A 72,089-nucleotide genomic window follows, 5' to 3' on the forward strand; every position below is an offset into this window, starting at 1 on the left:
ATACATACACACAATGGGGGCGCTAGTTGAGCTACAGCAATAACTATTTTATGACAGTGACGGGGTCATTTCATACACCACAAATGAACATCACGACAATGTCTTGCCACAACAAAAACGTGATGAGACTCTCATCACATTTGGCCTAAGGGTACCTGTATGACCGAATATCATGTAGATCATACAAAATTCCGAGCCAGACATACTACTTGTACATGAAAAGACATTTGCTTTGTCTTCGTCGTGATGTCTAGCCATTGTTGTTGGGTAGTATAATTCTTGATGTATGGTTTATATTTTTTCTCCGCTTCTATAATCTGTTTAGATCCAATGCTCTAAAATTTAGTTGATTAAAGTTAAGAACTAAATTTTTTTACCACTTTAGCTCACTCTGTGGTCTAAAAAAATTTATGAGGTTAACTAAACTTTAGACAACACTTTAGCTCAAGCTAAAGTAAGTGGTCTAAAGTTTAGTGGGCAAACTTTAGACCTTAGCATCCAAACAACGCCTATATCTGAGGTGCCTTCCTTTTTTATTTTTATTTAAGTAATCGATAATTTTGTTATTATTTGACTATAGATAAAAAAAATTACACTTTAAAAAATACCCTTATACATGACGGTTTACTTTGGTCACAGACAAGATAAGACAAGAGAAAATGCGTCACAGTTAACTCACCACGACGATCGAAAAAAAAGTCATGTATCCCGCGTCATATATTTGTTGGCCCAAATTGAGCCATCACATATTGGAATTTGTGTTCGTCATAGAATAATTGTTTGCATCTTATAACCAGCCTAGATCCAAACCATAGTGACGAAAAAAAAACATCACAAACCAGTGCTAAATCATCACTGCATTAACATGCATCACAACTCATAAGATACACCAAACATTGATTCATTCATGTATTAGAATGTCCCCAGCAGTCACATCGGCCTAGCTCACAACTATTTAGTTTGACTATCACAACAACTAAGTTTGAACTTAAAGATTTTATCTCTAGGGAATCTAAAATAACTAAACTTTAGTATCCACGAGCACTTCAATTGGCTTGTTGTCAATAAGATGTACTTCTTGAAAATCAAATGAATATAAGATAAGTCAGTTTTGCTAGCAAAGATTCTAAAAAGAAATGTCATCTATTTATTACGAAGCTTTGAAACTAGTTAACTAGTTCAATGCATATATTTTTGAGAGGCCAACAAGTAGAGCATGAGAATCTAAATATGATAGAAACAGCTTGTAGATTAAATTTGATATATACACTTATACAGTAATGGACTGAGGTGTTGGCTGACTTGCATCTATGTCTGTTGGTGGCAGCGGCATCATCCCTTGCTAGATTGGAAAGCTAATCTATAAACAGAGAGAAAATTATTTGACTATATACAGTACCAACTTATATATACACTTGAAAAATTGTTATATTTAGAATACTACGGTAGAGATGAAGGATAAATGACTAAATTTTCTATACCTTCAGACAAGATAGACTCGGCGTGGCAATGGCAACCAATCTTCATATTTGCATTAATCTTCATAAACATGTTAATCAACCTTGCTCCTATTGGCCTTGCTATAGGACCTAATAACATAAAACTTGGAATGAATGGAGTAGATAAGAAGCACTTACTTGAACTATGTGTACCTACGTACAAATAACAGAAGATGGATAAGAAGATTGGATACTACATCTCCAAATAAATAAATGGCACGCAGCAACACTATTGATTAGATGTGCTTCACACTGTCAATGGTAAGCAAAGGGAAAGGGTAGAACATATAATGGAGATAATTATCACGCACATGTGCAAAATCATCTAGTAAATTTTAATATTGCAGGTACACTATTAACTACCTCCATCATCTAGTAAATTATAGTATAAATACTTGTGTTTATTTGACATTCCTCAGTCTCTGGATCTTCTTGTCAGCCTTAACCCATTTACTTATGTGTAACATAAAACACAATGGCAAGTGAGTGCAAATGATAACTTTATTTGTACTATAACGTTAATTGTTTACAGAACAGTGCAATTGACAACTTGCTCATACATGTAGGCCACAAACAATTTGAAGATGCCCTTGTATCATTCAAAGACTCGTTATACATACTGCATCATGTACTATCAATAATCCAAAGTAGCCGAGCTTCATTACAAAACAATGCATCAGTTATCATCATAGCCTCACAAATAAAATGGTGCACCTCACAAATGCAGTCTTAATACAACAACAACAACAAAGCCTTTAAGTCGCAAAATAATTGGGGTAGACTAGAGTTGAAACCCAGCAGAAGCCATTAATATTCAGGCACATGAATAGTTATTTTCCAAGCACTCCTATGTAAGGCTAAGTCTTTGGGTATATTCCATCCTTTCAAATCTCCTTTTATTGCCTCTACCCAAGTCAACTTCGGTATTCCTCTGTTTCTCTTCATGTTACTATCCTGGCTTAGGATTCCACTACGCACCAGTGCCTCTGGAGGTCTCCGTTGGACATATCCAAACCATCTCAACCGGTGTTGGACAAGTTTTTCTTCAATTAGCGCTACCCCTAATCTATTACATATATCATCGTTCCAAACTCAATCCCTTCTTGTATGTCCGTAAATCCAACGCAACATACGCATTTCCACGACACTTATCTGTTAAACATGTCGTCTTTTCGTAGGCCAATATTCTGCACCATACAATATAGCAGATCTAATCGTCGTCCTATAAAACTTATCTTTTAGCTTCTGTGGTACCCTTTTGTCACATAGGACACCAGATGCTTGGCGTCACTTCATCCACCCTGCTTTGATTCTATGGCTAACATCTTCATCAATATCCCCATCTCTCTGTAGCATTGATCATAAATATCGAAAGGTATCCTTTCTAGGCACTACTTAACCTTTCAAATTAATATCTTCCTCCTCTCGAGTAGTAGTGCTGAAGTCACATCTCATATACTTAGTTTTAGTTCTACCGAGTCTAAAATCTTTGGACTCCAAAGTCTCCCGCCATAACTCTAGTTTCTGATTCACTCATATTCGGCTTTCATCAACTAGCACTACATCGTCTGCGAAAAGCATACACCAAGGGATGTCCTCTTGTATGTCCCTTGTGACCTCATCCATCACTAAGGCAAACAAATAAGGGCTCAAAGCTGACTCTTGATGTAGTCCTATCCTAATCGGGAAGTCATCCGTGTCTCCAGCAATTGTTCGAACACTAGTCACAACATTGTTGTACATGTCCTTAATGAGCCTGACGTACTTCATTGGGACTTTATGTTTGTCCAAATCCCACCACATAACATTCCTTGGTATTTTGTCATAAGCCTTCTCCAAGTCAATAAAAACCATGTGTAGGTCCTTCTTCTTCTCCCTATACCGCTCCATAACTTGTCTTATTAAGAAAATGGCTTCCATGGTTGACCTTCCGGGCATGAAACCAAATTGGTTCATATAGACCCACGTTATTGCTCTCAAACGATGCTCGATAACTCTCTCCCATAGCTTCATAGTATGGCTCATCAACTTAATTCATCGATAATTAGTACAACTTTGAATATCTCCTTTATTCTTGTAGATCGGTACCAATATACTTCTCCACTCGTCAGGCATCTTGTTCGATCGAAAAATATGGTTGAACAGCTTGGTTAGCCATACTATAGCTATGTCCCCGAGGCATCTCCACACCTCGATTGGGATACCATCCGGTCCCATCGCCTGACCTCCTTTCATCATTTTCAACGCCTCTCTGACCTCAGATTCTTGGGTTCTCCGCACAAAGCGCCTATTGGTGTCATCAAAAGAGTCATCCAACTGAAAGGTTGTGTCCGTATTCTCACCATTGAACAATTTGTCAAAATGCTCTTGCCATCAATGTCGGATCTCATCCTCCTTCACCAAGAGATGCTCCATTTCATCCTTAATGCACTTAACTTGGTTGAAGTCCCTTGTCTTTCTCTCATGAACCCTAGCTATCCTATAAATGTTCTTCTCTCCTTCCTTCGTACTCAAATGTTGGTAAAGATCCTCGTACGCTCTACCCTTTGCCACACTTATAGCTTGCTTTGCAGTTTTCTTTGCCACCTTGTATTTCTCTATGTTGTCCACACTCCTCTCATGGTACAAGCGTCTATAGCATTCTTTCTTCTCCTTAATAGCCCTTTGGACTTCCTCGTTCCACCACCAAGTATCTTTAGCCTCGCCTCCACTTCCTTTGGTTACTCCACACACCTCTGAGGCCACCTTCCGAATGTTGGTTGCCATCTTCTCCCATATGTTGTTTATGTCCTCTTCTTCCTTCCAAAAATCATGTCTTAATGTTTACCCAAAATGCATCATCCATCTAGTATATCTTGAGATCAAATTAACTGGACAACTACAACATTTCATCCAAGCAATATAATTGATCCAGAGCTAATGGCTTGTATTGATAATTTATACCAAGAAAATGCAAACTTTCATGTTAATAAACGATACTAAAACAATGATGCTAACATAATCTTGACCCAGTGGTACCGGTAGCTGGGCCGCAGCACGCACCTCGGCTGCGTGCTCGTCCTCGGCCGCCACCACGCCACAGCCGCCTCTGGTTGTGTGCTCGTTCTCGGCAACCACCGCAACCCTATCACCTCCAGGCAGATTTGGAACTGGGGATGGAAGAAGGTGCGCTCACCCTGGTTTGTCACCGACAAAGGCCAGAACGACAGTGGTCGGGACAAAGCAGCGCATGGCGGCTGGGGCCGAGTAGAGCGACGATGCAGCGCTGCCGATGGGATACACGGTCGTCGCAAAGGGACCGTCGGAGAGACGGTGAGGAGCGCTAAGGGGCAACGACTAGCGGGGACGGCGGCGGCGGCAACGGCGTGTGGGGGAGGAGGCGAGGAGCAGGGATGTGCGGCATGTGGGGGAGGAGCAGGGACGGGCGGCGCTATGAGGGGGGAGACCGAGAGAGAGAGCCTGAGTCGGGCGTGAAGGTCTGAAGGAGAAGGACGGGGATGTGGAAAAGTGGCTCTTGACTGTCTCTCTATTTATCAGATTAAGTACAAAACGTCACATAATAGAACTTTTTATGATGATTTCTTATAACGCCATATCTAAACTGTCATGTATAACCATATTTCTTGTAGTGTTATAAATTATCTCTAAGTTGACCTTATAATTATACTAGTTAGTTGTATAAGATTGTTGCCTAAAAGCATCTAACAAATTAGGGATCCAAGATATATCAATTTTTTCCTTGTGATATGGGTTTTAAATTGGTGTAGTTTGTATCCACATTCGATAAAAATAAAAAATGGTCCCATGCAACACTGACTTGAATTACATACTATACCGAAACAATTCATAGAGGTGCGTCATTTTTTCAGACTTGATCGTAATTCCAACCGCCAATGTAAATGGTATTTGTAGCGATCACCTAAAAATATGGGATGGTGCCCTACCCTAATCCTAATCCCGTAACCACGCCATCGAGCCCTAGCTCCTGCACTAGTCCCGCCACTGGCACTTGCCATCCAATGTCATGTCCCGCTCCTTCGGTGGCTCCCTGTCGTCTCGCTCGCCGCCGGCCAACCTGCCACCACCTCCTGTCCGGCTGCCCACCTCCGGGCTCCTCCCTTTCTAAGTATGACGGAGATCTTGGAAAATCGAAGCCCTAGCCCGCCGTCGCTGCCTTGTCCATCCACTGCTGCGCCAAAGAGGTGGAAGGCGCACACAGGAAGGAGGGAAGGAGTCACCTGATAGTCGCCCACAATTTCAGGCAACCGAGACGTAGGACATGTGTAGAAATATTTAATGCACTTTTAGAAATGGTTGACGACTACCTTTAAAAATCGATTTCTTCTCATAAGCAAGCGATACAGACCCATTTTTTTTTTTCAATTCTTGGGCAAAACACTTGCACGGCTCTACTCCACACATGCGCAGAGAAAAACAGAGATCATAGTGTATGTTCGTTTTCATCGTTCACAGCATATCTTCCCTCTGTAATCTTTAGCTCAACTTTATGAGTATATCTACGATATATCAGTTATATACAGAACAAAAGTCAAAAAGGGGGCCCTCTTTTTCCAACGATATAATGCAAAGGCGAGACAAAACGTGCAAGCGTTCTTCCTAAAATTGGGAGAGAATCACCAAGGTATCTGACTGCCCATATCCCTTTGGTTGAATCCTTGCTCATCCTCACCAGTCACCATCCGACACCTACGCGCCGTACCGGAACCTCCGTCGTCGGCGACGATTATATCCGCCTTGACGATGTGATGGTCCGATGTGCCTTTGGAGGAGACGACGGCGTATGATCCCGGGAAGAACTTGTAGGGAGAGTTTGGCGACGCCAGGAATGGATGTAATCCACCCTAGTGCCGTGCTTACACGCCCCCTGCACATCTGCACGCACACGCAGCTAATAGTCACGCCTCGAATGAATTCAGTAAAAGTAGCAGGAGGCAGAACCGACTGATTGTGATTGAAACCGGAGTTTCATCTGGGCCGGGTTTCTTCCCGTTTGAATTGTGATCGATCTCACCTTGGCCTCTGGCCACCACCACCACGTCCTCGCACTCTCCGGCGAAGTCCTTGGCGTCGACGTACCGCTTCACCTTCAGGTACCTCATCACCTCTGTCTTGGGCGTCGGCTTTCCCATCTCCGCGTAGTACTGCGGCCGGGCCATCATCAGAAGTTAAGAACTGATGAGCATGACGAGATGTTTTTACAAATTGTGTGCATGCAACTTTCCCTTTTTTTCCCAGCAGAAGTGGGGTCTTTTTGCGTGATAACAAGCAGCCCGTCCTTTGGGTGTTCAGTGTGGCTTCTTCGGCTTCTTTACCAAAGCTACTGAAGTTGCATCAAACACGTATTTATCATTAATATAGTCCGCCGGCCCATTTTCACATCTTAGTCAGCGAAGGCACATCAAAATGGATACGAATACCTAACATCACAAGGAGAGGAACCTATATATTTTACATTTATTCTTTGGAGGGAATAGAGAAAACTTAGTATGGGCGTCCCTGCTTTTCAACAACATAGAAAGCGTAGTTTTCTCTTTTCTCGGAAAAGCTAGTTTCCGTGAATATTTAATACTATCTATTTATAAAAACGATTGGCTTGGACTTTGGTGCTAGGCATATATTGACTTAATCAAAATACAGAGAAGTAAGATGACAGCATGTTTACGCTTCATTCAGTTGATTAGTGCATCATGAGTAGCATTTTCCGCATATAATTTCTTTTTCCTGTCTGAATTAAAGATTATATTCGGACTGACTTGGTCCTCAGTAATACTACTACACTGTTGGTTGAATTAAAGATTATATTCGGACTGACTGGCTTTACAGCTGAAAGCACGTGGATTGACGCTTTACCGTTGCCGTCCTAATACGGCAGCATGTTCGTTTCATCGTAAACGATCGTGGATTATTTACTGCTGGTTAATTTGGTTGGTTTGGTGTTAAAAAAATAACCACATTGCCGCATTGCTTGCAGTGTTTCCGGACTCAAAATAAAAAAGGACGACTCCACGGGAATTCCACAGGCAATCAGGCAGGGCCCACAATGGATGCGCTCCGCAACGCGCTTCTCAGCGAGCTCGCCAGGGGAGCCATATCCTTCCTGGTGTCCACGTGCGGGAGCAGGCTGATGCCGGTGTCGGCGACAGTCCGGGAGCGGGAGGAGGAGAGGCTGATGCACCGTCTGCAGCTCCTGCTCCTGAGGAGCGCCACAATCGTCGAGGAAGCCGAGGGCCGGCGCGTCACCAACCATGGCGTGCTCCGGCAGCTCAGGGTCCTGAGCGACGCGATGGTGAGAGGCCAGTACGTCCTCGACACCATCAGGTACGACGCCGGCGGAGGAGAACGGCGGGAAGAAGAAGACGGCAGCAAGGAGGTGGTTCCAGCGTTCGCCCTGTCCAGATTCACCCTAGCCAAGCGTGCCCGGTGCGAGTCCTCATCTGAAACCACGGCCACGGCCGGCCCGGCACGCAGGAGGGACACCTCTCTCCAGCTGCAGCGGATGGTTCGCAGCCTGGAGGCCATCCTAGCCGGCGCCATGGAGCTGGCCGTGTTCCTGACGGCCTGCCCGCCCGTGTCGTGCCGCCAGCCTTACAGCGCCCATCTGTTCCTGGACAAGTGCATGTTTGGCCGACACGCGGAGAGGGACCAGGTTCTTGAATTCTTGCTGCAAGCTGAGCCGCCGGGGCCGGTGACTGCTGCAAACCCGGGGCCGGGCGTTCTTCCGATCGTCGGCCCCGCGCTCATCGGGAAAAGCACTCTTGTGGAGCATGTCTGCAACGATGAGAGGGTGCGCGGCCATTTCTCCCTTATTCTGTTGCACGCTGCTGCCGGGAGTGCTGGCCTTGGAGGTCTCGGAACCATGGCCACCTTGAGGGACAACTGCGCGACCAAGCATCACAGCAGCACGGAAGACGAAAGATGGTTGCTTGTCATCGAGCTCTCAGGGGACGTGGACGACGAGGCATGGAACAGACTCTTCTACTCTCGTGGAAGATGCATGCCACGGGGGAGCAAGGTGATACTCACGAGCCGGTCTGAGAAGATCGAGAGGTTCGGGACGACACGAGCTGTCCGGCTGAGATGCCTCAGCACGGAAGCCATGTGGTATTTCTTCAAGCTGAGCGCGTTCGGGAGCGCTGACCCAGACGAGCACCCGAAGCTGGCGTCGTTGGCCATGGACATGGCGGTCGAGGCGCGGGGGTCGTTCCTGATCGCCAACAACATGGCCGCCATTGTGAGAGCCGACCTCAGCAGCTGGCAGCTCTGGTGCAAGGTTCTCGCGATGGAGAGGCATTACATGCGGAAGAACCTCGTGCTGTTCGGTGAGTACCCGGACGACCTCAAGGCCAAGGATCGTCCTCGCCGCACTTGGAGCATGAACAAGCTGCGGAAATCCAATGAGTGTTTCCTCGTGTACGAGACTTACCAGAAGTGCTCAGCTCAACCTCAACAGGAGGACCTCCCGGACCCGGAGGTGACGATGATGGATATGTTGTTGGAACGAGCACAACCACGAGGAAGGTTCGAGGTCTTGTGTTGGAAATCTGTGCTGCCGCCCTGCTATAGCTACATATGTCAATGTGAGATCCGTGGCACATATGCCCAATAGCTATGCAATCGTATACAGTACTTTATATGTAAGTGTGGTGTGCTTGTGTGTATGTATGACACATAGAAGGTCTACAAGGATATATAATCATATATGTACGTACGTGGCTGTTTGGTGCTCCTCACGTAAAGCTACTACATGCGACTGGCAGGGGCCCCCCTTATACAAAGTTACAAACAAACAATTTCTTAAGTACATATTTAATTCTACCATTCAGTTGACAAGAAAATGTTAATATGGCCCCTATTAATGTTGATCATATTTGATTTGGCCCCCTCCGTTAAATGGTCCAAGCTCCAACACTAGCGGCTGGTATTCGGTGAAGTTGAAATAGGCACCTTTCCCCCACTCCGTCCGCTGGCGCGCGGGCCTGAACCCTTTTGCCTCGGTGCGAGCAGGTAAGGCCAAACAGGCGCGACGGCGAGGCAGAGTGCGGGCATGACGATGAGGAGGACACCAGCGTGGCTATGGAGGAGAGGAAGGGCCGCGACGGTCGGTGGAGCATGCTTCTGGCCGGCGACGATGGAGTTCGAGACCATAATAAGGAAAGAAGAAAGAGTGGCACGTTTGTGGTTGTAAAGAGGCGAGAGAAATTAGATAAGAGGGAAAAAATAAAATAAAGGAAGAAAGAAAGAAAGAAAAAAGAGAAGTGTATTATGATCATTTCACTTTTTGAAGAACATATGTGTATATGTAAAAGATAACTAATTCTATGGCTTGATCCAAACTGCACTTGTGACGTAGCCCACCCAACTAAGAATCTTTTTAATGTTCTGTTATACCATTGTCTAATTTATTTGATCTTTTAATTATCATATTGGACATTTGGACATGTGATGATTTAGCTCCTTTAATGAGGTGGTGGACATGTGCTGTGATGATTTAACTCCTTAACCATCTGTCTAACTAATGAGGCAATAATGGCCATGTGCAATGATGAATACATATTTGCTTTTATGTTCTGTTTCATTTAAGTTGAGGGAACGGGCTACTGCAATGGTGACCATGTATATTTACATGTCTTCCTATTTGTCGGTGCGAAAAGTGACCAACTAGTAAATATTTATCGTTCTATCGTACGTTGTGATCGGATGTGGCCTAGCACTCAATGATGCAGGGTTTATAATGGTTTAGGCAACGTGCCCTACATCCCGTCTGAGTCGGTCAGAGACTTTATTCCTGAGCCCAGGTGCTCGAAGTTTGCTATGGGGTTACAAACGAGTGGGAGTAAGATGGGGGGTATCAGAGGTCCGGTCGGACTCTGGACCGAAGAGCCTAGAGTGATGGAAGCTCCAACGTACGCTAAGTGTTCGAACGTATGTTCGGTCTGGCTTTAGAGTTCCAGAGGCAAGCAGAGAGAATCGGGATCAGTTGTCCAAATCGTCCTGGGATCGATCCTTGTGTTGTCTATGTGAACCGATCGTCCTCCTTTTGGAGAGAGCGCATCCCCTTTTATAGATGAAGGGGACGGCTTTACAAGAGAGAGAGAATGTGAGAGAAAGAGAGTATGTATGCTACCTAGTCTTATTGCCCACGCCATCGGGTACTAGGTGGTTCATCGGCGTCCACAATACTATTGACGCCCAGATGCATGTGGTAGGCTCCATCGTCTTCTTCTGGTATGACAAATGTCGGCGCCTACCATACTGTAGGATAAATGCCGGCGCTCACAACACTGTTTGTGTTCTGACATGTCTGGGAGGTTGTAGAGCACCCTTCTGACATGGCCTATCAGTACTGTCCTGCAGGTGTGTAGGGTACGGTCCTCGGTATTGCGGATTAACTTCAGCGCCCTGCCTTACTTGCTCTGCCTGATTCTTTTTAGGTCCTTACCGAGCAGGCGTCCCTGTTCGGTTGTCCCCAGTCGGCTCGCGCTGGTCGAAGAAGAGCTGTAAGCAGAGATTTGGTGACTGGATCGCCCTTCTAGCTTATCATTAGGTATTTGGGGCGGCCCAGGTGTTGCGCGTCATTCGCAACATCATCTGCTGGGCTGAGCTTTTGCTGGGAAGCAGGACCATTAGGGACCCTGGGTTTATGAACCCGACAGGAGCCCCCGAGCTCCCGGGTGATTCGGGTAGAATCGTCTAGGGGATTTTTCGCTTTGACAACGGGTGCACGCGAGCACACCTACGGGTGTAGCCCCCGAGCCCCCGGGCGATTTGAGTAGAATCATCTAGGGGTTTTTTTGTTTTGCCAATGGGGGAATTTTTTGTTTTGACAGCGGGTGCGCTCAAGCCTACGTTCGACTAGTGAGTCGGTTGGAGGCTGAGCATCTTGGTACTCTTTCCTAGGGCCGTAGACTGTCGTTTGGGGTGTTTACCCGTGTCGGCCACGACCTGCGCGATCGGTTGATTTCCCAAGTCGGTGTCGGGCGACCTGAGCCCCTGAGCCCCATTGGGCTCGGTAGGGGTTGGTCTAGTTCCGTGCGTTATCCCGTCCACGATTTCCACAACCAGAGGGACTGAGCTAACGTCGCTTGCCTCGATGGCTCGAGTGACGTGCTCGATGAGCTCGCTAATGGGTATGTTCGAGTGGAATCCGGGTCCATCGTTCGTGACGGGGTTGGCATAGCCCTCTTGTGGCATTCCACTACTCCTTAACCCGCATCTCGACAGATGCCCGGGTTATTCTAGAGACCGACTCAGGTGGCTCGCTGGCCTCCCCTCGATGGAGATTCTGTGGGCATGGCTCGAGGTTAGGATCGAACGAGAAGATCAAGATGACCCTATCTGCTTCTGAGCAGATTTAGGCGAGGGCCGCTAGGGCTGATCTGTGTTTTCTCCCCTAGCTCTGTTTGATGCAAGGCGGCCTCGAGCCCTTCGTGGGCTGGCCTTCGAACCCCGGTCGGTCGTTGCTCATGTTGAATGAGGCAAATACCGCTTCGTGACGCAACACGGAGCGTTGTGATGCATCAATTGCATATGTGATGCTTCGGATGTATGGGATGAATGAATGGTTGTATGAATGAATGTGTGAATGCGTGTATGAGAATGGATGATTGAATGATCATGCATCAGAAAATAAAGTAAGAGGGATTGGTAGAGTTACCTTGACAACTCGAGTGACAGGCTTGAGGAGTTCTTTATCAGATATGTCCGAATGGGATCCGTGCTTGTTGTTCATGACAGAGTTGGCATGGCCCACATAGGGCATCCCTCTGCTCCTTACCTATCTCTCGGCATTTGCCTGAGCTATCCGATCGACTCAATAAGCCCGTTGATCTCTCCTTGGTGGAGATCCCATCATTGTGCCCTTCCTAGTCTAGCCTAGGAAGGCGGAGGGCCGCCTGTGTGTGGTTGCACCTTGTTTCCTATGCCTAGTGTGCGGTAGTGGTGGGCCATGCCTAGGCCACGTCTCGTCTAACCAGGCGTCGTCTCATCGGGCAGGCTGCATCCCATCGGTCAGGACACGTCCCATTGCGTTCCCATCTGCATTGAATAGGGGAAGGGAGAGGGTTTTCTGCCCCAACCCTTTGCCTTTCTCCAATTGCTACGTCTCCTCCTTAAATAGGGGAAGGGAGAGGGTTTTCGTCCTGTTTCTTCCCCTATTCTCCATCTGCCACCTCTCCTCCTCCTTCCTTCTTGCCAAGCGCATTCGTGTGTCACGGCGATTCCTAGGAGAAAAAGGGTAGAGCGAGGGAGAGGAGAACTCACAGATCTATTCATGAGTCCAAAGCATGATGTCAAGCTAGAGGCCATCCAATGTGGATGAGACAGTGCTGGCCGCCTTCATCGAGAAGGGGCTGCTTTCGCCCAAGGAGGTGGCGCGCTGGAGGGCTCTTATGGGGGAGGCTTTTCCATGACCTCGGGCCGACGAGGTTGTCTCCTTCCTCGCCTTCTATGAGCATGAGCTAGGATATCCCTCGCACTGGTTCTGACACGGGCTCCTCAATGAGTGGGGCCTAGAGCTACAGCACCTCAATCCGATTAGGGTGCTGCACATCGCTGTCATAGAACCGACCAATTTATAAGAGCACAAGTACAAGAACAATCGCCGAAACGATCAAATTCTCGCACTTGAGCCCATATAAACCCGGTAGTCAACTGAAATCACGAAGGATTTCAAACTAACTTGCATATAACCAAGATCACAGTAATTCAACATAACACATCATACGTTACAACATTTCACAGACGGTTTGCAAATAGATTACAACACTTCAGAGTCATCGTTATTACAAAACAAGTCTTGTAAAGTAGCAGAAGCAAATAGTTTAACTCACACACCTATGTTCAAGTACAAGTACCAGTTTGTTGATCACAACCCACAAAAGCATTCGGATAAGATAACATAGATCATGCTCGTGATCTAGTCTTCGTCACCCACCGGGTGGAGACAATACTTACAAAAGCCCTGATATAGAAGGTCATCTGCAACAAGAGGGAATAAACCCTGAGTACGGGAATGTACTCAGCTAGACTTACCCGTCGAAAACCAAAACAAATGACACCAAGGATCATGCATGGCTTAATTTAGTGGATCTGGCTGACACTTTCTTTTTGTGGAAAAGCATAAGTAATAATGATCAACTCTTAACCTGAGCTAGCAGTGACTTTTAGCCATTAACCTATCATCTATATTAGCACCTATACTAATCAATCATTTGATTAAGATGCAAACATTAATAACCATAGCAGGTATAAATCATGGCAACATTATCATCATTCTCCATTTAACCATATCGTTAAATTAATTGAATCTACGTTGCCGCTGCTCAGTCAAGTTCTCACTATCCGGGAGAGACGGCGATTCGAATCGATTCCTATCTAGCTGGAGGGGTATTCCTAAACATAAACCCTGCTTCCCCCGTCAGGGTCACAAACAAGTCACATTTGGTACAATTCAGGAGTCATGAGTCCGATCAGTGCCGCAAAATCAGAAAACCACTCTACCATGAGTGCTCGGTGACTTAATCCGCCCTTGGGCTTACGCCAATGGCTCTTCGCACATCCTTACTACCATCTAGATTGTGACCCCTACTCGCGTCCCTGGCCTGAATCGAGCTACTAGGCTTCGCGGTCGGAACGAGTTATCCGGCCAGCTAAGTGTTAGGCTGCGTTCAACATAACATGAGGACGTATAGCGTATCGGTCCTTAAACGACACAGACAGAGTCACTATGTCCAAACCTACACAAGACTTCGCCTGGTCTTAATTCATTATTAACATGGTTCGTTTCCACGATAGCAAATATAGCCAACCGTGATCCACCTCATCCTAAAGCTCGCAGGTGACAGGAAATCACCTGACTTCTACTGCACTAAGCATGGCTAAGCATTTAACCCGTTCCTGAACTTAAATAGGATTTAAGTGCGATATCTGGACAAGGATAGATACATAATGCAACAATTGGTTACAACCAATTCCTATACTTAATGCATCATCAACAATAAGAGATACTCAAGATATTTGTAAAAACATGGAAGACTTAATATGCACCAGGGCTTGCCTTTCAGGAAAGAGGAAGGATGGTGGTCAGGGCACTCGGGCAACTCCTCCTCGGTGGCTGCTTCGTCGATTGCCTGCACCTCGGGCTCCTCCTGGCTCGCTCTCTCGAACTCCAGAAGTGTCACTCTCTCCGGCACACCTATTGCATGTATGCGCAAGATAAATATCATGGATGCATATGAACGAAGTTATGAATGCTCGGGGAATGCACATGCTTACTGCAGTCCACATTTTCCGACTTAAGCTCTATTCAAATCACTTTAACTTACCAACTTTATACATTCTAATGTACAATTGCTCATCTTTAGTTAAGAACCTAGCACCTGCACCTAAGCATGTTCTCAAGTTAGGCTAGCACCTATACAATCAACAAGAACATCACAACTGAGCACACATAATCATTCGTATTTCAGGAAAACAGGAACTTATATAGCGGTATAGTAAACTGACCAAAACTAGAGATCTACAAATCAAAATGATAGGAAACAAGACAATTTGGAAAGCTTAAGAAATTTCCTACAATTCATTTTTAGGCCTCAAGGCATGATTCCAACCTTTACCAGATCAAATTTACAGAACCATATAATCAGGTCCAAACAAGACAGAGAGCAAGCAAAACTATGACTCAACTATGAACGACTGTAACTCCTAAACTACTAGGCCAAATGCCACCAAATTTTAACAGAAGCTAGATACATAAGTTATCTATAACTTTTATATTCACCATTTTCCCAGCAAACCAAATTATCATGGGAAACTTTGTAAAGTCCCAAGAACTGTCCAGAAAGACATAATGCTAGGAAATATTTATTAACTTATGTTGTAAACATATAATTGGACAAAACCAATCTTACTAACTCATCACACATATCAAAATAACACCATAAAGTAAAGTGTTCACCACCAATTCATTTCTTTTAATGCCTTTCTTAATTTATTTAATTATTTAAGAGGAATAATAAACATATATGAAAACTATTCTATTTAATCTACAAAAATTACAGTAGGTACTACATGCTCCAAGTAGGCTACTGTAAAAACTTTACATCATTTGAGCAAGTATAACGTCCTACACAAAAATGACAAGGCATAAAGGCTTAAAATGATATAATTAGGAAACCCTAGTGAAAAGTGTCAAGCAATAGATTTTATATTTTTCCTAGCATCCTTAAAGTACTAGGACATTCTCCAATAAATGTCATGGTCATTGGATTCATAGATAAATTACTAAAATTCACACAAAGATCATTCAATGATAAAAGGAAAATCTATAACTAAAAAACCATACATGCAATGACTCTCAAATTTTTACCAAAGCTTCTAATCATCAAAAAGAGCTCACCAACAAAATTTTATAATTTTTGGAGCACAGGAACTCAAGATATAATTTAAACAAGTTTGCATGTATTTAAACAAACATTTCAAGTTTCAATTTAATTCATCCAAAACTTCCACTACAAGTGTTCATGTTATATTTTTCCTAAATACTACACTTCACTATGATCCTAACAAAATTGGAACCACCCAATTTGGATTTATAAAACTAGAGATACAAGTTTTACAAAATAGCAATCAAATCTGGAATAAATGAGCTAGCTTTTGAATATACAGTCACTGTCAGGCGGGGTCCACTTGTCGGCGGGACGAAAGCAGAGCACGGCGGTTTGCTTGACGGGGACCGTCAGAGCTCGCTGACGGCGGCGTTTCCAGCGACAAGGATGGCACCAGCGTGACCGCCTTGACCTCCCGAACCTATCAAGCTACATGGATGGACCTATTGCCGGCGATCAAGACGACGGCGATGGCCATGGCGGTGCGGTGGTTTGGCTCGATGGCGTGACGCCGGAGTTGGCCACGATAGCTCAATCAACCGATGAGTAGAGCTCCTACATGCTACTGCAAAGCTAATGCATAAGCTTTCATGGTGAAAGGCAGACGGAGGTGACCTGGCCACGGAGCTCAGCGGCTCGGCCATGGCGCCCGGCCACGTTTCGGACTGACTGGACCGGTGGGGACGATGACATCATCACCCGAGCATCAGTGTGTGATGAAAAAGACAAGACGGAAGCTAGGGAAGGAAGAGGGAGCGGTGCAGTGCTGGCCACGGAGAGCGCCACTCCGGCGAGGTCCGGACGACGACGGAAAGTGAAATGTGGCCACTACCTCGGTTCACCGGCTCAATGGCATGATGGACGAGCTAGAGGAGGCTACAGTGGAGCTATGGGTTAACTGGAGGCGGTGATTTTGCAGTGGCGAGTGAGATAGGTGACGACGCTTGCTCGGCGTCGATGGCGGAGGCAGTGCTATCGCGGTAGATGCTGCTCTGAGGCGAAGGAGGAGGCAAAATGAACTGGGACGCTGGGAGGCTAACGAGCGCATGTTGTGGCTTGATGTGGTGCGCAGCAGCCCATCATGGCCTGGCTGGTCAGGACATCGGTGACGGGTGGCCTCCACATGACGGTAGGTTCTGATGCAAAATCTCTTAGCCGACCGAACACAAGGATATAAAAGCCGATATTTTGTAACAGTGAATTTCTAATCGTGTAATCTGCTTATTAACAATGGCAGCAACAAAATTATAGGCCTCCTGGTCCCTGGAGAGTCCAGTCTAGGCCACATGGACGCGCCAGGCTTCTGGACCATGACCAGGTTCGGGCTGCGTCCGGCCAGCCGGCGCCTGCCAACTATCCGGTGAGGCGACACCCGTCCTGATCTCCTCCGCCGGTCGCTCATAGTTTCTCCCCGTACCGCCCTGTCTCGGTGAGGCGACACCCGGCCGGCGCCTACCAACTATCCAGCGAGGCGACACCCATCCTGCCTCACCGTCGCTCGCAGTTTCTCCCCGTACTCCTGAAGATGGCCGGCCACTGTAGCATCCATTCAGTTAAGCCATCTACGTCTGACAGCAGTACTTGATGACCTTCAAACTCCAAATCCGTGATGATCTAGGCTCAGGTGTAATTGACAAAGTGGAAGATCTGAGTGAGGGCTACAACTTTGCCAATTAGAGCTTGAGCTGATTCAGCTTGGTTAGGGAGCTACAAGGCTAACAAGTTGGGTACAGGAAATTGAAACTTGATTTTATGACTTAGAATTTTTCAGAGTCTCCAAATGAACCTCAAGACTGACTTGTGGGTCCCTTTAGAGCATGTTCTACACATTTTCATAACTTGGCTCCTAAACAAAGTTTGTTCCTTATAAAATTTTCTACAACTTTGCTTTAGGTTGCTTAGACATGCAAACACTCTAAGCTATACTTTTTAAACAGTCAAACCAAGGAGCTCTAGAGATCCACAATAGTCAAACCATGACTTGGAAACTTAATTAGGCAAAATGATCAACATGAACATTGTTCCTAATGACATTCTAAGTATAACTAAGTTGCTTAAGAGGATAATTAGCCACACCACACATTGGTCACACCAAAATCAAGCATCACATGTATTGAAACAAGGAAAAACAAGTGACTTTGTTACTTCTGTTTCAAAACCATGTTTCATGTGTTTCATGAGTTTGTGGCATTGTTCTAGCTAACCATGTTTCACTAAAGTGTATTGCACATGTTGCACTTGAGTGTTACACTATTCATTTTCCTAGAACATTCACACATAGCATATAACAATATGTTGCAATGTTTCAAAAGCATGTTTCATACAATTCTAAACTCATGAATGGATGAATGATTCTCATGTTTATGAAATGCAAGTGCAAATGTGGAAGCCAAACACCTGAGGTGTTACAATCGCTGGCTTCATGACCGTCTACGAGGCCTTCCTCGGGATGGAGCCACACATGGACTTCTTCCAGTGGATCTTCATTGGGTGAGCCTTGTTAGAGGGGAAGCCGCCTAGGACTACGTTGGTTGAGGGCTTCGCCCTATAGAAGAAGCTAAGTTCGTCAGGCTCCTACCCCGCGTACACCCCCTATGACTCTAATCGGAGGTGGCATGGGGAGTGGTTCTACATCCAGAACCTGGTGGAGGCGCCATTCCTGCCATTCACCAGTAGAAGGCCGAAGAGGCAGGGGAGCTAGTCGTGGGGCCCTCTAGCCGGCAGAATAAGCTTGGGATCATCGAGGCAGAGCTCTAGAAGCTATTACAGCATAGCCTCAATGGGTTGTGGGTGTTCCACACCTTCTTCCACCGTTGGGTCACCCCACAGGTGAAAAGGACATGATCGATGTGGCTATACACTAGCCCAACAGACCTCGACCGCGTGTCGCCAGTGGAGTTAGCGAAGGATGAAGTCTGGAGCCGACTTGACTGGGTGCTACAACTGAAGGCCTAGGAGACCCTCGAAGGAAAGCCTAGACCTTTCCACGTCGGGAAGCTATCCAATCTGGTACGTTCTCCTCTTCTTATTCTGTGTCCCTTTCGATCTTGCTCTCTTGTAATTTGACTTCAAGTCGTCCATTTCGCTGGGGCTCACCGATTGTAAATCCTGGCCACATCTTCCGAAGGGGCTAGAGGGTGTGGCTTGGCAAGCCACCCTGAAGGAGGTGATGGTCGTGAAGAAGAAGAAGAGAGCTGAGAAGGCTCGAAAGAAGCATGGGAAGGAGATGGAGATCACCAGGCAGGTGTGGGCCGACAAAAATTGGAGCGACATGGAGGTAGAGCTCGAGTCAGAGGAGCCCATAGAGCTGGGTGGCGACGAGAGCACCTCCCAAAGATGAAGGAGGCCAGGACGTCATCGTGACCTTGGTGGAGCATCGTGAGCCCACGGCTGCATCTGCCAGCGGTGGTCGGGATGTAGAGGGGGTGATGACGTTCCCATGCCAAGGAAGCACGCTGCGAGCTCGGACGCTGTCAGTGAGTAGGAGGCGAAGCGGACGCGGTCGCCGCGCCCTTCGAAGTTGTCATCAGCCTTGTCCCCACCTGCTCTGGGCGTGGAAGGGTAGGCCAGGCGGTCGGAGGAGTAGGCTCACACCCCCACATCTTTGGGGTAGGTGTGTGCGCGTGACCCACAATGGGGGGACACCCCATCAGCTACTCTGGTGGGCGCACCATGAGCCAGCGGTCGTGGCAACTCATGGGCCATTCGGGAACCGGCCGGGTCGACTCCCACTCAGGTCAAAGTGAGGGGGCGTGGGTCATGATCCATGAGTGGTCCTCGCCTAGTGGGCCTATTGCCAATGGGTCGGGGCTTCATAGCCCTACCACTCATGTCCAGGTATGCATTGTTTGATGTCATATTTCGAGTTTTTTGAGCGCGACTAACATGTACTTTTCTGACAATGACTAGATACTAACAAGGTTGAGCATCACCCCACCTCCCATGCGTTAGGAGTGGAGACCTAGCCTGCAGCAAATGGTGACGAGCAGTAGGGAGAGCAGGTTGGCGGCGATGCGTCCTTCCCTTCTGGGGGTTATGCCCCCCAGGTTGGTTGTAGGTATGGTGGCAGCGGCGATGATGATGATGGCAGTGATCCCTATGGCGACAGCGGAGGCTGGGTCGGAGGTGACCCTTGCAATCCCTCCCATATTAGCTATGGTGGAAGAGAGGGGGGAGATCGGGCTCCCTGCCTCACTCGATGGAGGGACGCATGGCTCGCCCTCCTAGTCAGAGCTATTGGGGTCAGGAGGAGATGCGACCAAGCCAAAGGTAGAACACCTGCCTATGGGCCATGAGGTCAAGGTAGCAGAGACCCCCTGCTCTGGCAAGGTAGCTGCGAGGGTGGAGCCGCTGGTCATCCTACTGTCATAGGAGCTAGCGGTGGTTCAGTCATTGGCTGGACCTTCTAGTAGGTCTGGGGCGACCCACGAGCTAGTGTGGCCCTACCCCGGTGACCCAAGGAAGGCATGGTTCATCCTTTGGGATGAGGAGGAGGTGTAGCTCTAGGACATACTTGGGGAGAGAGGACTCGTGGTGGAGTCCGATCTCGCCCAAAGCAGGGCGAGGCTTGAGGAGGCCTTGGAGTGGGTCAAGGTCATCCATCAGGCGGTTATGGTCGACCTACCCCATGTCGCAGAGGTAAGTTTTCTGTGTTTGTCCTTGACTCCTTGGTCTTTTACCGGTTGTCTCAGCATGCTTGCCTCTCATTCTGTAGGGTCTAGAGGAGATGTCGAGCCATGAGTCTTGTTTCCTTTAGAAGGAGCATGCTCGGATGGAGTGGGAGGCCCCGGTGTCGCGGTAGGTCACCGAGCTCAAGCGCTAGCTGGAGTTCGCCTGCTATGAGTCCCAAGACTGGGCGGCCAAGGTGATGGATGCATGAGCGGCGAAACTACTCGTGGTGGAGCGGGCGACTGTTTCTGAGTAAGGACTTGACGTGGCGAAGGTCCACCAGGCAAAGACCGAGGCAATGCTCTAGAAGTCCCTGGCGAAGACCAAGGCATCGCTCCAAAAGTCCCTAGAGGCCCTAGAGTCAGAGTGGAAGGCCCGGTCAGAGGTCGACTAGGAAGTGCTCATGCTCTAGGGGTAGGTGCTTGGGATAGAGGAGTCGAACGCTCGGCTGCGCGAGCAGGTGACTCAGCATGAGGAAGGACTCTCCATCCTCAAGAACACCCACCTTGGTATGTACCTGTTCCGCTTTTGGTTGATGTCTTGGTGTTTCATTTCCCTTGCTTCTGAGCTTGTCGTCCTTCTTCTAGAACTGAGCAGAAGGGTTGGATCGCTGGAGCAGGACCTAGAGACGGCCAAGGTGATGATTGGTTAGAATGCAGAGGCACTGGCCAAGTCAATTGAAGAGTGACGTGCTCTTGAGGGGGAGCTTGACCAGATCTGTAATATCGCCCAAGTCATTTTCTCAGAGGTGTTTGGGTAGACGTCAAGCACCAGCACGCTCGCCATCCGACTGGCGAAGGTCTTGGACGAAGTTTGGGTGCTTATCATTGATGGGATGTTCTACAGGACGTCGGGGGTGCTGACCTCAGTGGTGACACACCACCCTGGCCTAGACTTTGCCACCATCAGTAGCGGGTACACTGACAGCTAGGACGTAGACGCCATCCATGCGCTCGGGGAGAGCTTGTTGCCATGCACACAGAAGGTGGCTAAGCAAGTCTCCGCATAGTGGGTGATGGATGCTCACCGTGTGAGCATGGCTGAAGGCACGCACCCAGAAGACATCATCCAGCCTATGGATAGAGTGGAGCCTAGGTCAGAAGCAGGCATCATCCCTCATTCGACCGAGCCGAACGTCGTCCTGCCAGAGAGTGAGCAGCCTTTATCTTCGCCGGTCGCGCCGCCAGCCAATGCTACTGGGCGGCCACAGTAGTATTTTACAGTAGAAGTAGTTAGTAAATGTAAATGTTAAGTTTGTGGGGAAGCCCCCATGTGAATAGTTTGTATTTATGAGTACATTGACTTTGTTTTGTGATAGAATCACTTTGTAAGGGGAAGCTTATCCCATCCGTTCCTTATTTTTACCCTAGCATAGCTTTGTTTTTTATTCTTTCTTTTTCACACCTGCCCATTTGAACAATAGGCTACAACCTTAAGAACCCAAGCGTGGCCCGCGTGGCTCAGCTGCTTGTAATTGTAGGTCATGGCAGGGTGTGATCGGTCAGAATGTTTAAAGCATAAGTTACGTAGAGTAATTAGAGGAATGGACTACCCTTTCGTTCGGGTAAAAAGTATTTACTATATGATAGTAAAAGAGGGTGGTATTGCACCTTGTGGAGCCCCCTATAGATCGGTTTGGGTCATTCTTAGGCTCCAGAGGATCATTGGGACCTCTACAACCCATTACTTGGCGTACTTGTTGAGTCGGTTGAAGATTCGTGGCTTGAGTCCTTGGAGGACCATGCCATTGGCTCATTCGACCTGACAGTTAGTACGTGGGTGTCCAACTGAGGCTCAGTCGATCCTGATGCCATATCCATCATAGAAGTCTAGGAACATCTTCTCGATGAAGTTAGTTCCGTGGTCAGTGATGATATAGTTAGGAACGCTGAATCGGTAGATGATGTCGAGGAAGAACTTGACCGCCTCTTCCGAGCGGATCTTGGTGATGGGCTTCGCCTCTATCCACTTGGTGAATTTGTCAATCGCTACGAGTAGGTGAGTGAAGCTGCCTAGGCCCTTTTTGAGGGGTCCTACCATGTCAAGGCCCCAGACCACGAATGGCCAAGTGATGGGGATGGTTTGGAGCTCTTGTGCCGGCAAATGAATTTGCCGTGCGTAGAACTAGCATCCCTCACACCTGCGAACGACCTCTTCTGCATCTCATAGCGTGGTGGGCTAGTAAAAACCTTGGTGAAAGGCTTTTCCGACTAGTGACCTCAGGGCCACGTGATGTCTGTAGATTTTAGCATGGACCTCGAGGAGGAGTTGCTTGCCTTGGTTGGTAGGGACGCACTTCATGAGTACTCTTGACGGACTTTGCTTGTAAAGTTTGTCACCGAGTGCGACAAACGTCTTGGCGCATCGAGCGATCTATCATGCTTTAGTCCTTTCGGGTGGGAGAACGTCCTCGAGGAGGTAGGCGAGTAGTGGCACTCGCTAGTCGGCTTGATCGATTGCTACCATGGCAATGTCGGCGGGCGATGTCGTCATGGGGGTACCAGGGTCGGAGCCCCCGAGCACCGGGTCAGCATCGGGGTGTGTCTAGATCAGACCTTCCAGGATGCAGGCGGATAGCTCGTGAAGGTCGTTGATGAAGACCCTGTTTAGAGTCAGAACCCGCCTGACAGCCAATTTTGCAAGAAAATCGGTGGCATCATTATCCTTTCGAGGGACATGAAGTAGCTCGATCCCCTAGAATTGGTCCTCGAGCTTGCGAACCACCTAGCAGTATGTGGCCATTAGGGGACATTTGCAAGAGGAGTCCTTCATGACTTGGTCAACGACCAACTCTAAGTCACCACGGACGTAGAGTCATGTAGCGCTGAGCTCGATGGCGATGCGTAGTCCATTGATGAGGGCCTCGTATTCTACGGTGTTATTTGAGGCTAAAAAGTGGAGTCGGATTGCGTAGCAGAGCCTACTCCCGTCCGAGGAGATCAGAACCACGCCAGCCCTCGAGCCGGGCACCATTACAGACCCATCGAAGTACATCATCCACTACTTGTGGGTGATGTCTGGGGTCAGGAGCTGGATCTCCATCCATTCAATGACAAAGTCCGTGAGAGTCTGAGACTTAATAGCGGTATGGGGGATATACCTGATGTCGTGGCCCATTAGCTCGAGTGCCCACTTAGAGATTTGTCCGGCGGCATTGCGATTGCGGATGATGTCTCCGAGAGGGTATGAAGTGATGACCAAGACTTTGTGGACGGTGAAGTAGTGCATGAGCTTCTAGGTCACCATCAGCAAGGCGTATAGGAGTTTTTGCACCTAGGGGTACCGAACCTTGGGGTCGGTGAGTACCTCCCGAACGAAGTATATGGGTCATTGGACCTTAAGGTGGTGTCTCGGCTCCTCCCTTTTGACGATTAGGGCGGCACTCACCACGTGGTTGCTTGTCGTGATGTAGAGGAGTAGGGGTTCTCCCCATTCGGGAGCGACGAGGATTGGGGCCGATGTTAATGACGCTTTGAGGCTTTCTAGAGCCTGCTATGCCTCCTCAGTCTAGACAAACATGTTTGTCTTCGTGAGAAGCTTGTAGAGAGGCATCCCCCACTCACCTAGTCAGGAGATGACCCAGCTTAGGGTGGCCAAATAGCCGATGAGCCTTTGCACGCTCTTGACATTGTGTATAGGGCCCATGTTGGAGATGGCCATGATTTTATCAGGGTTGGCCTTGATGTCGTGTTCGGACATGATGTATCCAACCAGCTTCCCCTTCGGAACCCCAAAAACACATTTTTTAGGATTCAATTTGATGTTGAACCTTCGAAGGTTTGCGAACGTCATGGCCAAGTTTGTGATCATGTCACAAGCTTGAACCGTTTTGACCACTATTTGATCAACATAGACGGCGATCGTTGGTTTTCGCCACTCAAGTTGGTCAGGCTAGTTGAGCGGCTTGATTTGATCAGCGAAGCATTGCTGTATGCACCGTTGATAGGTGGCGCTAGCGTTCTTCAGACTGAAAGGCATGGTTACATAGCAGTACAAACCATACGGGGTGATAAATGAAGTCGCGAGCTGGTTGTACTCTTTCATCGCGATCATATGGTAGCCTGAGTAGGCATCCAGGAAGGAGAGGATTTCACAACCTGAGGTGGAGTCAACTATCTGGTCTATGCGTGGCAAAGGAAAATGGTCCTTCAAACATGCCTTGTTGAGGCCAGTATAATCAACGCACATTCTCCATTTCCCGATCTTCTTTTTAACAAGAACAAGATTGGTAAGCTAGTCGGAGTGGTATACCTCCTTGATGAATCCGGCTACCAGGAGTTTAGTGACCTCCTCGCCTATGGCCCTATGCCTCTTATCGTCGAAGTGATGCAGGTGTTCCTTGGTGGGCTTAGAGCCTAGGATGAGGTGTAGTGCGTGCTCGGTGGCCTCCCATGGTATGCCTAGCATGTCAGAAGGTTTCCATGCGAAGACATCACGATTGGCGCATAGAAAGTCGGCAAGCTAGGATTCCTATTTGGCTAGGAGTTGGGTCCTGATCCGCACCATCTTGGTTGGGTCAATGGGGTCAACCCCCACCACCTTAGTCTCCTCATGTAGGTGGAAGATAGTTGAGGAGGTTGGGTTGTTGCAGTCCGAGACCATTAGAGTTGATGATTCTCCAAGCTGAGGGAGCTCGGCTGAGTTGATGACTACAGTGGTGAGCTCGAAATGCTCACGGTCGCACGTGTAGGCATTTGAAAAGGTGCTACCCATAGTGATGATGCCATTCGGTCCCAGCATCTTTAGCTTGAGGTAGGTGTAGTTGGGGATCGCAATGAACTTAGCGTAGCATGGCCGCCCCAAGATTGTGTGGTAGGACCCCAAGAAGTCCACCACTTCGAAGGTGAGGACCTCCGAGCGGAAGTTGGCTTGGTCGCCAAACATGACAGGCAGGTCGATCTGCCTGAGCGGGTATGCCTATGTCCCTGGGATCACACCATGGAAGGGAGAGCTTGCTAGATGGAGCTCTGACTAGGGGATGCGCATGGCGTCAAGGGTGTTAATGTAGAGAATGTTGAGGATGCTGCCTCCATCCATCAGTACCTTGGTGAGGTGCTTCTTATAGACAATGGGGTCGATGATGAGCGGGTAGCAACCCAGTCTAGCGACGTGCGAAGCATGGTCCCTCTGATCAAAAGTGATCGGAGATTCCGACTAGCTAAGGAAGCAGGGGACGGTCATCTCGGTGACAGATGACTCTCTGTAGTGCACTTTGTGCTGGCACTTGGAGTAGATGGCATCAGATCCCCCAAAGATCATGATGCATTCCTCAGGATCTGAAAAGTTGTTCCCATCCTTGCTCGCCTTGCCTCCTTTCTTGATCGCTGCCTTCTTGCTCGTCTTTTCTTTTGGTCCGCCGGCCTATCATAGAAAGTGCTTGAGGAGCTTGTAGTCCTTATAGAGGTGCTTGATGGGGTAGGCATGGTTGGTGCATGGGCTATCCATGACCTTATTGAAGTGATCGGGTTGGCCCTACTGGGGCTGCTTGCCCGCATAATCGGCCACGACGACCAACGCGGAGTTGGCCAGTTGGCGCCGATCCTTCTTGTTCATTTTGCCCCTCTGCATGGAGGGGCCCTCATCTTGGTCCTCACACTTGGCCTTGCCCTTGTCCCAACCATCGCTAAAGATCGCTCCGACTGCCTCCTCATCGGAGGCATGGTTTGTGGCAATGCCAAGCAGGTCACGGGTGGTTTGGGGCTTTAGATAGCCAAGCTTGTGGATTAGGGACTCACATGTTGTCCCAGAGAGGAATGCGCTGATGACATCCACATCAATGATATCAGGAAGGGAGTTGCATTATTTTGAGAACCTACGAATATAATCTCATAGGGACTCATTGGGCTCCTGCTGGCAGCTCTTGAGGTCCCAGGAGTTCCCCGGGCAAACATATGTCCCCTAGAAAATCCCGATGAAGATCCTCTTGAGGTTCGCCCAGTCACAGATACTGTCATGTGGGAGGAATTCGAGCCACACCTGAACATGTTCCCCCACCCAGATGGGGAGGTACTGAATGATGAAGTGGTCATCATCCACTCCTCTGGCTCGGTAGGTGAGCCGAAAGTCTTCAAGCCATATGCTAGGATTCATCTCCCCGGTATACTTGGCGATGTTGGTAGGTGGCTAGAAGCGCTGTGGGAATGGCGCTCTATGGATGCGATAGCCAAAGGCCTGTGGTCCTGGGCCATCCAAGCTGGGACTCTGGTTGTCTGGCCGACGACCATACCTAGGGTGCATTTCCCCGCTCCCCTCGATGGTCCAACCGGGGCCCATGTCATCTGCTCTCACCGCCCCACGATGGACATCATCATCAAGCTAGGCTTGACGCTGGTTGTTGATGACGCTGCAAGCGTCTTGGTTTGGCCCAAGCCATTCGCGCACAGGGGGTCGGTGTGGAGCGAGTGCTAGGTCTGGCTGTGGTGCAGCTGCAGCCTCCTATTCTGTGCCTGGTGGTTGTAGTGGTGAGCAGATGGAACGATTCGTCTGGTGCATCCCCATTCCCATGGTGGGGAGAGAGGCCATTGGTCAATGTCACGATGCGGAGCTCTCCACCTATTGAACGGCGGTGGTTTCCACTACCGCCCGGAGGTTCTGGTGGACCGCCTGCTCCTAGGGGTCGATAGGCTCTAGAAGGCCGCGTAGAAGCATTACCGCAGCGGCGATGTTCTGGCTAGCCTGAGTGAACTGTGAGGGATCATTCCTCCCATCCATGATGTTGCTCTAGACCTGGTGGGCTTGACCTTGGGCGCCGCTTGCTAGGTTACATGCGCATGGCATAGTGTGCTACACCGAGCCCGCCGGCGTAGGTGGCGGCTGATTCTGCCGCCTTTGTCGTAGTTTCTCGCTGTGCCCCTACGCACATGTGAGGGCCTACACGCGAGGGTCCAAAGGGTGCGGGTCTATAGAGACTCTGCTATCACCGGCGGCTGTCCTGGAGTTTCCACCATAGCGCACTCCTAGGACAGAGGGTTTCTAAGTGCCACAACTTCGCCGATGCTGGAGCCATCGCTCTCAACCTCATCATCCACGAGGTCCTAGAAGGAGGCTGGAGTGTAGCCTGCCATCCCACGAATTTGGATGTGAGAGGGGGCGGCGTCAGCATCTTTCGGAGTCCCCATGCGTACACGTCCATGGGGGATGCAAGGTCATAGGGGAATGGGTCACATGGTGATCGCGGCGGGGACAACGGGGTCCCTCTAGAGAATCGGTAGAGGATATATAAAAGCGAGTAAAGAACAATATGTACGTTACTCACAGTGGGGTTTGAGCCTAGCGTAGGCTCAGAGCAAAGTGCAGGTGTGGGGGTATGGCCCCCAAGACACGGATCGCACCATCAGAGGTGGCTCAGCCTACAAGATCAAGGCGTGCATAGCGCTGCTCGGCGTGCACCGCAAGATATTGTATAGTACCAAATAGGATACTTACCTTGTAACCCTACCTCCTCTAGAGTATATAAAGAGAGGTAGGGGTCCCCTAGCGGATAGGCTACATCAAGCTACTTGGTTGTCCAGATCAATACAATACAACAAAGACACATGACGTAGGGTATTACGTCGATCAGGCGGCTCGAACCTGTCTAAATTGTTGTCTCTGCGCCTTGTATCACCATCCAGTTCCTAATTACGCGCACCCCCACCGACAAATCTACCATCGTGGGATACCCCTCGGTGGACTACCGAGCATATTCTATCGACAGTTGGCGCGCCAAGTAGGGGTGTACGCTTGATCCATGACGAGCTAGATGGACCTCAAATCAACAACGCGTTCTCGTCGTCAATCTCCTGGAGATCCATGCTAGTCCACGACGACGATTCATCGCTGCTACACCAGCCCCTACGACAGCAGATCTGATCTTGGAACCACCTCTGAGGTCGTCTTCACCAACAACTCACTGCCCGCCAGGTGCTCGCCATCAATGCCGACCAAACAACACCATACGCCATCGACCAGACGCTCCATCCAAAGCTAAGTCATGCTTTAATATTCTTCTAAATATTCTCTGATCTTCGTATATCGCCATAATGTTTCTCCGAACTGTTTTCTCCATATTTGGTCTCCAAACGATTTTCTAAACCCTCGAACAGTCACGTTGATGCTCGGACACCTCCAGAGATGGTCCTGTCTTTGGCTCCTCCCTACACGTGCTACGGGCCCTACGCTCTGCGTTATGGGTGGTTGACAGTGGCTCCTTGGTCACGCCTGTTCCTCCTACACGTGCACGGGCTCCGCGCTCGACTTTATGGACTATGTGCTAGCTAGGGCTGGAGACTCAGCTACACACTAACTGTTCGGGCAGTTTATATTAAACATAAATATATTTTCACGCCAACTGATCGCCGGACTGCATACGCCGTTTCATCACCATTGCTGATTTTTCTTTGGAGTTTATTTATTTGTGCGTCATGTACTACCCGTTCTACATGTTTGTATTGCAGGATCATCGTCTAGGTGATCTAATCACCTGGTGCTCGGGCTCCCTCACCGATCAATTGGTCAAACCGCTCGGTTCATGGACTCCGTCGCCGACCAGTTGATCGGACTGTTCGCCGGTTGCTTCTACTCAATGCTCGCTTCACCGCCGACCAGTTGACTAGATTGTTCGCCGCTCGTGCTTCATTGCTAGCTACGCTAGTTACTCCTCAGCATTCGGATTCTTCGTGCTCAAGGACTAAGTGGGGAAACTTCACCGCACGGACATCATCAGCTATGTCGGTGCTCGGACATCGCCGCCTACGCCGAGGACTCCTCGGTGCTCAGACATCGCCGCCTACGCCGAGGACTCCTTGGTGCTCAGACATTGCCGCCTATGCCAGGGACTCCTCGGTGCTCGGTCATCACCAGCGACGCTGAGGACTCTTTGCTCCTTGGTGCTCGGTCATTGCCAGCAACACCGGGGACTCCTCGCTCCTCGGTGCTCGGTCATCGCCAGCGACACTGGAGACTCCTCGCTCCTCAGTGCTCGGTCATCGCCAGTGACATTGGGGACTCCTCGCCCCTCAGTGCTCAGACATCGCCAGCGATGCCGGGGACTCCTTGCTCCTCGGTGCTCGGTCATCGCCAGCCACATCGGGGACTCCTCGCTCCTCGGTGCTCGGACCTCACCGCCTACGCTGAGGACTCCTCGGTGCTCAGACATCGCCGCCTATGCCGGGGACTCCTTAGTGCTCGGACATCGCCGCCTACGCCGAGGACTCCTCGGTGCTCGGTCATCGCCAGCGACGCCGGGACTCCTCACTCCTCGGTGCTCGGTCATCGCCAGCAACACTAGGGACTCCTTGCTCCTCAGTGCTCATTCATCACCAGCGACGCTGGGGACTCCTCGCTCCTCAGTGCTCGGTCATCGCTAGCGACGCCGGGGACTCCTCGCTCTTCGGTGCTCGGACATCGCTAGCAACGCCGGGGACTCCTTGCTCCTCGGTGCTCGGACATCGCCAGCGACGTCGGGGACTCCTCGCTCCTCGATGCTCGGTCATCGCCAGCCACGCCGGGGACTCCTTGCTCCTCAGTGCTCGGTCATCGCTAGCAACGTCGAGGACTCCACGCTCCTCGGTGCTCGGACATCGCCAGCGACACCAGGGACTCCTCGCTCCTCGGTGCTCGGACATCACCAGTGACGTCGGGGACTCCTCGCTCCTCGGTGCTCGGTCATTGCCAGCGACACTAGGGACTCCTCGCTCCTTGGTGCTCGGTCATCGCTAGCGACGTCAGGGACTCCTCGCTCCTCAGTGCTCGGACATCACTGCCTACGCCAGGGACTCCTCGCTCCTCGGTGCTCGGACATCGCCAGCGATGCCGGGGACTCCTCACTCCTTGGTGCTCGCACCTCGCCAGCTTCGTTGGGGACTCCTCGCTCCTCGGTGCTTGGTCATCGCCAGCGACGTCGGGGACTCCTCGCTCCTCGGTGCTCGGTCATCGCTAGCGACGCCGGGGACTCCTCGCTCCTCGGTGCTCGCACATCGCCGCCTACGCCAGGGACTCCTCGCTCCTCGATGCTCGAACATCGCCAATGACACCGGGGACTCCTTGCTCCTCGGTGCTCGCACCTCGCTAGCTTTGTCGAGGATTCCTCGGTGCTCGGACATCGCCGCCTACGCTAGGGATTCCTCAGTGCTCGGTCATCGCCAACTACGCTAGGGACTCCTTGGTGCTCGTATCTTGCTATGTCTCATCGGTGTGCTATCAAGCTGCTCCATGCTATTCAGATTAGGGTGCTGATCTTGGGCGGCACGTCTAGGGTATTGATACGCGCATGTCAGACGATGTCGATAAGGTTTCTTTTTCTTTGACCCTGCTACAAGATTCATTCTTCATCTTCCAACAGGCTCGGGGACTAAGTGGACACACTTCACCTTGTGGTGAATGTGCTTGTTCTCATCTCGAGGCTATGCCCAGGGGATGGCTGCCTGCTCGACTGGTCTTCTACTTTCTAACCCTAGCACCACGTGACCACGTCACCTACTGTTAGGCTCGGGGATTAGCTGTGGGGGTATGGCCCCCAAGACATGGGCCACACCATCAGAGGTGGCCTGTCCCACAAGATCAAGGCATGTACGGCGCTGCTCGGCGTGCACCGCAAGACATTGTATAGTACCAAATAGGATACTTACCTTGTAACCCTACCTCCTCTAGAGTATATAAGGAGAGGTAGGGGTCCCCTAGCAGATAGGCTACATCAATCTACTTGGTCGTCCAGATCAATACAATACAACAAAGACACAGGACATAGGGTATTACGTCGATCAGACAGCCCAAACCTATCTAAATTGTTGTCTCTGTGCCTTGTGTCACCATCCGGTTCCTAATTATGCGCACCCCCACCGACAAATCTACCATCGTAGGATACCCCTCGGTGGACTGCCGAGCATATTCTATCGATAGCAGGCATCTCGTTGTTGAGGTCGCCGGGTGCCTTGGGTCGACGGAGGGTGCTCCTCCTCTGACGTGCGCTGGGACAAGTGCCTCCTCGCGGAGGCGAAGCATGCCGAGCTAGTTGGTGATGAAGTCTAGGCTTCCAAAGAGGAAGCTCTAGGATGGCTCAAAGATGGGAATAACCCACATCCCAATAGGTGGGAGCGTGGGAAACTCTAGCAAGCCAAAGCGAGTCATATCGCTTGAGCCTGCCATGGCAAACGTGGTGGAAAGGTGGGCCATCCGATGACCAAAAGCATGAACGTACAACGTTCTCCCCACGAACAGCGCCAACTGTCGATGCAAAAAGTGACCAACTAGTAAATATTTGTTGTTTTGCCGTACGTTGTGATCGGATGTGGCCAAGCACTCAATGATGCAGGGTTTATACTAGTTCAGGCAATGTGCTCTACGTCCAGTCTGAGTCGGTTGGAGACTTTATTTCTGAGCCTAGGTGCTTGAAGTTTGTTGTGGGGTTACAAACGAGTGGGAGTAAGATGGGGGTATCAGAGGTCCGGTCGAACTCCGGACCGAAGGGCCTAGAGTGACAGGAGCTCCAACATACGCTAAGTGTTCGAACGTATGTTCAGTCTGGCTTTAGAGTTCTAGAGCCAAGCAGAGAGAATCAGAATCAGTCGTTCGAATCATCCTGGGATCGATCCTTGTGTTGTCTATGTGAACCGATCGTCCTCCTTTTGGAGGGAGCGCATCCCCTTTTATAGATAAAGGGGACGGCTTTACAAGAGAGAGAGAATATGAGAGAAAGAGAGTGTGTGTGCTACATAGTCTTGTTGCCCACGCCATTGGGTACAAGGTGGTTCGTCGGCGCCCATAATACTATTGACGCCCAGATGCATGTGGTTCCATTGTCTTCTTCTGGTATGGCAAATGTCGGCGCCTACCATACTATAGGACAAATGCCGGCGCCCACAACACTGTATATGTTCTGACATGTCTGGAAGGTTGCAGGGCACCCTTCTGACATTACCTGACAGTACTATCCTGCAGGTGTGTAGGGTGAGGTCCTCGGTATTGAGGTTTGACTTCAGCGCCCTGCCTTGCTTGCTCCTCCTGATTCTTTTTTGGTCCTTACTGAGCGGGCGTCCCCATTCGTTTGTCCCTAGTCGGCTCGCGCCGGTCGGAGAAGAGGTGTAAGCAGATGTTCGGTGTACTCTCGGTTGGAGAAGCTGGTCAGAGTCGGAAGCGAGCGTCGTTCTTCCTTGGCCAAGCCTTCCGGTCAGAGAGGCAGGCTAGAGTCAGAAGCGAGCATTGTCCTTCCTTGGCCAGGCCTTCCGGTCGGAGAGGCGGGTAGGAGTCAGAAGCGAGCGTCATCCCTCCTTGGCTAGGCCTTCCGGTCGGAGAGGCGGGCCGGAGTCGGAAGCGAGCGTCGTTCCTCCTTGGCCAAGCTTTTCGGTAGGAGAAGTGGGTCAAAGTTGAAAGCGTGCGTCGTCCTTCCTTGGTCAGGCCTTTTGGTCCGAGACTGGATCACCCTTCTGGCCTATCGTTAGGTATTTGGGCCGACCCTGGAGTTGCGCGTCGTTCGCAACATTGTCTGCTGGGCCAAGCTTTTGCTGGGAAGCAGGTCCATTAGGGACCCCGGGTTTATGAACCTGACACTATTGTTAATAAACGAGGCGATGATCATGAGCTATGATGATTTTGTTAACCGAGGCAATGATTTTGTGAATAATTGACCATTTGACCATTGCCTATATGTTGTGCAAAGTTACCATTGTCATTCTTATGTGGGTTTTGTGCTTCCTTCTTATGTGTCATTTCCTACGATGCCTTCTTATGTTCAGTTTGCTAATGATCATTTCTTGAGATGCCTTCTTACGTTCAGTTTGCTTATGATCATTTCTTGTGATTCCTTCTCATGTTCAGTTTGCTTATGATCATTGCATGTGATGTTAAAAATATATTCTCGTGATGTTCTGAGCACATGCCCATATTTTGCATTCTCAATGATTATTTTGTGCAATATTTTGGTTTTCATGGCGAGCTGCAACAGTCTCCTCACCCAAATAAGGCCTTATATTTTGCTATGCATTTAGCTTAACGGGACCTTTATTTGGCTTAATATGGGCTGAGATGCAACATGGGCTAGAAAGGATATTTGTGTCTATTCACTCATTCTCTCCTTTATAATAACTAACTATTTTTTTAATTGATACAATGTCTAAGAGCTAATGTAAATAATTAAAGGTATTCACTGCTGAAGATACTAAGCATACCCTGCGCGTTGCTGTGGGAATTGGGGATTAGTGGATTGCGTGGTATGATGACGTGGACAACAAAATGCTTAGGTGTCTTATTGACGTACATATTACAGTTGCATCTGCTAGTGGATTTTCATTGTATGTGATAGTGCATTGCCTAGTTGGACAGCTAGCATGTTGAGATAAATAGCTAGTGTGGTTGTAATTAGTGGATTTTAATTGTATGTGATAGTACATTGCCTAGTTGGATAGCTTGCATGTTGAGATAAATAGCTAGTGGTGTTTTGTTTTATAAGAGTACTAGATGATACCCCGTGCGTTACTGTGGCAATTTTATAGTGCTTTTTAGGATGATGATTCATGGAGTAGAAATGCAGGGCTGTGCTTGTGTTACAAACTTATGTGAACATATAGTTGTGCAATCTTCCTTACTTGGAAGGACAACAGAAGGTTGATAATTTTAAAAGTGTCGTTGTCGGTGTTTCGAGTCACCAACTAGCAATTTCTAGTATTGTGCGTCTGACTCGGATGGTGTGCTTAGAGGACACGATGTTTATATTGGTTCGGGCAGAAAGTCCCTACGTCCAGTTCATCGCTGCTGCTCGTGTTACTAGCACTGAAAGTTTGTAGTAGGGGTTACAAACGAGTGAGAGGGCCATGTCTCAAGTCTCTGATGTGCATGTGCTCCTAAAGCGTGTTAGGGAGTGTGTTTTGATGTCTACAGCCGTATAGAGTGGCGAACCGTCGTCCCCTCTCCTAGAGCGTCATGCTTCCTCTTTTATAGACGAAGGAGAAGAGCAGGTTACACGGAGAGAAAGAGGGAGAAGAGCCAAGGAGAGGAAGGCTTCCGAGACCGCCAGGCCTTTCTTCTCCTTTATGCGTGTCATGCCGACACTAAAGATGGTGACAGGGACGGCTCCACGCCAGGCGCCTGTTCGCCGCTAATGCCATGCCCTGGCGTAGTCAGCGGGTCGTGATGTCCCATTCCGTCCCGGCGGGCAACGCGGCGAACCAACGTGATGGTCAGCGGCCGTACAGGGAGTAGGCAGCATATTGACCACGCGTCTGTCACTGTTGGTGATGTGGGTTTCCTAGAGTGACATGTCGTGGGCACGGGTCATGTTGAGATGTGCCCGCTACCTACACGATGCCAGAAGTTCGACCTTGGGTTGTACTTTCTGGCCCATAGTGGTTGGCGGCGGTACAAGCTTCCGTCAGGAGCCGCGCCTAAGGGGTCGGGCGAGGCGGAGCCCGTGCACCTGGGGGCGGTTGGAGTTGTAGTCGCGCTCTTGACTGCTCAAATGAATCAATGTTGATGACCATTAGCTCCTCCTCTTCGGGTGCCTTAGTATTGGCCCTCAACAGTCGTCAATTCATAAATCATGGTTGCACTTATGGCTCAAAACTACTTATTAGTAAATTGCATCAATATATATATATATATATATATTGTGTGTGTGTGTGTTCGTCTTCCCATATGTGCTTATGAATTATGACGTCAAGGTATTTGATGCGCTCTTCACAGATCTTTGAAGTGGCTGCTTTACATGGTTAAAATATACTGAAGCATCCTGAAGTTACACATGTTTGATTAGTGATTTTAAAAGATACGATTATGTAGTAATTAAGTAAAATTGCAGAGAGATTTAAGTCAATAAATAAAGTGCTCCCGCTACATAGCTACAGATGGACCTGCACCTCAAAAAAGGATGCTGCTGGAAAAGTGCATGAATTGAAGATGCACTGAAGCTTGTTGTAGACCCGTTGATGCAAATGAGCCGGCACTTGCCTGCATTCCATTGTCATCCTTCATGGTCCACACGACTGGATCAACCCCGCAGATGACTCTTGGCACCAGCGACTTTCCTGGAGCCAGCACCAACGGCGTCTCCCTGCTTGTCCACATGCGTCATGCGTTCGGTAGCGCTGCTCCATCGTCTCACAATCGTATGAAACATAGAGCTCCCTGGTGAGCAAGGGCTTTGTTCTGTTTCAGGTTTCTTCTCTCCTCAGTTCTTTCCAAGCCCTTACAAATCTTTCCCATTTGATCTCTGGGAAGATTCCCTAAGGTGCCGTTTGGATGTGGCCTGGGAAAGGGATAGGGTAATAATAGATGGGTTAGGATACACTGGGTTAGAGTTTGGGTTATGAGATCCGTATCCCATACCTTTGGAGCTTTGGTTTGGACAGCATCGTTGGTGGGACCCACATGCTTAAAAATTACCTTCCTGCAGCCTGTTCGGTTGGCTGGTTCGTATCGTTGCTGGTTCGTGAAGAAGTACTGCTGGTTGGTTTGTATGAGAGAAAAATACAGTTCCAGCTAGAAATTTACGATCCTTCGATGGTTCGGCACCTTAGTGTCGAGCAGCCAATCCAGAAAAACAGCGATACCGTGCCTCCGCCCATGCCGTAACCACCGCACCGCGGACGATTAGGGCTCCACCGGTGGGGCGGTTGCTGCTCCAGCAGCGGGCGCGGTTGGGGTTCCTGCAGCGCCGGCGACGAGAGCAGCTGGGGCTCATGGAGGTGGGCAGATTTCAGCGCTGCAGGTGGCTGCCTCGACTGACGCTGGTGCGCCGGCGTGCGTGGGAGATGAGCGCCGCGACGGCCTCGGCCTCGACGACGTGCCATGGGCGGCGGATCGACGGCAGCCGCCACGCACGGGTATTAGTGGCATCCCCGCTTGTCCACATGCGTCATGCGTGCAGTAGTAGATAAGAAAAGATGTGTTGTAATAAAGAGTGAACTGAGTTGGAATGAAGTATGCAATCAACCAAACAAGTGACCAAATCCTACATGTGGTCCGGGCAACCAAACAAGTGCTCATTCCATCTAGGAAGACAACTAAACAAGCATGGCCACAGCCTGGCTCTCCAGATGCAATGCAGGTTAGCTGAGAAGAGAACCAAACAGGCCCTCTGTTGCACTTGCGTCACACTCCTGCACTACTGCGCTCCACAAAGAAACCGTTGGTGGTGGCATGGCTAGGAAGTTGTGAAGAAAACCAAATGGTGTGGACGTGTGGCCGTAAAAAGGCGAAAACAAATACGTTGCTCTTGCTGCGTTTCTGTCGGTGTTTAGGGAGACTGGCTCCTCCGGTGGATGGATCGGCCGAGGCTCCGGCAGTGAAAGGTGGAGTCGGCTAAGGCCAGCCCAGTCTTACGGGAGCTACGGTGCCGCTGTGTATGGGTGGGACAGAGGTTCAGAGTTTTTCTCGACCTGCGTGAGAAGGTCTTCTTCTTAAGCATAAATGCATAATACCCGGAGTTGTCTTACCCCGTTAAAACTATTGTTCCCTCGTTGTTTAACTATAGTTTGTACGGTTGCAATAGTGTAAGCGTTTTTTTATGTCTTTATTAGTTTAATTTGTAGTTAGAGTTCGTTCCACCTAATTATTAGCTTAACCGTTTAACCATGAAATTGATAATCTGGCCACATGCTTTGCGTTTGTTATTACGGCGCTCCGGCTTCGTCGTCTTGAGTCCTGAGGGGTCTCACTTGGAGACACGCACCACGCGCTCCGGCTGGTTGCTGGGGCTGTGGATCGACTGCTGCAGTGCAGACACCCTCTGTGCAGCTGCAGCGCTGCAATTAGCATAGCCGATCAGGGTGAAGGTTTCCTGGACAGCATCGATCTTGCCGAATGCCATACATACCTTGACAATGTCAGCCCAGCGGTCGGCAGACTAGTCCGTGGGGTCAAGCGCGTTCAGGTCACCGGCGAGGATGTGGTGGCCATCATCAGCCGTTTAATAGTATGGAGGATACCTGCCTAATCCTCAAGCCCTCGTCGAGGTGGTCCAGATGGGTGCAGTGGAAGTTCACCTCCCCCGTTCCCGGCACATCCACGGTGACTCAGTACGTTCCTGCTCTCTTGCACAATGCACACTGCACACTGCTTCAGTGGTTTCTTACGAAATCCCCCTGGCAAGTAATCTGATTTCTTTTCACTACTATTCCTTCTTCTGTTTTAATATAATCAGAAAATTCTGGAAATGTAATAAAGTACAGTTTTGTGGTCAAAATTACATCTGAGAACCATGTCGATGTGCAGTCATACAGAACGGCCCTTATATGAGATTACTAATCAATGACTAGGTATTGGGTTTGCAAAGCTTCAGTCCCTGTGTAACGGATAATTAATAGGCAACAAAAAAAACGATAGAGCATCTTCAGCCAGTACCCGTGGGTCCACGATCCTCTTTATATCCTTCCGTTCGTGTCTATAGAAATAGAGATTTTAGTAAAAAAATCGTCTTCTAGAGATTCAAATATTCACATCTTCTATTGCTAGTTTATGTATCGCTAAAGACAGAGAGAGTGAAGCTAGCACTCCAAAGTGTCCAAAGATAAAGATAGGGGTGAGGGCGCCTATGCCTAGCCCCTCCTTCTAAAAAGGTCTAAGAGCAAGTATAGTAATGGGTTGTAAGTAGGCTAAATGCTAGGGTGAATGAGAGAGGAGAAGTGGACTGTAAGCTTACATCCGATTTAGGCACAAAAACCAAGAAACTCCCTAAAAGAGACAAGTGGGCCATGTATTAACAACGAAGGGCTAACTACTATATGGATGGACCGAGAGAAGGTTGCAAGAAGCCTTACAGCCAGCAAGCCGGCTATATTATTAGCTTGCTCTAAGAGGGCCATGAGCCTGTATGTAATTTGTAAACTAAAGGGACAGTGAGAAAATGTTTGTCTGCTCCCACCTCCCAATAAATAGAGCCTAAGGGGCATTGGGGCAAGAGCTAAAGTGGTTACCTCGCTCAGCACACCAAAACAGTATTCCCTCATCACCTCTCTCATTCGGGCTTGTCCAAATAAATATAAAAATATTGTTAGAGGGTGAAAATATATAGAGAGCAATTTTTATTAGAATGACTTTTAAAACGGGGATTTAGAGAGTAGATTTAAGAAAAACAATGTTGGAGATGCTCTCCTACTTCTTTGAGTAAGGGCGATGTACTGTTTTATAGAGTTTTGGCTGGGAAATTTGAGAACTTAGTGCAAAACTAAAAATAATGTCCTAAAATTATATCAATATTTTTCACTATAATACTTAAACATATATCAAACGTTAATGATTTTAAGTAGTATAGAAGTAGGTTTCGCAAGATAATAAGGTAGAACCTTGACATAGGAATGAGAAGATCAGGTGAAATCAAAATATTACATGAACCTTGATTTGCTTGACTTATTCTCCCATTTCAATTTTCTTTTGTAGACTATGGAGAGAATCAAAGCAGCTGGATGTATCTTCGGAACTGTAAAGTTGAACCATTTCGGTTTTTAGTGCGTCTGATTGACACGTAGGCGTCGTACTCGTACTCATAGGGGTCGTAACCGAAGAACTGGCAGGACACCATTGGCGTGTTGCTAGTTTCGGTGTCCACGGTGTGATGGCGTCGGCGTTTGGAGGTGCGTTGTGAATTGTGATGTGAATGGTTGTCGCCGTGCTGTCTTTATATGAGGATTGTGGAAGAGGGCATAGGTGGGAGTTGTGGTGACTTACTAGCATCGTATCACTATCGTCTCGGAACGGGATTAGAGGTGTTCGGGGGAATGTTGTGGGAGGGCGGAGGAGGGGACGACAGTGGGTCATCACGTGTGACGATGAATGCGGTGGGGTCAGCTGTTTGGATCGGCTACAAAGGCCCATGAGCGTGGGCCAGGGGAGCACTCCGGGGCCCGGGCGTTCGATTGACTGTTCTTGAAGCGGCAACCACAACGTGTCATTCTTTACATACCTACTTTTTTATATGATATATAAATTCCGGCAATCTACTCGTTATCGAATTCGATTCGAGTCAATCAACCGCACTAAAAAACCGAAATGGTTCAACTTTATGGTATATACTCCCTTCCTTCGGTTCTCTAAAGCAAATCATTTTGAGGTTGTCTTAAGTCAAACATTTTAAACTTTGACTACAAATAACTTTTTTTAGGTTAAGTTTGAAAATATAAAAGTGATGTAAGTAGATTCATCTCGAAATATAGTTTCATAAAAGTATATATTAACTATATTTTATAAATATTTTATAGCAAAAAGTTACCGTCAAAATCATTTCTTGAAGACCGTGTCGATATAAAAAACGACTGTGCAAAGAAGTAGCGCATGCCGAGGCCCTCCGCGAGGTCCGACAACGGCCACATCCCGTGCTCCTCCTCGGCCTGCACGTTCTTCAGCCCAATGATGTCGGTGCCCACGTCCCGCAGCACCTCCGCAACGCTCCTGGTCCTCCACGAAGTCGATATCCTCCACTCCGGTGACCTCCCGCTCCATGACGCGTCGTCCGCCATCACCTCCTACTTCCCCTTCCGGCTGGTGCCGCCACGGCAGTCCGTGGCTAGTCATCCGGTGGCGTTCCTGATCGGCCTCTCGATCGTGATATCGTTGTCCTGGAGGTTGATGGACACACGCAGCTGCTTCACCGGCGGTGGCGGGCACTGCGGCTTAAGGATGCCCTTCTTCGGCTGCAGCCGGCGCCCTTCTCTGCTTGCAGTTGTGGTCGTGCTTCGCGAGTAGTACTCGTCATCGTTCGCTGCTGGTGGCACGGCGGGCGCCATGGAGAACATGGCAGCGTTGAAGGTGGCCACGCGTATGGTGCCGGGTGCCGAGGACATCGCTTGTTGCTGCGCTGCGGCGTCGCCAGGGCTCCCGGGCCGGCGGATGACGATTCGAGGCCCCTTGGACCTGGTGGCCGGAGAGACCTAGCGGCAGTGAGCGTAGGCCGTCGATGAGGCGCTGGAACGTATCCTTCACAGCCATCATGTCCGGCGGGGCACCGAGGACGCCGCACGGTCCACGAGCAGCGGTGGAAGAAGCGGCAGATACGATCAGTGGTAGTGAGAGGGGAATTGGACGTAGTGAATTGAATGGATACAGGGGGAAACTGGAAGTGTTGCTGACTATACTATGGGCCTGTTCGATACACATGGTTAATTGCTAGCCGAGCTAAAAGTTAGCTCAAATTAGTTATGATTGTCTAGCTAGTTGACTAACTACTATAGTTGAATTGGCTAAAAAATTAGCCCGCCTTTTAGATCTCCTGTTTGGATGCACTGGAATTAATTTTAGCTAGCTAACAATTAGCTGTTGTATCCAAACATGGCATATATTACTATGTAGTTATATAGTAGTACAAAAAATGTTTCATTGTTGGTTGCTTCCGGTGACAAAATGGCATCGACAATGCATTAGATGTGTTGAAAGAACCTATTTATTGTTATATTGTAATTTTAATACTGTGTGTTTGTTGGGGGACGCCCTGTGCACGCCACCCCACCCTCGCCTTAGCCTAGGCGGGACCCTCAACTGCTTCTGGCCTCACCGCACCACCAGGCAAGGGCAGTCCTAATGAAAAAAAGTAGTAGTTTCTATAACATAGGATATCGCACCAAAAAAAGTAATGTTTTCCAACCCATGGTTTCTATGAGTAATAACTATTTTCTCTTTCTCTCTCCCAACTCTATCTTTTTCTCCAATGGGAGTGCGACACGAGCTCCCTAGAAACTGATGGTTTCTCCCCAATGGCGATTTCATGGTTTCTTGGTGCATTGGGTCAAGAGTAAACCTGGTTTCTTCATGAAGAAACCATTTCTATGATTTTTGCTCTCTTTCTTCATTAATTACATTGCCATGTTAACATTTTGCCTACGTGGCAAGTCATTTAATGAGAATAGAAACCATCATCAATGCACCATTGGAACTGCCCTAATCCAGCATCACCATCGCCGAGGACCCTCGCCCACGTTATTAAACCCTGGTGGTCTCACCTGGGTAGGCGAAGGTTGCCCGAGATTCCTCACTGACTTACCCCTGCGCTGCTCATGGCAATCAGTGATTTGTTTTTGTGTTTATGCAGGGCTGTGCGTTACCCGCTCGGTCTGCCCGCCGAAAGTGAACCCTCGTGAAGGGCGTGCGACAGCCGTCTGGAGGACCCAAATGCAGGCTCAACCACGACGGCTGGGGCCAATTCCGCCCGGAGCTGCATCGGCCCTGGGAGTGGAGGGGGCGGATGCTACAATCCCAAGCTCAGTCGTCGTGACGGCACAACCCTTACCTGTCGATGACCGACCCGAAGGTGAAGACGACCACGAAGGCGAGGGAGGCGATGGAGCAGAAGCACAAGGCCATGCCGCCCTCAACCAGATGTACAAAGAGATCAACCTGAAAAAAGGGCCGTGTCAAGGCCTTGGAAAGGCAAGCCAGGATCCAAACGATCTTGTAAAAAACAACCGAAGCCTTGGAGGAGCTAAGGAGGATGGAGTACCTCGCACAAATCAAAGAGCAATGCGGGGCCAAACCAAAATCCCACCCCTCACTGTAACCCAATCATCTCAGAACTCAGAGCCATCCCACATAAGCCCTGTTTGCTTGGTTTATAAGCCGTACTTTTTCAGTCAATGAACAGTATTTTTCTCTCACAACAAATCAATCAACAATACTTTCAGCCATGGCTTATCAGCCAAGCGAACAGGGCGTTGCACCCGTACCCACACCTTCAACAACTCTTCGTGGCCGGCAACCCACGACATAACCAAAGTAATCAACTTCCTCATATGCCATATGACCCAAAATGTCCCCCCTCCGAGATCTTCCAAACGCAGAGATGGCCGCCCGTGTACAACCCTCAGAACCTTCCAAGATACGACAGAAGTGTCGACTCTCGTCAATTTATCATGAGTTATGTGGTGGCAGCAGCGACGACGAGGCCATAATGGCCAAGTCATTCGTCATAATAGCCAGAGACGACATAGCCCAAAGCTGGTACGCCAACCTTCGCCCATGCTCCATCTTGTCCTGGGGGACGTTCGTGATAAGTTGTGCTCCAACTTCAAATGCGTCAACATAGCCCCCAACCATCCAATGTACCTGTTCACCTGCAAGCGGGGGAAAGGGAGCCACTGCAGGAGTACTAGTGAAGGTTCATCCAAGTGTTTTTGTAGTCATACCCTTAGCGTGCCGCACATGAGCATTGTCGTTGAAGCAGGGCCACAACAGTAGGGGCGTAGACAGGGGTTCTGTTCGGCTGCTCGTAAAGCCGCTTGTGCTGATTTGTACGGCTTCGCTGAAAAAACAAGTCGAAACACTGTTCCGGCTGATTTATTGTGAGAGAAAAACACTGTTCTGGCTAAAAAACAAGCTGAAAAGTACGGATTATAAGAGAAACGAATGGGGCCATAATGTACCATGGCTTATAAGCCGGCTTATAATGGCGGCCGAACACTCCCAGGATTTATAGCTATTGTGTTCCATTGTTAAATAATTTTTTAACTCTATTAATATAACATGTTGATACACAAGTATATAAATTACTATGCCAATGTTTTTGTACTATTGAGTATTGATACTTCACCATATAGTTTTTTTTGGAAAAACTTAAAAAATTTCATATTTTTGTATTACGGTTTTTTTGGTGGTGTGCTACATAGATGGCCTGTGGTTAGATTGGTGACACGGGCTATTTGTCAACTGGTTTACAGATGGAGGAAGATGAGATGCTCCTCAGGTCATGTGCACAACAGATACCATGATGATGCGGATATAGATGGCTAAATGGATGACACGATCGTAACGCCATATGAAACGACACTATTAGATACGATGGCCTAGCCGTACCGTGTTGCTCCCTCGGCCAAGGCACGACACTAAGGGCCCGTTCGTTTAATGCAGTATCATACCAGCAAATATTCCAGCTAATGAAAACTAATGTAAATTAACTAATAATTTCTGTCAAGAATTCTTCCGGGAGACGATTCCGGAGCAAGCGAATGGGCCCTAAGGGTGTCTAGCCGTGCCTTGCTAGCACGATGGGCACAATAGCCTAGTGAGACCACGCTAGCTTGGGCACGACTAGAGCCGCGCCGCCGCTCTACTCAGTGCCGCTGCTGTTGATGGGAGGTTGGGATGATGAGAGGTCGCCTAGGGAGCAAGCAGAGGAGGCAGGGAGGAAGGGGCAGCCTAGTGCGTGCGTGGCAAGGTCTGGTGAGGATAACCCAGAGAAAGCTAGCCGACGGCTTAGGGGTAGAGCAGAGGAATTATAGCCAGAGTTTTTAATAGACTAAGAACAGTCCCAATGGTGCATTATCCTCATTAAATGACTTATCACGTAGGTAAAACGTTGACATGGCAATGTAATTAATGAAGAAAGAAAGCAAAAATCATAGAAATGGTTTCTTCATGAAGAAATCAGGTCTACTCTTGACCCAATGCACCAAGAAACCATGAAATCACCATTGGAGAGAAACCATCAGTTTCTAGGGAGCTCGTGTCACACTCTCATTGGAGGAAGAAGATAGAGTTGGGAGAGAGAAAGAGAAAATAATTATTACTCATAGAAACCATGGGTTGAAAAGCAGTATTTTTTTTGTGCGGTATCCTATACTATAGAAACTACTAGTTTCTTTCGTTGGAACTGTCCTAAATCCGGCTGGGAGGTTGGGCCATGTGCTTAGCCTTAATTTGTGCCGTGCCGGCGTGCCCGGACTGACCCAGATATGACCGTCTAGCCCACAAATACAAATACTACAACGATGTGCCGCATGACGTCGACGTCCTCTCCTCAAGCGCGCCCTCAGTCCTGCTCTGTTTCTGTTAGACTGTTACAGCCTTTCAGCCTCAAGCGCGCCCTCAGTCCTGCTCTGTTTCTAGAGAGACGACGGACGAAGTAGGAAACTTCCCATCCGAATACAGAAATGACCTCACCTTGATATTGTTATATACTGCAAATTGTTGTTGCTGTTACTCGAGTGACGAGAGAAAGATGGTGAACCGCTAACTACTATTGCTTACGATAATCTCGCCTCCGCCGGCTATCCGGTCCGGTGTGCGACACTGCGACCCCAGGTACACCTCTATTTATTTGGCGCCGGAGAGGAGGCAGATAGGACGACCACCAGAAGCAGTGATCGATCCATCCACTGCTGTACGCACGGCTGTACTACTACTACCGCATCAGCCATCAGGCATGGAAGCATCGGCTGCGAAGCGTGTCCTCCGCGTGGCCGCCATCAGCGGCTCCATTCGCAAGGCCTCTTGGCACCGCGGCCTCATCCGCGCCGGCCGGTACGTGCACTTCATGGATGCATCACTCTTAATTTCGTGCTAAGACCTGCCCATGCTCAACACCGACCTCGAGACCGACGGCGGCACAGGCTTCCCGCCCGCCGTCGAGGCGTTCCGCGCCAAGGTCCGCCACGCCGACTGCTTCCTCTTCGTCTCGCCCGAGTACAGCTACTCCATCACCAGTAAGTTTTGCTTTGTTATTACTACACGTCATTTCTGTACTTCATTCCCTAAAAAATTGTTTTTAGGCCCACTGAAGAACGCACTTGACAAGCCAGCTGCCATCGTCAGCGCGGGAGGCAACTTTGATGGGGGCAGGTCGAGCTACCATCTGCGCCAGGTCGGGGTGTTCTTGGACATCCATTTCATCAACAAGCCAGAACTGTTCGTCTTCGCGTTCTTCGAGCCGGCCAAGTTTCGACAGCGATGGGAACCTGATCGATGCCGAAACCAGGCCGGGAGCGGCTCAAGCAGGTGCTCCTGTCCCTTCAGGCCTTCACGCTCAGGCTCCAGAACAAGGATTAATTCAGCTCCCGGTATCACCGGCCGTGCTGATAATAATTTGTGCTTCGCTTAGACTATCTCCAACAACACCGTCCAAAATACAAGATCCATTCGACCTCTGAGTAGTGGCACAAGCAAAAAGTGTTCAATATCTATTCGGCATCTTCTCCAACAACATTAAAAGAGAATCATTTCTGCAAATGAGTTTCCAGAAGATATCATACTCATATTTAGGTTGTGGCTCTCAGACAACTCAAAATAGGTCTCCCGTATAGGTACTCTGTTGGAGACTAATTTTATATCTTTTGCTACCCATTTTAAGTTTAGGTGTCCATTTACGCCACTCGTCGGAGATAGTCTCAGCGTTTGGTAGTTTGAGGTCGTCTCTTATACATAAAACTACAGCATGTATCTCCAAACTACCATATGTGCTCGATCCTGGAGAACTATGCATGCTATCCGATCCCTGACTGCATATTGGTCCATGCATGATTCCCTTCCAATTGTTGCATGGGAATATATAACACCTTTCACTTCAGTGTTTAAAAAAACAATTTTAGGAGACAGTCGCATCACACTTTACATACACGGTTTCAAAACATCAATATCTCCAAAAATATCTAGTGAATTTCAGAGGCGATCAACTTATTTATGAAGACAGTCCAATAAACACCACAACCGTAAATATATTTTTAGAGACCTGCGTCTAAAAATAATTAATCCCGCTCATTATTATATTGCAGTCAGCACAAAGCAAACCAAATCACAGCACTCCTCTCAAGTTGATGTGGAGGCGAAGGCACGCGTGGATCCGTCCTGGATCCAGCAAGGAGGGCATCCATCCAGCCCGGATCTAGGTTTCATTCATGATAAATTTGGTTGTGATGCCCGGTTCGTGTTTTGTTCGTGATGCCTTGCAGCACAGGCATGTCATATCTTTTGCTCCCTTTGTTTCCATTTGATGGGAATGTGCCCGTTTTTGGAGGTAAATGCGTAGCCTTGCTGGAGGTGACCCAGGCTGTGATGATGGGCTACTAACAACTCCTAAAGATCTAAGGCTGTAATCACAAACTCTTACTTTGCCCGACAACCTAGCTCTCCTCAGCAAGGATTTCCTTGCCCGTTCAGGAGAGCCAAATCAGCTTGCCTGCATGAGTAAAGGTTGTTGTCTCTACTTTGCTAGGCGAGGCTGGCTAGGTGAGACAAGATCAGCAAAGGTTCCAAGCATGACCATAATTATGATCGTAGGAGATGGTTGCTCTAGCACATTGAGAAAACATGCATATAGTCCCCTTTACCTCCTTGGTATATGGGATCCGCTTGTGAGAATGGAGTTCCATTACATACTTATTATGAAAAAGAGAAACGTGATTGAAATCGTCATTAAGCATGGCCATGATGCCACGTGGATAAGAATTGACACAGCGCTGATATACGTGGATACACACGTTTATTTCCTGTCGAAGGCTCGAAGCAAATGCATCATGCTTGTGTTCCACGTACACGCAGAGACAAATGCAGGCAACGCACACACGCACAAGTATGTATGCGTGCATCATGGAGGCGGCCTGGCGTATAGGTGAGCCGGAAGCCTAGGCTCGGCGACGGCTTGGAGTGGGATCAAGCGCGGCATGGACAGCCCGAACTTCTCTTCCATGCTCAACTCCTCCTTCGCCATGCCGTCGGGGAGCCTCCACGCAAACCCGTGGACCAGGTTCGCTAGAATCACCTGCACCATCTTTAGCCCAAGCCCGATGCCGGGGCACATCCGACGGCCAGACCCGAACGGCAGCAGCTCAAAGTCCTGCCCCTTCACGTCCAGGCTGCTCCCGACGAACCTCTCTGGCCGGAACTCGTCGGAAGCATCCCCCCACACGGCCGGGTCACGGCCGATGGCCCAGACGTTGACGAACACGAGCGTGCCCGTCGGGATGTCGTAGCCGTCCACGGACGCGTCCTCCCGGGACAGCCGCGGCGCCAGCAACGGCGTCACCGGGTGCAGGCGCATGGTCTCCTTGACGATGGCCTGCATGTACGGGAGCTTCGTGATGTCCCCCTCCGTGACAAGGCGTTCGCGGCCGATGACACGGTCCAGCTCCTCGGTGGCCTTGGTGAGCACATCGGGTTTCCTCAGGAGCTCGGACATGGCCCATTCGATGGTCACCGATGAGGTGTCCGTGCCGCCAACGATGAGATCCTGCAAGAGCTAGCGTGTCAGAAAATTCTTTTCTAAAACAACTCTACTCCGTTAGTTATTCGATAATGCAGGTCAGGAAGTACAATTAATGATTACATATTTCTAGCTCTCTAGCTACGACTCATATGAACCTAGGAGTGCTTGATGTGGGTAAAAGTAAAACATATTGCAAATGATAAGAGCAACAAAAGCAATCGTCCCATCTATTGCTAGATTACATAAGATCATGCAGATTAATTTGCGTTGCCCAACTTCATGACACTACCATAATCCCGAATTACCTTGATGGGCAAGAATTTTCTTGAGGGCTGAAATGGAACTACCAAGGAAATTGTTGTTTCCTTGGCTATCATCATAAACCTTCAAGGAAATATGTATTCCTCGAAGGTTGGAGAACTTGCATATAACAAATCATATATATAAGAACTTGCATATAATAGATATTACTTTAGAAAACACATATGTTTGATAGTTTATTTACATTTTTCTGTCGATTACATGGGATTCTAGACCGGGTGGCTCAGAATTTTCCGGTCGGTGGCCAGGTATGGTCTTAAGTAAGGGATGTAGGATGCCGATTAGGATACCCGCGGGTATGTACTCATGAGTAACTATTATAGTTTCAACTATATTGATGTGCAAAGCATGTAATAACTCACTAGACATATTCTTCAGTACCAAAAGAGAAAAATAGAGGGATGACTAAACCACTGATACTTTTTTCTATAATGTCTGTAGTAATAAATTTGTCATTAAAATAGTCTCTTTTGGCACCTCCACATTAATCCTTGCACAATGTATTAGGAAAAAAAGATAAATCCTAAAAATCTTATGAAAATCTGAAATGTGTATGCATCATTTCATTAGTTACACTAACAAAAGCGAAATTTAGAAGCATCTTGTTTTTTTTTTCAGGGGTGATCCATTATGCCAGTGTTACCAATGACCACCAGAATATTGATTTTCAGATGCAGTTGGTAAGATGGCCGTCACTAGAAATATTTGTTGCACAAATAAATTCATAGCATTTCTAAATGATGAATGAAGAAGGCAGATGGAGAGAAACCTTATTTTAGAGTTGTAGAGCAAGATGGGATGTAAACTTTGTAGCTGATTTCTTTCAAAAAATAATCTTTGTAGCTTATAATTTTTTTATTTGAGATTGTTTAGGGGTCTAAATATACATTTAAGTTCTCAATGTTTTAAATTATTTTTCTTGAATTTTCAAACAACATGGATTGAGACATGCTTCATTCGAAATTGTAGTTTTCGATGAGTTCAAAAACTATATTGTTAAAAATTTGAAAACTTGAGACCATTTAGGTCTTCAATATCCAATAAAATAGTAATCTAAAAATAGCCTTCGGTACTTTTAGATCTTCAATATCCAATAAAATAGTAATCCAATATTCATGTTTGTGTGGTGTATGCTAGTTATAGGTTTGAATAATGAAATAAAAATCTAGCATGCATAAGTTTATCTTGTGATTTCATTTCCAAGTGTTTCCAAGTGGTATCGAGCTAACCATGGTGCTAAGGATGATATAATAGTGCACTCCAATTGGTATCACACTTTAAAGGTCCATCTTTTATACCTTAGCATCATTGGGTAGACACTGTCTCCTATATTTCCTATCTAAGCATATGTGCAAGTTACAATCCAAACTCTTAGCACATATGTAGAGGGAGCAATTGCTACCATTTGGGGTTTATGAAACTTATCCATATCCTTTTGCACATGGTAAATATGCTTGGGCAAGCAACATGGATTCAATTAAATTTCAATTCATATCTTTGTGAAAGGGTTGTCATCAATTACCAAAAAGGGGGAGATTGAAAGCTCTAGTTTGGTTTTGGTGAATTGATGAAACCCTAAGTGCTAACCTAATTTATCAAGTGATCATGAGATAGGTAGCATATTCCAAGTGGTGAAGCAAATGAAGATCATGATATGATGATGGTGATGATCTAGTGCTTGGACTTGAAAAGAAGAAAGAAAAAAAAACAAAAGGCTCAAGGCAAAGGTATAAATGGCAGGAGCTATTTTATTTTGGTGATCAAGACACTTAGAGAGTGTGATCATATTTAGGTTCGATAGCCGTACTATTAAGAGGGTGAAACTCGTATCGAAATACGGTTATCAACGTGCCACTAGATGCTCTAACTCATTGCATATGCATTTAGGATCTAATGGAGTGCTAACACCCTTGAAAATATTTATGAAAATATGCTAACACATGTGCACAAGGTGATACACTTGGTGCTTGGCACATATGAGCAAGGCTTAGAAACTTCACCGACGGAGTGTTCGCCCGTAGAGTGCAGACAGTCCGACGGTGCCACCGACGCCCTAAACTTAGGTGAACGTGGTCACTATAAGTGCCCGGACGCTGGTCTCTGAAGGACCGACATGTCCGGTCAGTAGTAGCAGAAGAAGCGCAGCGTCGGTCGTCGATCGAACGCTGGCGCTGAAACGACCGGACACTGGTTGGCTACGTCCGGTCACACTAACATGGTCATGCACAGGGGAAACACCAAGTGACCGGATGCTGGGTGAGTTCGATCGTGAAAAATTGTTTCTGGATGCTTACTGGAAACGACCGGACGCTGAGGTCCAGCATCCAATCACTTTGAGCTGCTGCGTCCGGACGTCACTTGACCGTTGAGATCGGGCGATCAACATTTGAAGAGAGAGGACATGTGGCACGCATCGCGTGACCAGACGCTGAGGTCCAGCGTCCGATCAATATGACCAGAGCGTCCGGTCAATATGACCGGAGCGTCCGGTCACCCCGTGTTGTGCCTAGTGAAGGAGTACAATGGCTCTATTTCTTGGAGGCTTCTATTTAAGCCCCATGGCCGGCTCAAGCTCACTCTCTTGCCCATTTACATTGAGATAGCAACCTTGTGAGCTTAGCCAAAGCCCTCCCACTCATCTCCATCATAGATTCAACATCTTTGTGAGATTGGGAGCGAATCCAAGTGCATTGCTTGAGTGTTTGCATCTAGAGGCACTTGGTGTTCGTGTTTCGCTGTGGGATTCACTTGTTACTCTTGGTGGTTGCCGCCACCTAGATGGCTTGGAGCAGCGAGGATCGTCGAATAGAGGGTGGTGATTGTCTCCGGCTCCGATCGTGATGATTGTGAGGGGTTCTTGACCTTTTCCTGGCGGAAAGCCAAAATGTACTCTAGTGGATTGCTCGTGGCTTGTATGATCCTCATCTTGTGTTGGTTGTGTGGCACCCTATTGAGGGTTTGGCGTGTGAAGCCAATTAGCGCGTGAACCTCCAAGTGAGTGAATCGCCACGAGGAGTAGCTTGCCGGCTAGCAAGTGAACCTCGGTAAAAAATCATTATGTTCATCATTTGATTCCGAGGTGATTAGTCTTCATTGATATTCATTCTTGTGATTGATTGGCTCCTTCCTCGACACGACGGTATAAACAAATTACTCACTCTCTTCACTTTACTGCAAACTAGTTGTTAAGCTCTTTAGTGTAGCTAGCTGTGAGAGCTTGTTAGTTTGGTTAGTGTGGCTCTTTAGTTAGCCTTTGAGAGCACATTAACTTAGTGTAGTGTCATAGCTTTTGTGTGGATAGAAACTATATAAACTAGAATTATGGTAGGTGGCTTGCTATTTTAGTAGGCTAGCACAACGCTTGCTTCGTCTCATAATTATCTAACCGGTTTGTTAAGTATTGTTGTAGAATTTTTTTAATAGGCTATTCACCCCCCTCTAGCCATTAGGACCTTTTAGGAGGTCGCTAGTGTGGAGCTCATCGACGGTGCGGATCTCGGCGGTGCAGAGCTGGTCGGCAACACGTGTGTAGAGCCCAACGACAACGCGTAGATGTCGGTAGCATGGAGCTCAGCGGCAGCGTGCGCGGAGCTCAGCAGGGCGGTTAAGGCCGGCGAAGAGGCGGGCGAGCTCCGACGGGGGGTGTGGAAGCCGATGGGGTGGTCAGTTTGGACAGCGGTTGCACGGAGGAGGGCGCTCGGAGGCACGGGAGCTAGCATCGACCGTGGAAGCTGGGTGGGCGACCATGGCGCTCGATGCCTGCACTCTCGAGCAGAGCAAGAGGGAGAGGAGCGAGGGCGAGCAAATGGGAGAGGGAGAGAAGGCGTCGGCTTGGTCTCCACAGTTGCGCGAACCCGAGGCGACGTGGGGGCACGAATGGAGCATGGTAGCCATGCGTCGGGCATGTTCTGTCCTGGACATCCTTCCTCTCCCTATTGCTTTGAATGGAGAGACGGAGGAGAGAGAGACAAGATGGAACCAGAAAGGATATTTATATGGTGGGTAAAATACGTGGACATCATGAGGCCACATAGGGTCCGACCGTTTAGATGCGGGATGGAAGCCCGCGGCGGACCATTATCGGTAGTTAAGGCTGGACGAAAACTCGAAGCTCGTTAGCTCGCTCGGCTCGTGGCTGGCTCGACTCGGCTCGGCTCGTTATGATAACGAGCCAAGCTGAGCCAAGATTTTAGCTCGTTAACTATAACGAGCCAATTCGAGCCAGCTCGCGAGCTAAACGAGCCAAGCTTCTAGAAAAAAAAGTATCAAAACTTATATTAGACGAGCCAAGCTTCTAGGATAACGAGCCGAGCCGAGCTAGCTCGTTATCTTAACGAGCTAGAACGAGCCGAGCCGAGTCGAGCCGAGCCAGCTCGTTATCCAGCCTTATTGGTAGTAGTATTATGATAAGGATGGCTCATGTTATGTGAGACTTGAAGTTATAATTTTGAATTCCCAAGATTCCTGCTACTCGAAAATAATTTTAAATGCACCCTCCGCGTGTATAGCTTCCAAACAATGGCCACAGGCCACGTGCAAAGATACACATGCACATGCACATAGCGAACCTAAACATTTTTCAAGATACACAAGCACACGCAGCACCAGTCACCCTCCGAAGGGGAATCAAACAAGCAACATATGTCATCCGTGACGGTGATGACATAAGCGACGGTGGGCAGGGCTCAGAATATAACTTTAGCCACATATTTTCTATTATTTATGTATATATTTTTCTACTTAATAAATGTTAAAAAAATCATGCTAATATCATATTTTATTTGGATCTAAAAATATCATATTAGCATGTTTAAGCCTCTAGAAAGTAATTATTAAAATTTGAACCGAATTTCACTAATCATAAAGGCAGACCCAAAAATTTTTAATACCGAAATTAAAAACCCTGGCTGTGGCAAAGGATCCAGTTTTAGAAACCTTGTGACGTGTAATAACCAATCTTTTTACATATGACGAAAAGAGCACAACTGAAACGGACTATAAAGTAATAACGGAGCAAATTAGTGATCAGTCTCCCGTGTGCTTACCAGCGTAAATCCCTTGACTCCATCCCGCTGGATTGGGACCTCGAGGTCGGGGTCGTCAGCGAGCTCCAGCAGCAAGTCCAGCATGTCCATGGCAGCAAACTCCTCACCTTCTCGCCGCCGCCGCCGCTGATCGATGTGCTCGATCACCACATGCTCCAAGAACCGATCAAACATCTTGCCCAGCCGCTTAATCCTCCTGATCTGCGGGTCCAGCCAGCTGAGCCATGGGATCATGTCCCCGATGTTGAGCGCTCCACTGAGGAAGAAGAACTCGTCGACCATCCACTTGAACTCGTCAGGCGTCGTCGCCGACCCTGTCTCGTTGACGACATACTTCTTGCCCAGCACCATGCGTGAGATCGCGTTGAGGTTCACCATGAGGAGATGGTCCAGCAGCACCACCACGCGCCCCGCCCCCGCTGCTGATGTCCCGTGGACATAGAGGTCGTGCAGCATGGCTTGCAGCTCCTCGTCGCGAACGTGCTCTTGCGACCTGAGCCTCCTAGCGCTGAAGATCTCCGTCTTCCACAGCCTGCGCGCTTGGCGCCAGTACGCGCCGTAGGGTGCCCAGAGCACGTCGGAGTAGTTGTAGCCGGTGTACCTGCCCGACGCCATCCTCGGACGGTCGATGAACGCCAGGTCGTGGGTCTTGAGGATGGACCTTGCGGCGTCGACGGAGGAGCCAACGACGACGGGGAAGGAGCCGAACCGGAGAGACATGAGTGGGCCGTATCGCTTGGAGAGCTCATGGACAGAGCGGTGCGGGAGCGCGCCGATCAGGTTGAGGTTGCCAATCACCGGCCATGGCCGAGGGCCTGGTGGGAGATTGAGCTTGCGCTTGGGATTCCAGCGGCCGAGGAGAATGGTTGTGAGAAAGAGTGCAGTGGCGAGCACGACGGCGATGAAGGAGACCACTGGTGGTAGTAGCTCCATTGGAACGCGCACATAAGAGGGATGGACGGCTTTTCTACTAGTTCCTCTCAACTATGAGTTGAAGTGATTATATAATAAGTTCGCAGTTAAAATTGAGCCTGCGTCGAATACATGCATCATATCATCACCGGACTGTCCAGTGTGTGCAGCTCAGGTCAAGTCAAAAATGGATTTCATTTTCTATGTTTAAAGTTGTTTCCTGATATATTTTGGACTCTATCTTCGCGATAGACTTGTGATGTTGTGATACAAACTTTGAGTTACAAGTCCACTTACACTAAATCAATGAAAAAGACATTGTTTATATTTAATGTTGGAACACATTTCCATACATAGTCACGTGCACATATATATATATATATATATATATATATATATATATATAGAACTACTATCCTGTAGCTGGCTACAGAATAACTTATTCTGTAGCCACTTTGAGTTACGATAATTACTATGTTATTTTACGAGATTATAGTAACTCCTTACTAAGTGGTTTAATATAACGTTATGGTAAATATCCCCATGTGTTATAGTAACCCAACTACCGTAAATATGTATTTATATTATGGTAAATTAGTATATAAAATTATAGTAAATGGAGGTGGCTACAGAATAACTTATTTTGTAGCCGGCTACTGAATAGCCTCTCCCTATATATATATATATATATATATATATATATATATATATATATATATATATATATATATATATATGGATTTGCTGACGAAGGTGATCTCTCACGTTATTTTTCTATGCACAATTGTCATATGGCCACCACACACAACCTGTTAAATCGATTCCCTGGCAGCATGCAAGACCTTGTGTGTTAAATTTTTTATGTTTTTTATGACTGTGTCTATGTGATTTGAATACAAATTGTGGCAGGCTGGCAGCGTCCATCCCATCTCTCGAGTTCGAGTGGTTGGCGGCGACTATTTTGGCTGGCGACTGGAGGTACGAAAATATGGCGTCCATCCCATCTGCCGGTAGGTGGCGACGACCTTCTGACGCTCCTCTTTGTGCTGGTGGCCGTGGCGCCCCTCTCCGTGGTGATCTCCACCCCCAATGGTGGAGCACGGCCCCACTAGGTGCTTGGGCCTTGAGATCTACTGCTTGGCGGTGATGCAAATCAGGATTTATGGATGGCAGCACACCATTGGTTCCTCGCTAGTCTCTACCACTGCCACGAACGATGACGCGGCCAGCGGCGCCCCTATCCCTGCTAGGGTATTATTTCTTTTATGATTGACTGGTGGAAACCTGCTCGTATGCTCATGTAGCAAGATCGATGTGATTTTAACATGCTCATTTGCTCATGTAGCAAGACCGGCAGGAATGATTGCAACGGGCCTTAGTTTCTCTGTCCATGAATCAGGTATCTCATACGCACTGTTCTTCACTTTTATATTCTATCAAGGAGTTTTCGTTCTGAATGTAAGTTCAGTTCTAATTGATAATTCGAATTTGTGTATTTACCAACAGAAAAGGATGCGTATATTCAGATCTCATTTTATTATTGAACTTGAGTTCTTAGCTTAGTTTGTTACAGAATACGATTTTTATAATAAGTACATAATTACTGTTTGAACATACAAGTATAGCAAGAAGGATCATGTGAGTGCAAGTGATACAGGCTTTGCCTGGGAATGATGATGGACATTTGCCATTTTTTCTTTGTTTTGTATTTTCTAGTAATGACGTTCCATAGATCTGAAATTTTCTCTCTCCATTTTGAGTACAGAGTTGCTGGTGGCAGCATGCAGCACATTCATGAATCGATGGATCGAGGATGTATTGTGCTGAATCTTTGATTTCTTTTGAATCTCCTTTTCTGAATCTTCCGTTTACTCATTCAAGTACAACACTCTCCAATTGTAGCAGTAGATTTTCCTTAGCATGCAGTTTTGACACTATTGGTTAGTAAAATGGTGACACTATGATGGATATAGAGATAATAAGTGCATCCACCACTATTCGAGTACAACACTCTCCTTTTCTGATTTTTTTTTTGATCTGGCTGTAAAATAATGACTCATTTTTACCTCTTGTGGTTGCATAAATCATTGTATGTTATGGTTGTAGAAATTAAATATTTGATACTGCCGACATTGGCTGAAACTAGTTGTCCTGCCCCATGCTTTGGATTTTGATTTATATACTTGTCATACCTGAATGACCCGTGATTTTTTAGTCAATGTAGTCGATATTAATTTCACCAATAAGTCTGTATGCTTGATAAGTTAGATTTATATGCTATGTTGTTGTGATTTTTGCATTAATGTAGCTGACATTAGTTCCATGAATAGATTTTTGCGCATGCTAAAATATGTTTATATGCCTTTCACGCATATGAGCAGCGAGGTAGCCTGGTTCGGAGACGACGACCGGCTCATGGAGTTGGATGCGCTCGGCTCGGCTCTGCTCCGGCGACATAGAGGCGCCCAGCATCCTCACCAATGCGCTTGTCGTCAACCACACGATGGTGGAATGCTTATGCATAGGGTGGTTTCTATGATTTTTTTTTTGCACAGGCGACTTAGATCTGGATTTTGAATCATGTCTATTGTTCGAGGATGTATAGATACAGACTATATGCTTAGGATTTTGAATCATGTCGTGAACCACTATATGTGTATTCTATTCTATATATTATTATAACAAATTTGTATACATTGTTGGAGCAGTTATCTGTGCACTTCTACACATTTATATAAATGGTTGGAGCACTCTTCTATGCATTGTTAGAACACTTTAACATACATTGTTGGAACAATTATATGTGGCTTTCTATACATTGTTGGTACACAATTCTATATGGTAAGAAAATCAATTTTTATTTATTTAACTGCTAGTTTCTATGCAATCTTGGTGCCAAAAACGTTTCTGCGCATCTTGACAATTGATTCTATAAATCTGATCATCCATCACTTGCTATTTTTCAAATTTCAAATGCGTTGTTCTATGCATTATTCCCATGTTAATTATACATCTCCATATTGAGAAGCATGATGCTGGTGGAGGCAATCACCGTTATGTCAGGTGGAATGTCTATCTCGTGGAGAGGTTTTTACACAATAACAAAATTAATATTTATTCATTCGACCACCAATTTCTATACAACATCGGTGCCAAAAACTTTTTTACGCATCTTGATAGGTGATTCTATGCATTCAATCAGCCATCACGTGCCATGATTCAAATTTCAAATCTTGGAAAAAGACAAGATCATCGACATGTTTCTATGCTCTCGCTCACAAGTTTCTATGCGTAGACGAAAGCATGATGTTGGTGGAGGCAACCACGGTTGTCTCAGGTGGAATGTCCATCTCGCAGAGAGGTTTTTACGTGGTAAAAAATTAATTTTTATTCATCCAACTACTAATTTTTATGCAACGTCGGCGCAAAAAACTTTTTGGTGCATCTTGACAATTGTTTCTATGCATTCAATCGTCCATCACGTGTCATGATTCAAATTTTAAATTTTTTATTTTTAAATTTTTTCAAAAAATATTCACAATGGATCTTGAATCGTGCACAAAAAGGTCAGGAGTTCAATGGTGAAAACTGTTTTTGAATCGTATGCTTCGTTGATGAATTATAATGAAAAAATGAAAGAGATTAGATTGAATGCGTGCATACATGCATGCGTCAGCTCTATCAGGTTGTGTCAGGTGGAATGTCCATCTCGTGAAGAGGTTATACGCGGTCACAAAATTAATTTTTATTCATCGAACCACTAATTTCTATGCAACGTCGACATAAAAAACTTTTCTCCGCATATTGATCAGTTATTCTATGCATCCAATCAACCATCACGTGCCATGATTCAAATTTCAAATTTAGGAGAAGGCGAGACTGTAACACCCTCAGTGTTACACCGTAAATCATTTACTAAAACATATCATGGGCATCATGTTTATGTGTTAATGCATGTAATAAAGTATGTAGATCAATTTCTATAACTCAAAACGATCAACAAAAATATGAAACGAAAGTTGATTCAATTGTCATGTTATATCACTTAGGGTTTAAAACTAATTTTTATTGAACAAAAATACTATAGAAGATGTATGTGACACCTTAATAAAGTTTGAAATGTGAGATTTGTAGACGACAATGAAATACTTGGTGTTGAGAGATAATGTTGTTAAGTACTATATTCAATAGCTTAAAAGTGCAACTAGAAATAGAAATCCATTTAACACTTCGAAAATTTCATAAACTTTCAAAAGGTTAGGCATTGTGATGTTTAGCAATTTTTGTAGAGAAATTGGGTTAAGGAGTAGAGTAGTATTATGGCTTGTTTTAGTAGCCTAATATACCCTCTAAGGTATAGCAAAAGTGGTTTGAGGATTGGATCAACGGTTCAGACGTTTCGAATGCTTTAAAATTCATGCACGACACTTGCTTCGGTTGCCTGGCCGAGTGTGCACGGTCACCATCGCGTGGAGCCTCGGTGTCGCTGGGCTCGAACGCGCGCTCGCGCACTGCCCCGTCCTGATCGGATGCAACTGGCCGTCTGGCCTTGCCGTGCAGTACTGTCGCCACCAACAACCCGGTGCCCTGGCCGCCCTGCCGTGTAGACGTCCCATCCCGCTGCCACGTTGTGTCGCTGTCACTCGCCATGTTGTGCTGTGGGCCGCTAGCTGCTGCTACTCCGCTGTCCCGTACCGCTCTGTTGTGATGCCGTCGCTGCTAATACTGTGTCATGATGTGCTCGTCCCCTCGCTGTGTGCACGAGGGCTTACCCCCTCCTCTGCTGCCCGCACCGTCGCTTTGCCATTTATGGTGTAGCAGCCCCACAGGCAGTGCCGGTCGGTGGCATGCATGTTTTGTCTATAGTAGCGACGTAGCCCGCCACCACCGTAAGCAGCAACTAGCTCACCGTCTCAGGCCAAATTGGCTGCATCACTCGACCCACCTTGCACCCCTTCTCGTTGTGCGCACCTAAGCAATACCCCTACGGTTACCCTCGCGACGTAGACGCGGTCGTGCCACCGTGGCCCACCATCACGCTTGAAGCGCACGTGACCAGGCTAGCTCGGGGCGTCTTCGGCCAAGCCACTGTTTCTATCACCTCTTTTATGCCAAGGCTCACCGGAACGTGGTTGCCGCCGCTGCAGGGTGCCCGCTGTCGTGGGGAGGCCATCCTACTATGTATCAACTTGTCCCATCGCTGCCCGAAGTTGCGCGTCAGCCCATAGGTAAGGGTCGACCCCCTAGCTAGGTCTGCGTGGATCCCAGTTGGCTGGCGTAGCGACTCAGTGCCGACTAGTGTCGCACCGACGAGCGCGGAGGCATTGGGGACCTCTCCGATGCGAAGACGAGAGAATACGAGGGCTTCCTTGCAAAGTCGCTGTCTATAGGAATAGTACACGTAGTGCTCGCGCTAATGCCTGGTAACGCGAGGGTGTTTTTGCAAGAGTGCCAACGCGCGCGAGCTACCCCTGTCATGGGCTGGCTCGCGTGGGCCACATTCGCGCGGTGGGCTGCTTTCGCACAGTGGGCCGCACTGGGCTCGTCGCCTTTCTTTTTAAGCGAATTAGTTAAATGGTTTTCTAATTACATTTCTGAGCTGATCTTTGGTAAATCATATAAAATCATGTAGGTGTCCAAAAATTATGAAACCAATTTCTTTAGGTTCCTAAAATCATGACCTATCTGCTAATATATTTTGTTCACTTAGTTTCATAGAATTTTCAAGAGTAGACTAATTAATTTGAAGCACTTAAAATGGGTAAAATATGAACTTGTAGGAATTATTATGACGAATTGGTAGTAGTACTGGCCCTAAAATTTTTATAGTAGATTCCTAACAGTATTAGGTGCTCACTATAATTTTTGTTGCTCCATAGGAATTAGTTTGTTAAGGTAACTAAATGAGCCATAGTACGTAAATATACATTTAATCAATCAAATGTCAAAAATTAGTTGGGGTTTGTAGAACGAAAACACTTTTTGAAAATGAGCCTCACTTGACCACGTGGATACATGGCTTGGTATGTTAGTCATTAGAGCTAGCTCGTTAGCTTACGAGACGTAATCGTATTTTAGAGTTGCGGATGCCATTGATTATTTATGTCCCTGCGTTGCATCCACGTATTTCATGATAGGAGCGATGTTGGATCGTGGAGTCATTGAGAGTAGCGGAAGCAGATGGTGACTTGATGATCATGCCGCCAAGATAAAAGCTAACTTGGTTATATCTTACCCAGGCAAGCCCTGGTGCATAACTCCTACTATTCTGCACTTTATCTTATGCTTGTGCATTATGTTTTAAGGAGTTGAATGAAAACCATTTGCATATATATATATATCATTATCCTATGAGTCTTACTAGTATGTCAGGATCATGTAGATTGCTATGCTATAAGATCTGGTTGAAGTCGAGTGATTACCTATCACTCACGAGAGATAGGAAATATATTATTGTTACCATTATCCTGTTACTATCACATGAAATATATGTGGATAATAATTGGAGACCGGGCAGGACCATACTTTGGACTTGGTTAGTGTCACACCCAATTTTAAGGATAAAATTGAATGCACAATACTTATGTATGCCTAGGAAATAGTCACATACACAAGTCGACAAATCATATAAAGTACCATCACGGTGTCCCTTACATCACATCCATAATACAACTTAGTCTTATATCACACAGCGAAAAAATAAAAGATAATAAACTCTCATGGGCTTCATCACAGGGAAGGTCAACTGGTTGACCACAAGCCTAAAAATCCTCTAGAAAATCCTCATACCCGTTGTCATCTGTTACCCATCCGGGATTTTTATCCAAATAAAGAAAATAAACAAGTGTAAGTACATCCCGTACTTAACAAGCTAACATGGGGTTATGAAGCTCAAAAAGGTTTGACTCTGGTTAACTGTGGTTAGTATTTTTAGTACGACTAGCTTTTATTATCAGATATTATCAAGTTATGCTTAAGCTCCCATTTAATCCCATAAGAACATATATCAGTGTCAAGTGTACCATATATCATCATTAAACAACTTTAAATGATCATCAACAAGTAACCAGTTATTCTGTGAGTTTTTTGGGTCGCTCGTAACCGTGAGCACGGCTATTATAACAGTTTGTTACCCTCTGCAGAGGTGGTGCACATTCACCGCGAGTCGTGATCCCCATATGCCCGGGTTAATTACTCCCATGTCACTGCCAAGGTGAGCGGGCAGGGTACACTATGAAGCCATTTCATAGGTTTCTCTAACTAGTTAGGGCTGCTAGGTTTCCTTGGCAGGCAGATATAGGAACCCCCCTTTCCTATGGCACATATCCATCGTGGCTATACTCATAGGAACAGAGGCAGCCCTATACCCAACGTGGCAAGCCCCATTTGTGCCAAAAAGGTAACCTCTAACTAGCTAGAAAAGATCCTATTACTGAGCTAAAGTCAGAGCCATATGACTCTCCCGGTTGCACTGTCAGTCCTAGCTTTTGCCGACAGATAAGTCCTAATGGAGGGCCGGGAGCAACATGAACAAAGGTCATTTGCACATTCGCCCTATAGAACAGTTGTTATAAATCATGTTACTCACTTTGTTCTATAGTATCATTCATCAACATGTATATCAAGTTCAGTTAGAGCACTAGCAATCTACCCATATGCATTTAACCCATAGGAGACAAGGAACAGGATAAACAATCACTAGGCTATCCTTACAGGTATCAAAATTAGACACATACAAATGAGTAATTGCTTAAAGTGAAATAGGACATCAAGGAAGGCCCATGCTATACTTGCCTTGGTTCACAAACTCGTGCTGGTCCTGCTGGTCATCGAAGAGTTCTTGGTCTCCAACGTTTTCCTCACCGTCTGAACAGGACCAACACAGCAACATACAACATTCCAAAAGCATTCATGCAAAGCAAACATTCCTATCATTAGAACAGTACACCAACAGTATTGAAAACAAGATAAAATGTTTGTAAACATAATCTACGTCTCGCTACGAGCACGTCAACGCGAAGTTTACGAAAAACGGAGCTAAAATGCGAAAGTTATGATTTAAACGGGTTTTCCTATAGCCATATATTTAATTAAATCTAATCATGAAATTAAAAAGTTCCAAACTTGACTAACAGTAGTTCCAACATGTAGCTTATGAAATTACGAAGCTAACGCGATTTGAATGGATCAATTCGGAGCTAAAACGACAATTTTATAAGCGAAACAGTTCAAATGTCATTTCTGTAAATACTGAAAGCGTATTTTTGACTTAAACTGTGAAGTTTACGCTTTCCAAACGGGATTGCGCATTCGGGGAACTACGCCTTGGACTGCGGGTTAGGACTTAGAAAAGTCCAGGGTCTCTTTTATAGAACAGCCGTGCAAAGGGGTATCGGCTGATCACGACCGTTGGATCATGGATGGAGGGCTCGGATTAGACCTGGGGAGGGAGAGAGAAGAATTCCGGCCGGCCACAGTGACGCCGGTGGTGAGGCGCCATTGCCGGTGGCATGGAGGTCTTGGTCGCGCGCGGTTAGGGGCTAGGGTTCACTAAACGGAAATCCGAGCGCACCGGGGGATGTGGGGGAGGAAGGGTGTCTCGGCCATGCTGATACGGTGGCCGAGAATAGCGGGTAGCACGGTGGCCGCCATGGCCGGTGATGATGGCTTGCGGAGCTCGCGGCCAGGGCTCAAGAAGCCAAGAAAAAAGAAAATAACGGTACCGGGAGAGATAGGGGAACAAGGCGAAGCTCACCAAGGGAGAAATGGAGACGGGGGTGGCTCAGAGTCGACTGCTCGCGCGGAGGTTTCGAGCTCGGCGATGGCAAATCCTGGCGACCTTCGGCTGCGGTGGTTGCGGGCTTCTTCGGTGCTTGGCGAGCGCGAAGACGAGAGCGGGGAGCAGCCGGGTGCGTGCGGGGGGTCTGGCTCCTTTAAATCGAGGCCGAGGAGCAGGCAACGCACCCACGATGCGCGAGGAGCGGGCGCAGTTCGGTGGCGGTTGCAGCTGACCGGGTGTGGACGCGGGAGGAAGGGGGCAGCTCTGACAGCGAGGCTAGGCGGTCAGCGGCTGGGCGCAGAAAGGAGGCGCAGCGGTTGCCTGGCGCGATGCTGGGCTAGCGCGGCTGTTGGGCTGGCGCGGCTGCTGGGCTGGCGCGGCTGATGCACGCGGCTGGGCTGGCGGTTGGCGGGGTGCTGGGCCACGGGGTGGGGAAAGGGGAGAGTTGGGCTGCGGTGCCGGGCCGAGCGGGGAAAGGGGAGAGGGGGGCAGCGGGCAGATTTCAAGAAAGGGGAAGAAAAGCGGGAAAAGATTCTTTTCTTTTTCTTTTTCTACAATTTTCCAAATCCATTTTTAAATTCAAATTTCAATTCTTTTTAAAATCTTTAATAAGTTCCAAACATTCACAAAATGATATGCAGCAGCATATATGCATCAAAAAGTTTCTAACCTTATTTTTAAATTTTAATTCCATAAAATTTATTATTTCCCTATCTTTTAATGCACACAATATAACATAAATAAATCAAATTTACTATTTTAAAAGATTGCAAGTTTTTGGATGTTACAATTCTACCCCCCCCCCCCCCTTAAGATGAATCTCGTCCCTGAGATTCGGGTGATTGCTTACTCAAACAGTTGGGGATAAGTCTTTCTCAGATCCTCTTCTCTTTCCCAAGTAGCCTCATCCTCTCTATAACGATTCCACTGCACCTTGCACATCTTTACTGTTCGGCTTCTCGTAACTCTTTTGGCAGTTTCCAAGATCTTTATCGGATACTCTTCATAAGTAAGATCTTCCTTGATAGCAAGTTCTTCCAAAGGAATTTGTTCTTCTAGTACCCTCAAACACTTTTTCAATTGGGAAACATGGAACACGTCGTGCACACCGGACAAACTCTCAGGCAGTTCCAACTGATAAGCTACTTCTCCACGTCTCTCTAGGATCTTAAAAGGTCCTATATACCTTGGTGCTAACTTTCCCTTCATATTGAATCTTCTCACACTTCTCATTGGTGACACTTTCAAGTACACAGAATCACCAATCTCGAAAGTCAGCTCTCTTCTGCGGGTATCAGCGTAACTCTTCTGTCGGGACTGAGCTACTCTCAAATTATCTCTAATCATTCTCACTTGTTCTTCCATGTCTCTAAGGACATCAGGACCAAACACTTGAGTTTCTCTAGTCTGATTCCAGAACAAAGGCGTTCTACACTTACGTCCATACAACTCCTCAAAAGGTGCCATCTTGAGACTCTTCTGATAACTGTTATTGTACGAGAACTCTACGTAAGATAGACTCTTATCCCAACTATCACCATACTGAAGCGCACAAGCTCTCAACATATCTTCTAAAATCTGGTTGATTCTTTCAGTCTGTCCATCAGTTTGCGGGTGGTAAGCAGAACTAAAATTCAGCTTTGTTCCTAAAGATCTATGTACTTTATGCCAGAATTATGATGTAAATTGGGTGCCTCTATCCGACACAATTTTCTTGGGAACACCATGTAAGCACACTATTCTTTCCATGTACAACTCTGCTAATCTTGCACCATTATAGGTAGTCTTGACTGGTAAAAAGTGAGCAACCTTGGTGAGTCGATCCACTATTACCCATATTGAATCATAACCTCTTTGAGTGCGGGGCAGTCCTATAATAAAATCCATACCAACTTCTTCCCATTTCCATTCAAGGATCTTCATTGGTTGTAGTAACCCTGTAGGTCTTTGATGCTTAGCTTTCACTCTTTGACAAGTGTCACACAAAGCCACATATTCTGCCACATCTCTGTTCAAACCATACCACCAATACTTCTCCTTGAGATCCAAGTACATCTTGGTACTTCCAGGATGTATAGAGTAAGCAGACTCATGGGCCTCTTGCAAAATTGCATCTCGGATAGCTTTCACTTCTGGTACACATATCCTTTTCCTGAACCAAAGAGTACCATTCTTATCCATTCTGAATCCGGGTGCCTTTCCAAGCACTACATTCTCTGCTATCTCCTTAAGTTTTTCATCCTCCAATTGACCTTTGCGTATCTCCTGCTCCAATGTAGGTTCTATCACCAATTCCATTACATTAGTGACCAGGCTCAAGTTGAGATACTCCATTTCATCACACAACTCTGCTGACATAGATGTTATCTGAAGTCCATTGGCATAGCTTTTTCTGCTAAGTGCATCGGCTACGACGTTTGCCTTTCTCGGGTGATAATGCACTTCCAAATCATAGTCTTTGATCAATTCCAACCAACGACGTTGTCTCAGATTCAGATCTGATTGGGTGAAGATATACTTTAAACTCTTATGATCAGTATAGATATCACTCTTATGTCCAATCAGATAATGTCTCTAGATCTTTAAAGTATGAACCACAACTGCTAATTCCAAGTCATGAGTAGGATAATTCAACTCATGCTTCCTTAGTTGTCTAGATGCATATACAGCCACTCTTCCTTCTTGCATAAGCACACATCCAAGACCCAAATGGGATGCATCACAATATATAGAGAAGTTCTTGCTTAAATCGGGCAAGATTAATACTGGAGCTGTAGTCAACCTCTTCTTTAGCTCTTCAAAGTTTGCCTGGCATTTATCCGACCATACATACTTAGCATTCTTTTCCAACAGAGCTGTCATGGGCTTGGCTAGCTTGGAAAAGCCTTCAATGAACCTTCGGTAATAACTAGCTAATCCCAAAAAGCTATGAATCTCACTTATAGTGGTTGGTGGTTTCCAATTCAATATATCTTGTACTTTGCCTGGATCCACTGCTATTCCACCATTGGAGACAACATGACCCAGAAAAGAGACTTCCTTTAACCAAAACTCACACTTGCTCCACTTAGCGTACAACTTATGTTCTCTAAGCTTTTGCAAGACCAACCTTATGTGTTCCGCATGTTCTTCTTCAGTCTTGGAGAATATTAGTATGTCATCTATGAATACTACCATAAATTTATCCAAAAACTCTATGAACACCTTATTCATCAGATACATGAAGTATGCAGGTGCATTGGTCAATCCAAAAGACATAACAATGTACTCATATAATCCATACCGTGTAGTGAATGCTGTCTTGGGTATGTCTGAGTTCTGAATCTTAAGCTGATGATATCCAGATCAGAGATCAATCTTGGAGAACACATAAGCTCCTCTCAATTGATCAAACAAATCATCAATCCTAGGCAAAGGGTATTTATTCTTGATGGTAACCTCATTAAGTGAGCGGTAATCCATACACATCCGTTGACTACCATCATTCTTATCCACAAAGATCATAGGGGCCCCCCATGGGGAAGAACTGGGGCGTATGAAACCTTTTTCTTGCAACTCTTTTAGTTGTTTCTTAAGCTCTTCTAATTTATTAACTCCTATTCTATATGGACGTTTAGCTATCGGTGCAGTTCCAGGTAATAATTCAATAATGAATTCAATGTCTCGGTCAGGTGGCATACCTGGCAAGTCATCGGGGAAGACATTCGAGAACTCCTCCACAACATGATCTTGTTCATTGACTTCACCATCTAGCTGGTTCACTATGGCTGTAGGCTGAGCTTGCACTACTACTTCTACACAGATTCTATCCCCATCCTATGATGTCACAACCATAGATTTCTCCTGACACTGAATCACTGCCCGGTGTTGTTTCATCCAATCCATCCCCAGGATAAGATCAATTCCTGCTGTTCTCAACACAATAGGCTTCACTTTGAAGTCTACCCCCCTTAAGGAAATGCTAGTTGAGGGGCTCCAATAAGAAGCTGGCATACTACCTCCCGGGGAATTCACTAGTATGGGGTTTTTCATGGCACACAATGGTATGCTATGCATTCTAACAAAAGCTTGGGAGATAAAAGAATGCGAAGCACCAGAATCAAAAAGTACGGTAGCAGAAATAGAGTTGACGCTGAACGTACCCAGCATGACCTCAGGCATCTCCTAAGCTGCATCAGATGACACATAGTTCACCTTCGCCATGTGAGGTGGTCGGGCGTTGAACTTCTAATTGTTGGTCTGGTTCTGAGGTGCTTGTTGGTTCTGCTTCTTAGGACACTAATGAGCATAGTGACCTACTTCTCCGCATCGGTAGCAGGCATTAGGATTGTTGGGTGCACCACTCTTCACAAGAGCATTGTTGGGCACTCCCTGGCGTGTTGTAGGATTGCTGGTCTATTGCGGGGGACACTGATTTCCAAACTGTTGCTGATACTGAGGGCGTTGCTGGAACTGGTTCTGCTGAGGATACTGACCACGGTTTCCTTGGTGAGTTGGTCCTTGATTCCTCTGCTGGAAACCTTGCTGGGGATAAGCACGTGGGTGAGTGTTGCTTCTAGAAGCTTGCCCTTGGAGCCTTCTCTTCTTAGCTTCCATCTCCTTGCGCTTATCATCAATCATGATTGCGCGATTCACCAAAGACTGGAAGTTAGGGTAAGTATTAGACATTAGCTGGAGCTGTAGTCCATTATAGAGTCCCTTGAGGAAACGGCGTTGCTTATCCTTGTCATCCGCTACATCATTAGGAGCGTAGCGTGATAGTTGGGCAAACTTGTCTCGATACTCCGCCACAGTCAGTGATCCTTGCTTGAGGGATCTGAATTCTTCCTGCTTTAGTTCCATAAGTCCATCAGGAAGTATGACTGGAAATTGTCCTTGAATTCCTGCCAAGTGATAGCAGGAGCATTATTGGGACATCCAAACTAGAATGATTCCCACCAATCCTGAGTAGCTCCTTGGAGTTGCCCAGAAGCGTACAACACCTTCTCAAGGTCGTTGCATTGTGCTATGTTTAGTTGTTTCTCTATAGCACGCAACCAATCATCTGCCTCCATAGGGTCTGAGGCATGGGTGAACACCGGTGGTCAACCTTTCATGAACTCTCCACGCTTATCTCTGACCTGAACAGGCGGTGGTCCTCTTGCAGGTTCATTGTCCAAGCGCTGCATCATAGCTTGCATCAGCTGCGCTTGCATTCCCAATATCTGTTCCATGGTCACAGGTGGCGGTGGTGGATTTATGAGAGCATCATGCCCACGACCATGGCCTCTGCCTCTTCCTCCTCTTGCAGCCATCTATTTTCCAACAAATGTGCAAAATTTAGAGATTTTTTCCAATTATAGAGAGCTTACAAAAGATAAGAAACAATGCTGAGAATTTTCTGGACAAGATTCAAATTCAGCAGTTTAGTAAAACTGTTATAAATCGAGTTTCAGAGATCCAACAGAGGTGCACCAAGATTTGTTAGAAAGCTTAGGACATCAGCTACAACTTTCATTTAGACCACTTTTACAGATTCGGACTCACACATAGTCAAAAGTAGAGCTAAATCGAAATTGTTCTGAGTTCCAGACAGGGCAGGAACATCAACTTGTGTCAGCTAGATCTCCCAAACCTGAACAGCTATTGACGTGATTCTAAAGACACTCGAAAGATATAGAGGTCTAGTTATCTCTACAAAAATTTCAGAATTTTTATCATCCCAGATTTCGAGATACCAGAAAAAGAACACAGGCTGCTCCAGAAATCAGCACAGCAGAGATAAGATAAAGTGAAACATCTGCATTAAGATTTCATTCTAAACTTAAAGTTCCAATCTAAGGAAGTTGTGGACATGCCCACAAACTTCCAGCAATCAAGCAAAATACCAAATCAACCAAGTTCACAAATTAAACATCTAATCAACCAAGTTCACAAGACCAACAAGACTAAATAAGAACACGAACTAACGACGTGGTAATCTAGATCAAGGCACCTAACACCTATGGAGCGGTGTCAATCATGGTGAAGGACCGGCGCTTCTTCTTGTAGATGGAAGGCTGTCCAAGTTGTGCTCGAAGTTCATCCACTTGTTTCTGAAGACGTCTCTGCACCCTCTGAGATGCACGCAGTTCTCCTTTGACTTCCTCATCCACTCCCTGCATAGCGTGGACATGCTACACCATTGCCTCCAGAGTTAGGTCATTCTCTGGTGGAGCCAAAACCTGCCAAACACCCTCATGATCATTTCGAGGAAGGAACTTGAAGCGATCCTCCCTCATGGCCTCAAAGCAACGACCATGGTAGTGGATGTAGGCATTCTGTGCTGCATCCTCCATGCCATCCAAAGCATGGGCTCTCCTAGCAGGGGCACAGTGGACAGTCTCCACCTCATGTCCATTCTTGATATCGTTCCAAGCGGTGACCACCAGCTCTACCTTCCAGAAGGTAGCCTCCAATGGATGCTGGTACTCGGCGCAGTGGTAGCTGATGGAGGCGTGCAAGTTGGGGTAGTAGTCGTCTAGTACGTGAGTGAGGAGAGTGTGGTAGTAGGCTATCTCTGGAGCTAGCTTGAAGTAGTACTTGCACTTCCAGCCAATCTCCTCGTCGTCCATGGGGATAGCTGGGGAGGGTGTAGGTGTAGGGGAAGTAGCCGTCGACTCCTCAGGTGTAGCTACAACAGGATAGACGGGCACGGCGACTGGTGTAGAAGCAGGTGTAGGCGTCGGTGTAGCCATCTCCTCGTCGTCGAAGATGATCACAATCTCCCTCTCCACCTGTGGGGCACGCGGTGTGAACATGGCACGATAGCCGGCGGTGCTGAGGCGAGCAGTCTTCGGATTATGAGATATCTATAGATTTAAAGTGAGATAGAATTAGAATCAACAATTTTAAATAATAGATTAAGGTATGAAAAGCATAAATGTTTTAATAAAATAACAAGAATAAGACAGTAAGCAAGAAACCAGAGGAGCAAAGATGCTAAAACGACCATTTTCTAACTAGGCTTGCGTCCTACAGTCAACACGGCTCTGATACCAATTTGTCACACCCAATTTTAAGGATAAAATTGAATGCACAATACTTATGTGTGCCCAAGAAACAGTCACACACACAAGTCGACAAATCATATAAAGTACCATCACGGTGTCCCTTACATCACATCCATAATACAACTTAGTCTTACATCACACAGCGGAAAAATAAAAGATAATAAACTCTCGTGGGCTTCATCACAGGGAAGGTCAACTGGTTGACCACAAGCCTAAAAATCCTCCGGAAAATCCTCATACCCGTTGTCATCTGTTACCCATCCGGGATTTTTATCCAAATAAAGAAAATAAACAAGTGTAAGTACATCCCGTACTTAACAAGCTAACATGGGGTTATGAAGCTCAAAAAGGTTTGACTCTGGTTAACTACGGTTAGCATTTTTAGTACGACCAGCTTTTATTATCAGATATTATCAAGTTATGCTTAAGCTCCCATTTAATCCCATAAGAACATATATCAGTGTCAAGTGTACCATATATCATCATTAAACAACTTTAAATGATCATCAACAAGTAACCAGTTATTCTGTGAGTTTTCTGGGTCGCTCGTAACCGTGAGTACGGCTGTTATAACAGTTTGTTACCCTCTGCAGAGGTGGTGCACATTCACCGTGAGTCGTGATCCCCATATGCCCGGGTTAATTACTCCCATGTCACTGCCAAGGTGAGCGGGCAGGGTATACTATGAAGCCATTTCATAGGTTTCTCTAACCAGTTAGGGCCGCTAGATTTCCTTGGCAGGCAGATATAGGAACCCCCCTTTTCTATGGCACATATCCATCGCGGCTATACTCATAGGAACAGAGGCAGCCCTATACCCAACGTGGCAAGCCCCATTTGTGCCAAAAAGGTAACCTCTAACTAGCTAGAAAAGATCCTATTACTGAGCTAAAGTCAGAGCCATATGACTCTCCTGGTTGCACTGTCAGTCCCAGCTTTTGCCGACAGATAAGTCCTTATGGAGGGCCAGGAGCAACATGAACAAAGGTCATTTGCACATTCGCCCTATGGAACAGTTGTTATAAATCATGTTACTCACTTTGTTCCATAGTATCATTCATCAACATGTATATCAAGTTTAGTTAGAGCACTAGCAATCTACCCATATGCATTTAACCCATAGGAGACAAGGAACAGGATAAACAATCACTAGGTTGTCCTTACGGGTATCAAAATTAGACACATGCAAATGAGTAATTGATTAAAGTGAAATAGGACATCAAGGAAGGCCCATGCTATACTTGCCTTAGTTCACAAACTCGTGCTGGTCCTGCTGGTCGTCGAAGAGTTCTTGGTCTCCAACGTTTTCCTCACCGTCTAAACACGACCAACACAGCAACATACAACATTCCAAAAGCATTCATGCAAAGCAAACATTCCTATCATTAGAACAGTACACCAACAGTATTGAAAACAAGATAAAATATTTGTAAACATAATCTACATCTCGCTACGAGCACGTCAACGCGAAGTTCACGAAAAACGGAGCTAAAATGCGAAAGTTATGATTTAAATGGGTTTTCCTATAGCCATATATTTAATTAAATCTAATCATGAAATTAAAAAGTTCCAAACTTGACTAACAGTAGTTCCAACATGTAGCTTATGAAATTACGAAGCTAACGCGATTTGAATGGATCAATTCGGAGCTAAAACGACAATTTTATAAGCGAAACAGTTCAAATGGCATTTCTGTAAATACTGAAAGCGTGTTTTTGACTTAAACCGTGAAGTTTACGCTTTCCAAACAGGATTGCGCATTCGGGGAACTACGCCTTGGACTACGGGTTAGGACTTAGAAAAGTCCAGGGTCTCTTTTACAAAACAGCCGCGCGAAGGGGTATCGGCTGATCACGGCCGTCGGATCATGGATGGAGGGCTCGGATTAGACCTGGGGAGGGAGAGAGAAGAATTCCGGTCGACCACAGTGACGCTGGCGGTGAGGCGCCATTGCCGGCGGCGTGGAGGTCTCGGTCGCGCGCGGTTAGGGGCTAGGGTTCACTAAACAGAAATCTGAGCGCACCGGGGGATGCGGGGGAGGAAGGGGGTCTCGGCCATGCCGATACGGCGACCGGGAATAGCGGGTAGCGCGGTGGCCGCCATGGCCGGCGATGACGGCTTGTGGAGCTCGCGGCCAGGGCTCAAGAAGCCAAGAAAAAAGAAAATAACGGTACCGGGAGAGATAGGGGAAGAAGGCGAAGCTCACCAAGGGAGAAATGGAGACGGGGGTAGCTCGGAGTCGACTGCTCGCGCGGAGGTTCCGAGCTCGGTGATGGCAGATCCCGGCGACCTTTGGCTGCGGCGGTTGTGGGCTTCTTCGATGCTTGGCGAGCGCGAAGACGAGAGCGGGGAGCAGCCGGGTGCGCGTGGGGGGTCTAGCTCCTCTAAATCGAGGCCGAGGAGCGGGCAACGCGCCCACGATGCGCGAGGAGCGGGCGCAGTTCGGTGGCGGTTGCGGCTGACCGGGCGTGGACGCGGGAGGAAGGGGGCAGCTCTGACAGCGGGGCCAGGCGGTCAGCGGCTGGGCACAGAAAGGAGGCGCGATGGTTGCCTGGCGCGATGC

At 47.3% G+C, this 72,089-nt stretch overlaps 2 protein-coding genes and 2 pseudogenes across 2 annotated transcripts; 2 read left to right on the top strand and 2 right to left on the bottom strand.

The window, feature by feature from the left end:
* Positions 1-6,133: 6,133 nt before the first annotated feature.
* Positions 6,134-41,830, bottom strand: LOC136537137 (uncharacterized; annotated as a pseudogene).
* LOC136539823 (putative disease resistance RPP13-like protein 1) lies at positions 7,543-9,337 on the top strand. The gene has a single exon (XM_066531816.1). It carries the CDS (start codon positions 7,561-7,563, stop codon positions 9,124-9,126), a length of 1,566 nt encoding a protein of 521 aa, XP_066387913.1. The 5' UTR covers positions 7,543-7,560; the 3' UTR covers positions 9,127-9,337.
* A 2,802-nt stretch (positions 41,831-44,632) lies between the features above and the next one.
* Positions 44,633-45,286, top strand: LOC136539824 (probable NADPH:quinone oxidoreductase 1; annotated as a pseudogene).
* Positions 45,287-46,558: 1,272 nt separating this feature from the next.
* LOC136539826 (trimethyltridecatetraene synthase-like) lies at positions 46,559-53,802 on the bottom strand. The gene is made up of 2 exons (XM_066531817.1): positions 52,805-53,802; positions 46,559-47,462 (listed from the first exon to the last, which is right to left on the bottom strand). The coding sequence occupies exons 1-2, from the start codon at positions 53,735-53,737 to the stop codon at positions 46,821-46,823; spliced, it is 1,575 nt and encodes a 524-aa protein (XP_066387914.1). The 5' UTR covers positions 53,738-53,802; the 3' UTR covers positions 46,559-46,820.
* Positions 53,803-72,089: the final 18,287 nt, after the last annotated feature.

This window comes from Miscanthus floridulus, chromosome 2, assembly GCF_019320115.1.
Source record: "Miscanthus floridulus cultivar M001 chromosome 2, ASM1932011v1, whole genome shotgun sequence".
In the NCBI taxonomy this organism is placed as follows: domain Eukaryota; kingdom Viridiplantae; phylum Streptophyta; class Magnoliopsida; order Poales; family Poaceae; genus Miscanthus; species Miscanthus floridulus.

Bases quoted from the DNA above. Each gene is read 5' to 3' on its own strand.
- LOC136539823 (XM_066531816.1), top strand. From the start codon at position 7,561: ATGGATGCGCTCCGCAACGCGCTTCTCAGCGAGCTCGCCAGGGGAGCC.
- LOC136539826 (XM_066531817.1), bottom strand. From the start codon at position 53,737: ATGGAGCTACTACCACCAGTGGTCTCCTTCATCGCCGTCGTGCTCGCC. The intron at 47,463-52,804 runs GTAAGCACACGG...TAGCTCTTGCAG, and splicing joins GAGTCAAGGGATTTACGCTG to GATCTCATCGTTGGCGGCAC.